The 72089-nt window shown below is 44.5% G+C and overlaps 1 protein-coding gene across 19 annotated transcripts; it reads left to right on the top strand.

Annotated features, from left to right (window-relative positions):
• Window positions 1-30936: 30936 nt before the first annotated feature.
• Window positions 30937-59069, top strand: LOC103641455 (uncharacterized protein). Of its 19 annotated transcripts, none has more exons than XM_020545797.3 (33): window positions 30962-31219; window positions 31312-31377; window positions 31547-31729; window positions 31870-31935; window positions 32036-32140; window positions 32252-32383; window positions 32474-32530; window positions 32709-32846; window positions 32934-33059; window positions 33145-33270; window positions 33415-33549; window positions 33661-33792; window positions 33896-34033; window positions 34169-34279; window positions 46661-46840; window positions 46946-47540; window positions 47621-47661; window positions 47738-47865; window positions 47950-48092; window positions 53024-53146; window positions 53224-53460; window positions 53539-53620; window positions 53712-53762; window positions 53848-53923; window positions 54103-54214; window positions 54825-54896; window positions 56372-56555; window positions 56626-56808; window positions 56944-57086; window positions 57154-57216; window positions 57299-57509; window positions 57701-57868; window positions 57975-59069. In XM_020545797.3, exons 1-33 carry the CDS (start codon window positions 31072-31074, stop codon window positions 58029-58031), a joined length of 4512 nt encoding a protein of 1503 aa, XP_020401386.1. In that variant the 5' UTR covers window positions 30962-31071; the 3' UTR covers window positions 58032-59069. The 19 variants fall into 19 exon arrangements, 17 of the variants coding, with proteins under 17 accessions (XP_020401384.1, XP_020401386.1, XP_035819313.1 ...); XM_035963420.1 differs by having other exon boundaries at window positions 33412-33549; XM_020545798.2 differs by having other exon boundaries at window positions 33899-34033; window positions 57975-59055.
• The last annotated feature ends 13020 nt before the right edge of the window (window positions 59070-72089 follow it).

Genomic DNA, 72089 nt, shown 5'->3' with positions numbered 1-72089 from the left:
TGAAGAAGATATATTTCACTCTAGTGCAAGCACGAATATTACAAAGAATTGAAATTAAGCTCTTCATTATTTATTTCTCACGTAGAAAATAAAATGGCATAAAAGATAAAAATGCTTCAAAAGTAGGATATTCTTCAGTATATGTGCTTTGACTCTGGTACAGTGCTATTGACTGTACGAGCTTCAGACTCCTCCCTGAAGTCACATTGTTGTTGGGGGTGCTGGCGCCCTTCTGGCTGCTGGCTTCGGGTATGAGTAGGTTGCAATGGTGGTGGCGGTGGAAGCTGAGGCCAGGAAGCTTGTGAATGGCTTGCCGAAGCAACAGAAGTTGCAGGTTGATTGCCCACATATTCTAGTATGTAAGGGGAGTAGCACAAATCAGCATGTAAAACCTGCTTTGGTTGATTCTGCTGAGCTTCTGCTTCGGCAATTTCTTTTTGCTTCTGAATGGTAATCTAGCACGTTCTTGTAGTGTGGCCCTTGTCTTCACCATAAAATAGGCAATAGATTTCCCTGGGCTGATCCCCATATCTTCCTCCGAAGCCCCTACCGCTGCTGCCCCTTGGAGCTGGTGGCCTGAAGGGGCTTTGCTGCTGCCCTGAAGACTGTGAGCTGTGTTGTGGCCTCTGGAACTGGCTTCCTTTGTCATCACTCTGACTGGAGCTGTGAATTGATCTAACATGCCTAGGGTGGATTCTTCCTCCAAAGCCCCTAGTCATCTCAGAAAATCTATAAGCTTCCTCCCTTCTTTGGCAGAAATCATTATCGGCCCGAATGTACTCATCCATTTTTTGAAGCAGCTTCTCCAGAGTCTGAGGAGGTTTCCTGGCGAAGTATTGAGCCGTAGGTCCTGGCCGAAGACCCTTGATCATGGCCTCAATGACGATTTCATTGGGCACCGTTGGCGCTTGTGCTCTCAGACGCAAGAACCTTCGGACATACGCCTGAAGGTACTCGTCACGGTCTTCTGTGCACTGGAACAAGGCTTGAGCGGTAACTGGCTTCGTTTGAAACCCTTGAAAACTGGTGACCAACATGTCCTTAAGCTTCTACCATGACGTGATTGTCCCTTGCCGGAGAGAAGAGTACCATGTCTAGGCCACACTTCGGACTGCCATGACGAATGACTTTGCCATGACAGCGGCATTGCCTCCATATGAGGATATTGTTGCCTCATAGCTCATCACGAATTGCTTTGGGTCCGAGTGCCCATCGTACATGGGCAACTGGGGTGGCTTGTAGGATTGTGGCCATGGAATAGCCTGCAATTCTGCTGCCAAGGGAGAAGCATCATTAAAAGTAAAGTTACCATGATGAAAGTCGTCATACCATTCATCTTTGTTGAATGAGCCATCTTGATGAAGCTCCATGTGCTGAGGCCTTCGGTCCTGGTCATCTTGAGTGAGATGACACATTTCTTCAACGGCCTCATCGATCTTCTTTTGAAGATCGGCGAGACGAAGCATCTTCTCCTTTTTCCTCTGGACCTATTGATGAATGGCTTCGAGGTCCCTGATCTCTTGGTCCAACTCTTCCTCCTGAGGTGTTAGACTAGTAGCCTTCCTTTTCTGAGTTATGGCTTCGCGCAGTGTGTCCTGGTTGACGTCTAGTGGCTGCAGTGCAGCCCCTAGTCCTAATGAAGCTTTCTTCGGTGGCATGACGAAGGTCATGGCTTGCTGAAGGTGGTCAAATGAGTTCACTGGAGGTGGGCGCCAATGATGGGGACTTGTTATCAAATGCTACGAGTTAAGAACAAGGTAACACAAAATGTTAATGATTAGAGATCTTCGTCCTTCGAGGCATTATCTCCCTTAGGATATAATGGTCTTCAGACGAAGGTTATGAAGGACGTACCTTCATCATCTCAATATATAATAAAGTAAGTAGAAGCATATGAGAAATAGAAAATAACATGGATCATTATATGACATCATCAGAGCATTTTTATTATCTTATCATGAATAAATATGAACAATATTGAATTACATTTATACCTTCGGCTTGATAGAAGGTAAAAATCCAAGCGTGACGTGGGAGTGGATACGAGTCAGCGTGCCCAGTACGGTGTTACTGTTCATCTATTTATAGGCACAGGACGCAACCTGTGTAGAATTACATTCATGCCCTCGACATTTACTATTGACTTAAAGAAATCTATCGAGGACTAGATAGCCTTTTCCCCTTTAAGTTAGTTTTATTTTCCATCGTTAAGTCGAAGCTTCTTCACGGGTAGCTTCGGCACTGATTCAGCCTTCTCTCAAACCGCACTCTTCATATTATGTATAGCTTCATCCCATGCCCAAAGGTTCCTGTACATATATTATACTTGGGAAACATGTTAGTCGTGTTTTTGAGGACCTTTGGAAGACGAAGGCCCCCAATAGCGCGTTTTGGTTGGAAGAAATCCAATTTCTTGGACATATTTTGTCTGCCAAAGGGATTATGGTTGATCCCAGCAAGGTCAAGGATATTCTGGAATGGAAATCACCCACTACAGTGCATCAAGTTCGGAGTTTCCTTGGATTGGCTGGTTATTACCGCGGATTCATTCCGGATTTCTCCAAAATTGTTAAACCCATTACTGGGTTATTGAAAAATGATACTAAGTTTGACTGGTCCTCTAAGTGCAATGAGGCCTTTGAGCAGCTGAAAGTATTGTTGACCACTGCACCAGTTTTGGCCCAACCGGATATTGAAAAGCCATTTGATGTGTATTGTGACGCGTCAGGCAGTGGACTTGGATGTGTCCTGATGCAAGAAGGACGAGTAATAGCCTATGCTTCAAGGCAGCTGCACCGGCATGATGAACATTATCCCACCCATGATCTAGAATTGGCTGCAGTAGTTCGTGTCCTTAAGATTTGGCATCATTATCTGCTTGGGAATATATGTCACTTATATACGGATCACAAGAGTTTGAAGTATATCTTCACCCAGTCAGAGCTAAACATGAGGCAAAGAAGGTGGCTTGAGCTAATCAAGGATTATGATTTGGAGATTCATTATCACCCCAGAAAAGCTAATGTGGTGGCAGATGCTTTAAGTCGCAAGGCTTCGTGTCATTGTCTTGCAGTAAGGACACTTGACACCACTTTATGTCAAGAAAAAGAAAAATTGAATCTGGGGATAGTACAACATGGAACTTTAACACATTTGAAGCTTGAGTCAGTTCTTCTATAAAGGATTATTGATGCTCAAAGAATAGATAAGGGTATGAAATATATTCATGAGAAATTGGAGGCCGGTAAAGCAAATTGTTTTAGGAAAGATGATCAAGGAGTAATATGGTTTAAAGACCGCATAGTAGTGCCAAAGGATGCTGAAGTCCGTCAACAAATTCTGGACGAAGCTCATCTTAGTCAGTATTCCATTCACCCTAGAAGCACTAAGATGTATCAAGACTTGAAACAACATTATTGGTGGACTAAAATGAAGATTTAAATCGCACGTTATGTGGCAAAATGTGATACTTGTAGACGTGTCAAGGCGATACATATGAAGGCTGCTGGACCGCTACAATCCTTGCTAATCCAAACTTGGAAATGGGAAGATATCAATATGGATTTCATTGTGGATTACCCAAGACAGCTAAAGGATTTGACTCTATTTGGGTCATAATTGACCGGCTCACAAAGATAGCACATTTTCTTCCTGTTAAAATGGATCACCCAGTTGTTGTTTATGCTCAGTTATATATTGCTCGTATTCTCAGTCTGCATGGAGTTCCGAAGATGATAGTGTCGGACTGGGGACCGCAATTCGTATCCAAGTTTTTGGAGAGAGCTGCACAAATCTCTGGGCACTAAATTGCTCCACAGTTCGGTCTATCATCCTCAAACGAGCAGGCAAACTGAGAAGGTAAATCGAATACTTGAAGACATGCTACGTGCCTGTGTCTTGGAGTTCCCATAGAAATGGGATGATTGTCTGTCGTTGGCAGAATTTTGTTATAATAATAGTTATCAAGAAAGTATTAAGACGACACCGTTTGAAGCTCTGTACGGACGACGATGCAGAACACCCTTGAATTGGTCTGAACCAGGAGAACAGTGGTTTTTCAGGCCTGATTTGGTTAAAGAAACGGAATAAAAAGTCCAACGTATAAGACATAACCTGAAAGAAGCTCAAGCTCGGCAGAAAAACTATGCGGATAGACGACATCGACCATTGGTTTTTCAAACCGACGGTTATGTATACCTGAAAGTATCACCGATGAAGGGTGTTAGTGAGTTTGGGGTTAAAGGAAAATTGACACCCCGATATATTGGTTCGTTTCCCATTCTTGAGCGATGTGGACAAGTGGCATACAGACTTCAATTGCCAGAATCAGTATCTGCGGTGCATAATGTGTTCCATGTATCTCAGTTGAAGAAATGCCTTCGGATTCCTGATCGAACTATAGATGTGGTGGATGTTACTCTGGAACCAGACTTGACTTATTCATAACATCCCATTCGAGTTCTGGATTAGAAGGACGGAATCACTCAAAATAGGACTCTCAAGTTTTATAAGGTACAGTGGAACCAGCACACTGAAGAAGAAGCTACTTGGGAGACTCGAGAATTCTTAGAGAAGAATTTTCCTAAGTTTTTAGCTTCTTGTAATATGTAAGATTTATGTATTTTATTGTAAAGTTGGAACAAACCCCACACCACCCCTGCTCTATAAAGTAAATAAGGAAATGAAGTTGTGACATGTTTCCTTTTCCATTACTTACCCTAGGACCTTAAATCGTGGGACGAGATTCTTTTATGGGGGGAAGGATGTAACGCCCCTGGTGTTACCAAAACTAAAACTTGGGCATGGCATCATATGCATTGACATGTCATTATGTTTGTTACACCTAGAATGCATCCACTAGGCTAAAACTTCAAAACAAGTTGTGATGTGATGACTTGAAGTGCTTCTTAACCCTAGAATAGGGTACTTAACCAAGGGATTGAGGTATGTGGGTGTGTGTGATACCAAATTGTGTATTATCTCAAAAGTTAGTGGAAATGTTCCTAAGAGACTAAACTAGGTGGGTTTGAGTGGCACACAAACCCTAGAACACTCAAAACTCTAATAAAAACCCTAGAAACTCTAATTTGTGCCCTATAAGGTGGATTCAATTTCTATACACTTTTGGACCAAAGTCCATACATCAAAGTGGTAGAGTATCAAAAACTAAACAACTTTTACATTGGAAGATTTTCAAGTGATGTGGAGCAAAATGGAGTAATTTGCAAAAAAACAATGGCACCATGTGGCTTAAACTCTGAAAATCAGTGACATTAGGTCAGATTTATGCCCTTGTAATTCTTAATCCATGAAGATTTTTCCCTAAGTCATTACAACAAAATGGTAGAGCTATGTTTGTAGTTCAAGTTTGATTAAGTGACCAAGCTTTGGAGCTATATGGAAATTGGAGAAAAATGCACCTAAAGTTGAGCTGTCAGTCACCATAGAAACTGAAACTTGACTGACAGTGTGCTTGAATGAACTTTGAGATTGATTTTTCATAGGATCCAGTGCATGTTTGATCGAGGTTGCTATAAAAAAAATTAAAGATGGTTAATAGAAGAACAACTTTGCTACAGATAGATTAGTGGGTTGTTACATAAAGATTTGAGAAAAAGGCTCCTAAACTTGCTTTGTTAGAACGATTGAATAGGATCGCAGTGGTACAGTGGACTGAACAAGAATCTAGGTTCAGTGAACTCGCCGCTGGTGATCTCCGCGTCATGATCCCCACCGGCGCTGCGATTCGTGCGCTGTGGTGTGTGGATAACGACTGGTGGTAAAAGATCTCGCGCGAGGGATGAGCTTGGGCAATGTTATAGCTCAGTCGTCGTACCCACTTGTACCGGCGACGTGGTTGTGCGACCGTCGCTGGGGTTGCCGCCATTTACCTCGGTCACGTAACGCCTCAAGTCATTTCACCATGTCGTCGTGAGTTGTGGAGGACAGCCAGTGACGGTCGTAAGCCTTTGCCCAGTGAATGCCACGTTAGCAAGCTCCAGTGACTCATTCCCTCATCACCGTGGGCTCTTCTCTGTTCAAATTCGTCGTGCTCGCAGTCACCCGCTATAAATTGATGTCCCAGCCTGCTCCGTTATCTTGTTGCAAACCCAGTACACCGCTCCTCACCGCCGATTAGCCACAGTAGCGCCCGAATTTGGATTTTCCACCAAATTGGTTTGTCGCGCCGCCGTGAGACACCGCGCCGTGGCCAGCCACCCACAGGTCCGTCCTCGTCCTTCTTGTTCATGTTTCAACACTCTCGTACGCTTGTGGTGCTCATCGGCTCAGCCAATTGAGCTATACCGCGCTAGATCATCGGGAACACCTCGGTTCGTCCTTGGTGCTCGTCGTCGTCGTGGGCAGAGGGGATTCTGGGTCGAACTAGCTCGATTGGGACTTGGACTAGGCTCGCTTGGGATCGGGGATACTAGTTCGACGTTCGGTTTAGGCAGCCATCGACGTTTGGGGCGAGTTCCAGCGAGGGGATGGCTGGCGGGCAAGCACGCCGTTGCCAGGGACTAAGTTAGTGAAGAAATAGAAGCTCAAGGGTTTTTGCGCAAACGTAAGCGAGACAGATGAATAGTGCCAGGGGTTCTTTACCGGTTTTTCAAAAGGCCAAGGACCTCTGCGCAAAGTTGTCAGCGCGGGCGGGGGCACGCGCACGTTTCTTCTGTCGCGGGCTGGTTTGGGGCAGATTTGGCCGAACACTATTCATTCTTTTTCCTTTTCTTTTTCTGTCAGATTTGGAAATTTGTAGAAAATAATAGAAAAATGGTAAAAATATGAGACCAATTTTGTTAGACTTCTAAAATCACCTAGTATTTAATAAAAATAGTTCCAAGATTTGTATCCCAAGTCTGGAATTATTTAGCATTTAAAGGGGTTCAAACCAGTCCCTTTAGAATTTTAGAAATAATTCAGTAGCTTCAAAAATGGTAAAACTTTTTGGGTAAGCTTAGTTTGATGGTTGAAGACCTTGGGTGAAGTTTGAAATGATTTGGATATTGTTTGGTCCCAAACCCAATGAACTAGCCTCCTAAGGTTTAATTGCCTAATACTGATAGAATACTAACTTAGGAAACCCTAGTGATTAGTGTTCACCGTGAAGGAAAGTTGTATTCAAGATACAACTTAGTATGTTTCTATTATGTAACTGCATGTTCATAGCATCACATGAGCATTCATGTACATGTACTGTCCTGTATAGAAAACGAGGAAGAGACCGTAGTTGAAGAAGTTGTACCTCGAGCTGAGAATCCACTAACCGAGAATAACTTCTACTTCGACATTTGTGAAGTAGACCCAGAACCTCCTGCAACACAAGGCAAGCCCCGGCTCATTTACCCCTTTCCTTGTTGTTTTAAATCTTTATCACCTTATATGATGCATTAGGTGATAGGAGTTGTGTGCTAAACAATTGCTGCATTCCCTTCCTTGGAAACAGATTACCATTCCTTATCACCTGTTTTACTTAAGTGTTTTCTAATGCTTAGCTTTGCTTTAGAAAACAAAATGTTTTGTTTTTAAACTAAAGGCGATGCTTTATATGCGATGGGAATTTTTCAAAGTAAAGACTTGATGGGGAATCCATCATGGCCGTGATGGGTTCAACATCTGAAAAGATGTACCTCTGTTAGGTACCAAACTTTGGGTTGTAAATGAAAAAGATGAGACCAGGCGGGTGACTTGCACGAGAAGGAAGTCTCGGTATAGTGTCTCTGTCTTAGTCGCTTAAGGACCGAGCCGATGTAGGCTTGCTGACTGAGGACCTTTTAACTGGCCATATGCCTCGTCATGGGTAAGATTTGCCTCGGTCAGACCAATACCAGAAAGGCCACCACGCAATGGGAGTGGAGAGATGGCGAGAGTAGCGTGTACCCTTCGTGGCAAGAGGATGGATGATGGTGTATCTGTGCTCTCGGTTGGCGTGAACCCATTCTGGTCTTGAGAAACCCGGTGGCGAGTTGACATATGCAAGGGTTAAGTGCTACATATGTCGTGTGGTTAGAGATCCCCAGTTGGGTATTATTCGATTCGGATCGCCGTTACTTCTCGGACATGAAGACTTGGTCACTTACACGTAGCAATCCAGTGAATTGAAGGGATGATAAAAGACGGCTAGTGTTGGCCAAGTGTTTAATCTAGGATAGAAAGAACTCTAGATACAGGTAACTACTTAACCTGATAATAATAATGGACTTTTTAAGGATCCACTCATAGTAAGCTTTTCTGCAAACAGAGTCTTTGATTCTAGATAAGCTTTACCTTGATTCCCAAAAGCCAGCATATCCTTGAGAGTCTTTTTCCTTAGACGGGTAAGACTTGCGAAAGTACACTCCGTACTCAGGGTTGTTGAACCCATGTTGTTGTAGGTGATGAAACAGCCGAGTTTTGTTGTTTCTGCTCGAAGGTGGTGCCAAAGCAGGAAGAACACTGAACTTGTTTGTGGGAGGGTGTTTTGCCTCTCAGTTATGGAATAACAAGCTCTGCACTCAAACACCCGTTATGTAATAAGTACTCTTTCTATATTTTTATGAATGTAAATTATATTATTGTAATCCTTTCTGCTCGTTCTCTTCTCTGATTATGTGTGTAATGTCTGCATGATGGGTGAAGCGCTCTTGGGCGATATGATGAAGATACAGATAACCAAACTTGCTGAGTCATTATGCGCACCTGCATGACTGTCTGAGGTCCTTAGGACAAGGACATCTGTAGGTGGGTGAGAGCACCTAGAGGGGGGTGAATAGGTGATCCTGTAAAATTCAACACTAAATTCCAACAACCTTGATTATAAAGATATTAGTGCGGGTTAATCAAGTCAATAAGACGAGCTCTTGCGAACACAGACAATCAAAGAGAGAGCAATCACAAGAGACACGCGAATTTATCCCGTGGTTCGACCAAGTAACACTTTCCTACTTCCACGTTGTGGCGTCCCAACGGATGAGGGTTGCACTCAACCCCTTTCAAGTGATCCAATGATCAACTTGAATACCACGGCTTTTCTTCCTGATATCCGTTTCCCGTTTGCGAGGAATCTCCACAAGTTGGAGCCTCTCGCCCTTACAAGATTGATCACAAAGAACGCACAAGAGTAAGGTTGGGAAGAGCAACGCACACAAGACACAAATCGCAGCACAACTACGCACACAAGTCACAACTTGAGCTCAAAACACAACGCACGGAGTTCACAACTCAAATGGAGATCAAGTCACTATCTCAAAGAATCGAATGCGTGAAATTGGAGTCTTGGAGTCTTAGAATGTTTCTTGTAAGCTTAGGTAGCTCCTCCATGCGCCTAGGGGTCCCTTTTATAGCCCCAAGGCAGCTAGGAGCCATTGGAGGCCAACAAGGAAGGCCATCCTTGCCTTCTGTCGAGTGGCGCATCGGACAGTCCGGTGCGCCACCGGACAGTCACTGTAGACGATCCGGTGCCGATAGGCCTGCTAATGGCAAAAAATCCAACCCACTCCCATCCATACCAAAATATAATAACTTTGACATCCATCCCATACCCACCCCAAAATATAAGAAAGAAATTAAACCCAATCCATCCAAGACTATTATTGACCCCAAACCAACCCGTAATTGGGTGGAAACCCCGTGGGTTCAGCTTATTGTCTCACATCAAACCAACTGCATACATATACACTGATACACAATAACAATTTTATAGGTAGTTTCAATGACGTACAAAAAACATAGTCCACGACATAAAAAACAGTGACAATAATATTATACACTGATACAAAAACAAGTTTGGTCGATGAACATTTAGGTCTCGAGAAAATAACAAAAAACATATGTTAAAGATCCTTAATGAACAATAATTGTTGGGGGCCTTCGGCTTCCGAAGGTCCTCAAAAACATGATTTAACAATGTTTCTGGAGTATAATACATGAACAGGTATCTTCGGACTCGGATCAGAACCACAGTGTGAAGAAGCACAAAGAACACGAAGGTTGGCGCAGAGTCGAAGCTGTGCGTAGGAGAGCTTCGACACAATAGCAGAAAAGGAAACCGACTTAAAAAGGAAAAGGCTATTCAGACCTCGACGGGTTACTATAGAGTTATTAGCAAATGTAAAGGGCATGGGTGTAATTTTACATGGGCTGCGTCCTGTGCCTATAAATAGATGAACAGTGCTCCCGTACTATTCACGCTGACTTGTCATTTGCTTTTGCGTCACGCTTATACTTATACCTTCCCTCAAGCCGAAGGTACATTTGTAATTTATTATTGTCTCTATTTTTCCATAACAATAAAATAGAAATGAGGTGATAATAATACATAACTGTTTATGTTATCTTTTATATTTTTTATGATTCCTTCTTCATTATTTATATGTTGTATTGATGAAGGTACGTCCTTCATAACCTTCGTCCGAAAATCATTATGTCCCAAGGGAAATAATGCTTCGAAGGACGAAGGACTTTAGTGTTTAACATTTTCTGTGTTGCCTTGTTCTTAACTCATAGCATTTGAGAACAAGTCCCCAACATTGGCGCCCACCTCCGGTGAACTCTTTTCGACCACCTTCGGCAAGCATTGACCTTCGTCATGCCACCGAAGAAAGCTTCAGCAGCAGGGGCTGCCGCTTTGCAGCCGCTGGACCCGAACTAGGAGACCCTTTCTCTTCGAGAGGCCCGAAGCCAGAAGTGGAAGGCCACTAGTCCAACACTCCAGGAGGATGAATTGGATCATTCATCAACAAGTACAAAGGAAAAAGGAGAAGATGGCTAGATTAGCCGACCTTTAGAGGCAGATTGGCGAAGCTACTGAAGAAGTACGCCATCTCGCTCAAGATGAGCAAGAGCGAAGGCCCCAACACAGGGAGCTTCATCAAGAAGGCTTCTTCAACGAGGATGAATGGTGTGAGAATTTCTATCATGGAAATTTTGCTTTTGATGATGCTTCTCTTCTGTCAACAGAACTGCACGCTACACCTTGGCCCCCATCTTACAAGCCACCCCAGCTCCCCATGTATGATGGGCACTCAGATCCGAAGCAGTTTCTGATGAGCTACGAAGCAACCATATCCTCATATGGAGGCAATACTGCAGTCATGGCGAAATCTTTCGTCATGGCAGTCAAGAATGTTGTGCAAACTTGGTACTCCTCTCTTCGGCCAGGAACAATCACATCATGGCAGAAGCTGAAGGACATGTTGATCACCAGTTTCCAAGGGTTTCAGATGAAGCCAGTTACCGCTCAAGCTTTGTTCCAGTGCACGCAAGATCACGAAGAATACCTCCAGGCGTATGTCCGAAGGTTCTTGCGTCTAAGGGCACAAGCGCTAACGGTGCCCAATGAGATTGTCATTGAGGCCATGATCAAGGGGCTTTAGCCGGGACCAATGGCCCAATACTTCACCAGGAAACCCCCTCAGACCCTGGAGAAATTGCTTCAAAAGATGGATGAATACATCCGCGTTGATAATGACTTTCGTCAAAGAAGGGAGGAAGCCTACAGGTTCTCTGAGATGACCAGGGGCTTCAGAGGAAGAATCCACCCAAGGCACGTCAGATCAATCCACTCCTCCTAGAATGACGACAGAGGAAGTCAGCAATAGAGGCCACAGTATTCCTCACAAGCTTCGGGGCAGCAACAAAACTACCTTTGGCCGCCAGCTCCAAGGGGCAGAGGCGCCAGGGGTGTAACGCCCTGAATTTGGGGGTAGAATTTTTTCTTCTTTTCTCTCACCAAATTCGGGCGTTACTCTCTTTTCCCTTTCCCCGTTTGCTCCTTCTCCCCAATTTCAAACCAGTATAGCGGCAGGTGTCCATGTCATGTATAAACCAAAACCTAAGTGTCATGGGTGTTGCATCATGCCGAAGCGCATTTCTTTGTCTGATGTTGAGTGTTCGTCTCGTTCCGTTCCGGATTTCGATTCGCGATTTAATTCCGTTTAGTGGTCCGCGCTCGTCGTGGGTTTTCAATCCGCGAAGTGGCCCGGCCCAACCTAGTCCAGCCCAGCCCAGCCGGCCCGGCCCGCCCCGGCCTGCGCGCCCCTGGCGCCCAAACCCCCCATGCGCCCCCCTCCCCTCTCTCTCTCATTTGGATCTCCCGCGCAAACAACCTCTCCTCTCCCTCTTCCACCTCTCTCTCCCCGTGGTGCCCTAGGATTTGGAGACGGCGATCATCGGATTTTGGACCCCGAGGTGAGCTCCCCTCCCCTCCCCTTCTCCTCTCTCTCTCCCTCTCCCTCCTCTTCTTCCCCCCGCGCGCGCCCTCCCTCTCCCCCTGCCCGCGCGCAACCCCGCCCGCCCCCGCCCCTGCCCGGCGCGGCGGCGCCCGACCCCGTCCCCGCCCCCGGTGGCGCTCGGCCCCGCCCGGCTGCCCTCCCCGGTGGCGCTCGCCCGCCCGCCCCCTCCCGCGGCGGCGCTCGGCGCCCGTCCCCGGCCTCCCCTCGCGCGGCCCCTCCCCCTCCCTCCCCGGCGGCGCTCGCCCGCCCGGCCTCCCTCCCCGGCGACGCTCGGCCCCCGCTCGGCCCCCCCGCTCGGCCCCCTGCCCGCCCCTCCCCGGCCCCGCGCGGCAGCGCCCGCCCGTCCCGGCCCCATGGCGGCGCCCGCCCGCCCCCGTTCCTCCCCTGCTCGCGCGCAGCGCGGCCCCGGCACGCCCCCGGCGTGGCCCGGCGCGGCCCCGGTGGCCCCTGCTCGCCGGCGCGGCCCCGGCGCGGCCTCCGGCCCCCGGCGTGTCCCCGGCGCGGCACCGGCCGACTCGGCCGCCCCTGGCCGGTTCAACCGCCCCGGCCCCGGCTCGGTTGCTCGTTCCCCCGTCCCGGCCTCGCCCGACCGTATCTTCGCTCGCCCGCGCTCGCGGTGATTATTCGTTAATTAGCGTGTTGCGTCGCGCGCTTCGCCGCGCGACGGATTTGTCTAAATTCAGATTCTATCTTGTGTTGCGTCGTGCGCTTCGTCGCGCGACGATCCATTTTTGTTTCAGGTTGTTTAAGGTGTAACGTCGCGTGTGTATTCACGCGACGTTCCACTTTGGACTCAGTTTAGTCGACGTATGCCGTCGTGCGCTTCGTCGCGCGACGCTTAACGTCTCCTCGTAACTAAGGCGAAGTGTCTCGTTGCGTGCTCGGTCGCGCGACGAGTCGTTAACTTCTTAATTTGTTTTAGAGAGCTTTGTCGCGCGTCTCGCCGCGCGACCATCTTTTTATTTATCTCCACCTGCTGATAATAATTAGACATGAAACATGACTTTACTTTACGCTAAACATAGTGTCTACATTAAATTTCCTTCCATTAAGCGAGTGGTTAATTTATAATCATGTAACGTGATCGTTTCTCGACTGTCTTTTCCTCTTTCTCTCTTAACCGTACTCGCGAGCCCGCGTGGAACGTCTGTTTAATTATTGCATTCTATTGTATGGTGTACTGTTCTTTTGTATTAAATATGTGGATGCATGTATGTTTGCAATCGCATAGAGAACGATCCGGTTGAAGAGCCCGAGGAACCCGCAGGAGAAGCCCCTGAGCAGCAAGCGATTGGTGGAGGCAAGTGTCCTTTGACCTATCTCTGTCCTATTCATTCTTTAATTCACCTCCCGCTTTACACATTTATGCCTAAGGATTGACTAGCTTTTGTGATCCATGTCCTTGTTCACCTACTTGGGTTGGATTATTATTGTTTAGCTTTATGCTATTGCTCAAACTCTAATCAATGAACATGATGAGATTATCTATGATACGCTGTTTTCCCTTCTCTTATTATGATGTTGTACTTGTGGCCTCAAGGGGGCTCGAGCGGTTTCTCGAGTGCCTCTCCGTAAGGACCTGTTCTATGGATGACCGCCCAGGAAAACAGTGCAACCATGAGGGTGGAATGGGGTGCCCTTAGCTGAATAATTAGAGGATCCGGGGTGTAGTTCACTTAGCCGTCGTGCCGTCAATGGGGCTCGGTGTATGCGGCTCGCTCTGCCAAGGTTGATTTGTCCCTTGGGGAGGAGTGCGGTACATTTAGGAAACCTAACGGGTGGCTACAGCCCCGGGGAATCTTTGTAAAGGCTACGTAGTGATGCCCTGCTGGGTCACCTTGGTAGTGATCAATGGAGAGTCATGATCTCCGGGCAGAATGGGAATCACGGCTTGTGGGTAAAGTGCACAACCTCTGCAGAGTGTTTGAAAACTGATATATTAGCCGTGCTCGCGGTTATGAGCGGCCAAGGGAGCTCCAGTGATTAGTGAGACTTGATCAGAGATACTTTGGTACAGGTGGTTATGAGATCGATGGTTCTGGTTATGACTATGGTGCTGGTAAGTGGTATTCTTTCCGTTTGGAAAGGGTACATCGGGCTAATAACTTGGGTTAATGCTAAAACTTGGCTTTCTATTAGTAAATAATAATCTGACCAACTAAAAGCAACTGCTTGACTCATCCCCACATAAAGCTAGTCCACTACAGCCAAACAGGATACTTGCTGAGTATGTTGATGTGTACTCACCCTTGCTCTACACACCAAACCCCCCCATCCCCAGGTTGTCAGCATTGCAACCACTGCTCAGGCGAAGATGAAGCTGTGGAAGGAGACTTCCAGGAGTTCCAAGACTATGACGAGTTCTAGGCGTGGGTTAGCGGCAACCCCCAGTCGGCTGCCTGTGAAGGCCGCAGTTATCTACGTTTCTTTTCCGCACTTTGATTTACTGTAAGAACTATATGGACGTCTCAGACGTATGATGTAATCGACTATTATTCCCTTTTAATACTATTTTGAGCACTGTGTGATGATGTCCATGTTATGTAACTGCTGTGTACGTGAATAACTGATCCTGGCACGTACATGGTTCGCATTCGGTTTGCCTTCTAAAACCGGGTGTGACAAGGGGCTTCGGAGGAAGATTTGGGGATCAGCCCAAGAAAATTTATTGCTTATTCTGTGGTGAGGACAAGGGCCATACTACAAGGATGTGCCATGCCACCATTCAGAAACAGAAGGAAATAGCAGAAGCTGCAGCTCAGCAGAACCAGCCGAAGCAGGTCATGCATACTGCTTCATATCACTCGCCCTACATACCAGAGTATGTGGGTAACCATCCTGCAGCGTTTGTTGCTTCGGCCAGTCAGTCACAAGCATCCTGGCCACAGCCTCCACCTCCGCCACCACTACAACCTGCATATTCGCGCGGCCAACAGCCAGAAGGGAGTCAACAGAACCATCAGCAGAGAGACTTCAGGGAGGAGTCCGAAGCTCGCACAGTCAACAGTACTGTGCCAGAGTCGAAGCATATCTACTAAGAGATATCCTACCTCGGAAGTAGTTTTTACATTTGTTGTCATTCTCTTTCTTACTAAAGAACAGTTGTTGAAAATTTAGTTTTCTTGGCGTTTTTAATTCCTTGTAATAGCTTCGTTTTTGCCATAGTGAAAATATATCTTCTCCACAGACTTACGGAGTCCAAAAAGTCGGTGAAACACAAGTTCTCAACGGAACACGGGGTCCGAAACCGCATTACAAGTTTTACCGAAGCAACAAAAAGTCATTCTAAGGAACACAGTGTAAGTCTGCTGAAGTTACAAAAAGTCGTTCCTAAGTGAGCGCAGCGTAAGTTTTCTGCTCAAAAGTCGTTCCAAAGGGAATGCAAAACTTACAGCGAAAAGTCAATGCTGATTTCGCCGAAATATAAGGCGAAGCATGAAAAGTCAACGCGAATACCGCCGAAATAGAAGGTGAAGAAGTTCAAAAGACGTTCCTAAGGGAATGCAGAACTTACAGCGAAAAGTCAACGCTGATACACCGAAAAATAAGCGGTGAAGCCGAAAAATAAACAGCAAAGAGATTGTGTATTCCACTATGAGAATGTGTGTGTATCTTCGGCACAAATATCATTTTGCATAGCATAACATAATCACATCATTCGCATAACATAACATCATACATCATATTGCATCAATGGCACATGAAGGGGATACAATCTTGATCTTCGAAAATTGCTTCGAAGAAATGCCAAGGCACAAAATAAGTTTTGAGGTACAGTTTCATCAACTCTAATATGAAAGATCTATTGCTTATGAAGCGTAATGTTGTTATGGAGATTGGATAATTTTACGGAATATAGATATTCTTCACGAAGCATGAAAAGAAGGGAAGGTGTTTTTTCGCCGAAGGCTCAAAAACGGTATGTACATAAAGTTTCATGCATCGTAAAGAATCGAATTACAAACAACTTATATATTACATTCAAAAACTATAAAATATTACATACTTTGTTCAGCAAATATTACATTAATATTCCAAATGTTTTTACAATAACAGCTATTCTTCTTTTAAAACTGATTCTGCAGCTTCGTTTAGCAGTCGAGTAACAGCTTCGTCCATAATAGCTTCGGCCATGCTAGTAATTTCATCTTCCTTCTTTGCTTCTGGGTTGTCCAATGACTCGAAGGGCTCTGGGGGAGGAGATAGTTCAGCTGCGATAGAAAACGTAAATAAGTTTGAAGTCACAAAATTAAAAAAATCAAGCTGAAAGCTATTAAGCGATACCTATCTGCCTTTCGAGTTCCGCAGCTTTTTCAGCTGCCTTCGTTGCTTCTCTTGCATCGTGAGTATCTTTTTCGCTCTTTTTTATTATCTCGAGGGCCATCCCTCGGCCGCCATTTTCCCAGATGTCAGTAAAGAATTTTCCGCCAAATAAGCTTGCTTCGGCCGAGGGGTCTTTTGTATCTTCAACAGATAAAGCAGCTTCAGTTTGCGCCAAAGATTTCACATGATCGCAACCTATCTTCTCCAAGACAGCTGCAACTCCCCTCGCGCCAGAGAAGGCACAGACGTCCCCACGGCCACTCAAAACTTCCTCAAAAGCTTCGGCTTCGCCGCTGATCCATTCAATTGGACCCTCAGGATCGCCTCTTATGAAGTTGTCCTCGCTGGAGTATGCGCCAACTTTGGCGAAGCTAGTTTTTATTTTTCTCACGCATTCTATGGATTTTTCATAACATCTCTCTTTCGAAGAGCGAAGTTCTACAACTGTCTTCTCCCAATAATTCTTCCAGTAATCACTGGCATCTCGGTCAGCTTCAGCAATAGCACATTTCAATTTTGCTTCAACCAGCTGTTTCCGAAGATCTTCAATTTCGCATTTCTGAGCTTCAGCTTGGGTTTTGAAAGTAACTTCGTCTTCTTTTATTTTGTTCACCAATGAATTTAGGATTTTATCTTTTTCAAGACCTTTGTTCCTTAGTTCAATCACTTCGGAATGAAGATTGTTCAGAGCTATAGTACATCCTTCATCTTCGGCATTTTTCTGAGCCCTGAGGGCATTGCTAAGAATCAGGCCCTGCAAAAAGAAGTGTGGTATTAAGTATAAGCAAATAAAACAAATTTTTGTTTTTAAATACAAAAACTTCATTCTCATACCTTTAAACTATTATATGCTAAGTTGTCCGTCAATTCATCTTTCGATAGCACCGAAAGCTCATCTTCTAGTATCGGGAATTCGAAGCTTTTGCCCATCTCTCGGCAGACAGAAATCTCCTTGCTGTCTGGGAGACAATACAAGAAATCTTCTTCTCCGCTGCCGTTGAATATCAATGCCCCCTTTGGATATTTTAATTTCTGGGCGTAATATTGAGCTTCTCGCTTTTCTTCTTTAGATAACCTTTTTCCTGAAGCATGTCGTACAATATAATTAGGTACTTCGCAAGATGCTTCGGGAGTAGGAGTGGCAGTTTTTTCAGACAGAATTTGTTCTGCAGCTTCTTTTTCCGTTTCCTCTTCGGTTTCCAAGGATTTCTCCTTGACGGGCTCTGAAGGCCCAGCTTCGGTCTCGGCCTCGCTCTTTCCAGCTTCGGCCTCGGCGAGTTTTGTCTCAGTTTGTGTTTTTGAAGCTTCGGCAGTTTTCCCTGGAGTAGAGCTTGAAGTCTTTATTGTCTCCAGCACATCTAATATGTTGACCATCCTTTTCCTCTTGGGGTAACTGTAAGATCTTTTTGTGCCTTCGGCACTGTCACTTCTGCCGAAGGGCTTATAACTTCTAATATCTTTGTTCTCTCGACCTCTGTCTCTTCAATACTATCGGCCTTCGGTTCACCTGATTTGGCCAATGATGCCTTCGGCATTGCAGCCGGCTCTTCAGTCTTCTGCATAAGCGCAGGTTCTTTGGCTTCAGTAGCTGAAGAGGTCTCACCGCCAAATTCGGGCACTGTGGCCGGTTCAATGAAGCGCGGTCGGTGAGTAAGGACCTTCACCTTTTTCCTCTTCGGCGCAGGCTTGCTTGGAGCAGCTAAAGCATCATCTTTCCCGGAAGTTGCACTTTTTCTTTTTTGCCCCCGTGACGGGTAGCGGTAGTCAGGGTACATGAATCCGATGGCATCAAAAACTCTATTTAGTCTCTTCTTTTTTCGGCTTCCGAAGGCCGCAGATAACGCATTATCTTCCACTTTGGAGTATGGCCCAAGCAGTTCATCACTTGTAGCTTCGACGCACTTCAGCCAATCGTCGTCTGGCTCAATAAATTGGTCTCCAAACCTGAAGGTATAATTTAGTCGAACCAAACCACCTTCGTGGGGGTTGCTGATGGTTTCTTTTGGCATCTCCCAGTTGACTACCAATGGCCATATCCTGTAGGCCACGTGCTCTTGGACTAAGTCCCTCGTCCCGATGAAAGAACAAACTATGCCAAAGGCCTTTCGGCATTCTTCGGCTGCTTCATCAATTTCTACCTTTGGTTTCCAGAGGCCGAAGCGCTGCCAGATAGGACGCATGATGATATCTTTAATATCTTCTCGAACCTTTAGATCGTTTTTCACATAGAACCATTCCTTCATCCGCTCTCCAGGCCACCTCTTCCGAAAGGTTGGCACTGGACATCTTGAGCCTGAACGAGCGACGAAGCTATAGCAGCCAAAATTGTTATGATACTGCTCTTTACCCCAGGTCTTCGTCTCATATAAAAGTTCGTGCATACTGCAGAAACTTTTTGCACTTGGCTCCAAGCCCTGACTCCTCATAGCCCATACGAAGATTCCCATTCTTATGATGGCTTCGGGAGTAATCTGGTGAAGAAAAATCTGGTATATCTTTAAAACCTCAACCACAAAGCTGCTTAGGGGGAACTGAAGCCCAGCCTTGAAGAAGCTTCGGAAGATCACGACTTCATTTTCTTCGGGAGTAGGAGAAGTCTTGTCTCCGTTGTCAGCCCTCACAATAGACACATCTCGAAAATATCTTCCCCTCATATTGTCGAGATGACTCTGTTTAATAGTTGATTTTCCAAAAACTGCATGACTTGGTCGCCAGGGTCGATCTTCGGAGTCTTCCCCGCCACTTTCCACGTAATAACTATCGCTGTCACCAGTGTCTTCGGATAAGCCTTCTAAAATCTCCCTAGTAATCTTTTCTGTATTTGTCTTTGCTATTGATTCAATAAAGCCAATATTCTTCTCCTCAGAGAGCTTCTCCTCCTCACTCAGCTTCGTTTCAGCAACAAATTTCTTATCTTGAGACATCTTCTCTTGGAACCGAAGCTTAGAAAACTTAAAAAGCCAAGCAAGCGTTGGTGTGCAAGAGCTAAAAATTGGGCAAGCAAGAGCAGATGGCAAAAAAGCGTGCCGAATGAGCTCGTGGTGTGCTCTTATTTATACGCCTAGTGCGTTGAAAACTGGAGGGCCCCGCTTGTCATTGACTGTTGCTATTCTAGCAAAGGGAAGGTGTTTTTTTGGACCTTCGGCTTAGAGCCTTCGTCCATATCGCAATTTGAATTTATCAAATTAATATTGCAAGGGGCTACTGTTGGGGGCCTTCGGCTTCCGAAGGTCCTCAGAAACATGATTTAACAATGTTTCTGGAGTATAATACATGAACAGGTATCTTCGAACTCAGATCAGAACCATAGTGTGAAGAAGCACAAAGAACACGAAGGTTGGCGCAGAGCCGAAGCTGTGCGCAGGAGAGCTTCGGCACAATAGTAGAAAAGGAAACCGACTTAAAAAGGAAAAGGCTATTCAGACCTCGACGGGTTACTATAGAGTTATTAACAAATGTAAAGGGCATGGGTGTAATTTTACATGGGCTGCGTCCCGTACCTATAAATAGATGAACAGTGCTCCCGTACTGTTCACGCTGACTTGTCATTCGCTTTTGCGTCACGCTTGTACTTTTACCTTCCTCAAGCCGAAGGTACATTTATAATTTATTATTATCTCTATTTTTCCATAATAATAAAATAGAAATGAGCTGATAATAATACATAACTATTTATGTTAATAATACATAACTATTCATGTTATCTTTTATATTTTTTATGATTCCTTCTTCATTATTTATATGTTGTATTGATGAAGGTACGTCCTTCATAACCTTCGTCCGAAAATCATTATCTCCCAAGGGAAATAATGCTTCGAAGGATGAAGGACTTTAGTGTTTAACATTTTCTGTGTTGCCTTGTTCTTAACTCATAGCATTTGAGAACAAGTCCTCAACAATAATCTTTTTGGCAAGAAATATAAACTAGCAGCAGTGAAAAGAGTCTCTGATCAAGCTCGAAGCTAGCAACAGTGGAAGGGCACATCTAAGTAGCATCAGAAGCCCACCGAACGAAACATAAATCTCCCTGAAGTGAAAAGAAAAGAACCATGTGTGGAAGAACCATGTGTGGATGGGTGAAGACCCATGGAAACCCACGCCTATGCAAACCCATCTACACCCATGGGTATCAACCATTTTGACCCACAATACAAAATAAACCCACCCAACCCAACCCATTCACAATTAAAACCCACCACAACCCACCAAAATAAACTCATTTCTTAAACCCACCTAAAATACCCGCTTACACCCACCCCGTTTGCAGGCCTAGGTGCCGATCCCCTTCCTTTTCTGGCGCAGACGACCGTTGCAGCTTCGGGCCAGTTGGTGCAACGGACACTGTCTGGTGCACGCCGGACAGTCCGGTGCCCCCTGCCGACCGTTGGCGCGGGCCACGCGTCGCCCGCGGATTGCGCGACCGACCGTTGCGCTGGCGACTGTTGGCTCACCAGACAGTCCGGTGCACCACCGGACAGTCCGGTGAATTATAGTCGTACGCCGCTGAACTTTTCCCGAGAGCGGCATGTTCACCGGAAACCAGCCTAGCGCATCGGACACTGTCCGGTGCACCACCGGACAGTCCAGTGTGCCAGGTCGAGCTGGACTTTGGCTACACACAGCCAAGTCTTTTGCAGTTCTTTCTTTTCCTGTTTCTAACACTTAGACATAATACGTTAGTACTCAAAACAATGTATTAAGTCTAGAAACATACCTCATGTCTTGACTTGCACTTTTCTCTTCATTTAGCACATAAGAACTTAATTAAATGTGTTGGGCACTTAATCACCAAAACATAATAGAAATTGCCAAGAGCACATTTCCCTTTCAGTGGGCCTAATACCTTGGAAGGTTTTGTGACACTTAGGACGGCCTGTCCACGGTGAGGTGGCGGGCTTTCACGGCGGCAAGGTCGCCGGCGAGGCTACTAGGCGTGATATGGGGGAAAAGGAATGGTGTTATGTGCTCGTGATGAAGTGGTGAAGTTTGTGGACTACTTTAATTTGACTCTAAGCTACTGGAGCTGGGAGGGGAGCTCACCGGAGTGAAGGATGGCGGTGGTGCCGAGCTTGATTGAGTCCGGGGGAGGGAAGGGAGAGTGGCCAAGGCCGGTGCGGGGAGATGAGGGGCTCGGGGCGGCCCTTTTATAGGCGCCCGGGGAGGGGATGAGCGGAGGCTGGTGAACACCGGCGAGGTGTACAGCGACAGCGATAATGGCGCATGGCGCGGGGGACGAGACGGCTCGGAGCGGGCTGCCGTGTGAGGGTGCGAGCACAGTGAACGGGGAGGCAAAGCGGTGCCTAAATTCACTGGCACAGGAGTAATGGCAGAGAGAGAGGGAGGATGGTGGTCGATGGTGATTGCGCCGGTGCCGGGCACGGGCGAGGAAGAAGGGGCGGACGGGCGGGTCCTACCTGCCAGAGGAGGAGCGGACATGAGAGAGCGAGAGCGGGGTGCGGCTGACGAGTGGGGCCGAGCGGCCAGCGGGAGAGGGGGGATCGCGGCGCGGACGCGGGAGAAGGTGGGCCGAGAGCGGAGGGGCATGGGCGCGGGAGAGAGAGAGGGGGGAGCATGGGTCGAAATCGGCCTAGCCGAGAGGGGGAGAAGGTTTTCCCTTTTCTTTTTTTCTTTTCCTTAATCCCTTTTATCCTTTATACAAATATTCATTTATATTTTCTAGGTGCCAAAATGAAATACTATGTGTGAAGTGCTACTAGCAATCATGGTTTATGCATATGAGAAATGAAATGCTTATGAGATTAGGCTTTAAGAGAAAGAATAAGAGGGTTAGGAGTTTAAGGCTTCTAACCTCAGAACCAAAAATTGGGATGCCACAAGATCTCGTCCTCATCAGGACCAGAAGGACAGAACCCAAAGGTAAACTTAAGCCAGATAGGCACAGACCTCGAACATTCCTAGAACATAGACAATTTGAGAAAATTCTACCTGTAGGACGACACACAACCAAGGCCTTCGTGCCCTTGTAATAATTCTTGATACATCGCTCCATTTTAGGCCCACACTCTTTTCTTCACACGGAGCGAGGTTTTTAATGAGACGACACCATGTAATAAAATATAGGAAAATTCCCCCACAAAAAAGAAGTGCGGCCCGAATACGTCAAAAAAGGCCACGAAGTCGGCCTCCGCTATTCGACGGTAAGACAGTCAACACGACGGCAAGCCACAAGTTAGCCATCGTGTGCGACAACCAAATCCGAGCAAAAGTCACCAAAGGGTGCAGCCGGATTAGCATAAAAAAGTGTGCAAAGACACCTAAGGGTGTGAAGTCACCAATAGACACAACATATATCCGAGCAAAAAGTCACCTAAGGCTGCAACCGGATTAGCACAAGAAGTGCGCAAACTCACCTAAGGGTGCGAAGTCATCCATGAGACGCAATATCTATCCAAGAAAAAGTCGTCTAAGGGTGCAACCGGATTAGCACAAGAAGTGCGCAAACTCATCTAATGGTACGAAGTCGTCTAACAGACGCAATATCTATTCGAGTTAAAAGTTGCCCAAGGGTGCAGCTGGATATGCACAAGAAGTGCGCAAAGTCACCTAAGGGGGCAAAATCACCTACAAACACATCACTCATCCAAGCAATGAGTCGCCTAAGGGTGCAGCCGGATATGCACAAAAAACACAAAGCAAATCTGTAGGCACAGAAAAAGAAAAGGCCTCAATTCATTCAAGAGCCGAAGACCCACATTGTCATCTCTCAGCGAAGGGGGACGAGGGCAGCGTTTCACTCTAATTCATCGAGCCAGGACAATACAAATCTTCCAAATATTACAAAGGGTCCATCTTCAGGATTAGACCAGCCTCCTAAAAATTAAACAACAGAAACCTAAGCTCTTCGCCTTCGAAAAGCACCCTAAGGTCCTGTTCTTCAAAACCTCGTTCGGTTGTTGGCGCAAGAACGATCCGGCGACGCCCCTCTTTCGAACTCGCCCTCTCCCTCTCTTGAGGATGCAGTGGTGACATATGAAGAACCTCGCGGAGCGAGACCCGCGGGTGAGGCCCTCACAGTCCCATATGATGACACCTTCGAGAGCCTTCGCCTCCTCTTGGTGGCGCGCCGGCATTCCCTAGCCTTTGTTTCGGTACATCGACTCTTCTCTTACTTTTCGCCACAGTCATCGGAGCCCTAGATGAAGACTTCCCCATCCTAGATTCTGTCGCAGACACATCTAACACAATAAAGAAATCCAAATCCTCTTCCGAGGACTCTTCATCCATCTTTGCGAAGGGGCCCAACCGTCCTTCGCTACTCGACGACCATGAATCAAATTCATAGCCCTCATCGCTAAGCCCCATTGGACTCCGGAAAGACAATGGTGTAACACATTCAACAGCCCCAACAATTTCTTTCCCCTTGTCTAAGAAGCCAAAATTTGCTTGCGTAGGCCCAATCACCGGAACCTACACAACAGCCGACTTTAAGTATTAACAAATATCAAATGTATTGTCACATCAAGCCTACTCCTACTTTTACACCTACCTAGAGGTAGATGGCTGCGAGGTCCCCGCTGCTCTGAGGTCAGTACCACCGACCCTCACGTGCGACGACTGCTCTTCCACATCTGCCTCCGCGCCAGCATCCTGTGTAGTCACTAAGCTCTCCAAGCGAGCGAGGTCTTCGATCTCTTCGTCCCTCATCGCCTATGAATACAACACATCAAAGCATTAGAAATTAGATAAAAAGCATCCTCCCCCAACAAAAAGAACAATCATTAGGGACCCCACATCCAACCAACCCTCTCTTAGACGACTCCGCGACCGTGGGGACCCCACATCCGATCGTATAGCGCCCCGGCCGAACGTTTCATCACGTCGTCTTCAACCTAGAACACTCCCTAGTCGAAGTCCTCATTACTATGGTCAAAGGCTTCGAAGTGCCTACAGCCCTCACGGGACAAGGCATTTGCTGCCCCTTCGCAGGTAACAAGGGAGGCATAAGATATGAAACCCATCATGATAGAAAGGAGGGACTCCAACTCCTCTTGCACCCAGCCGAGGAAGCGGGTCCCCACTTCCCCATGACTTGTCAAAGGGAGCCATCTCCACGCCCAAATCATGATAAGCACCAACAAAAAGTGTATGTGTCCTGTCCAAGCCAACCCGTGTGGCAACATCCACCCTCTCATGGTAGGCGTGCATGTTCTTCACCTCCAGCTCTAGCTCAGCAGCTCGCTTCTGGATGGCTTGGGCCTCCGCCCAGGTAGTCTGGGCCTCTGTCTTTGCCTAGTTGGTAGCATCTTTCTCCTTGCTCAGCCGGCGACTAAGACTCTCATTCTCTTTCTCGAGTGAGCCAACCTTCTCCAAAAGGTTCCGACTCTTGATCTTGGCCGCAGATTTATCCATGATAGCTTCAGTATTCAGCATCTGAAGGCTCTCTATCTTGTCCTCCAGTCGTTTCCTCTCGGAACGCAGTGGCGAGGTCACAACATTCACTAGCGCCCCGAATGCCACTTGATCGGCGAAGACAACAGCCTGCCATTGCATAGGCCTCGGTAAAAAAACTCACATACCGGAGATGCCGCGCGATAGTAGTCGCCACACCCTCAGCCACAGACGTGCTGGTGACCTCTTCGCCCCCGTCAGCAACCGCGCAGAATCGCACCCATGGGTCTGACGAAGTAGCCATCACGACCTTCTCCTAGGCCCTCTCTTCGACCGGCTTCGCCGGCATTACCACCATTTGCCCACACCAGCACGCAATAAACTTCTCCACCAAATCACGGCCACTTCTTGTCCTAGCTGCGTGCAAAGGGTGTCTTCGCCATTATCCCCTTCTTTAGCTTAAACTGAGGGAATGCGATATAGCAATGCAAGCACAGAATAGACGAAGGCAACCCAGGAACCCTTAGTGTCCTCCAGTGTAACGTAAAACAAAAAATCCCACCAGTTACCTTATTTATTTTTGGCACACGTCAGGATCTCCACAACTTCACCCAAAGTCTTTCTAGTCCTCGCCGTGAATGTGCAAGTACCAAACTGTGCGACCTTGCCACCAATCAGCTTTTTCTGCCAATGTAGACAATAATTCTAGGCAAAGACTTTGACCGAGGACTCCCCACCGTACGAAGTCTCTACCCACACAAACTTCACCAATGCCACCATGTCGTTCGCACGTTAGCTGATGAATCTGAACTTCGAACCGTCACAACACTTTGACGATAAACCGATGTGCGGGCAAGCGAAGTCTGGCAGTGAAAAATGCTTCAAAAAACAATCAACTCCCCCTCTAGCCCTAGAACCTCTTCGGCTCTCGGAGCGTGCCCCACACCATTCCCAAAATACCCCAAACGATGCATCTCTTGCACGCGGCCCGAGTAAATCCTTGATATTCCAAACTCAACAGTGTGCCCTGGTAACAACTCCACTGTCGTCGCTGGATCACTAACTGTCTTCTCCGACGACGGTGTATTCGACAACGCAGTCGCGACAGACGGTGGCAAAGAAGAAGACAACATAACGTACCGTATGCGGAGGCAGGCGGTCTACTTCACACGGGCCAGCTCACCGGCGGCAAGAAAAACAGAAAGCGTGCATCAGTTTCTTAGGCGGAGAAGCCAACATTTCTGTAAGCCAGCGTGTAAAAGTCTTTCCGTTGCAGCCATGAACAGTTTTTATAGACACGAAAAGGCGCCTTGGTAAACCAACAATTCCACAGTAAAATGTCACCTTTCAACGATCACATTTCACTCCCCCCCTCGGGACCACTTCAAGCTGACGAGGGCAGTGTTTCGATCATCTCCCAGAAAAAGACTTTAGGACCAGCTCACCAAGTTAAACTGGCCCCTCGAGGGACTAGTGTTGGAGCAATGGTCGTTCGCCCCCTCGATCAGTTTTCTTTAACATAAATTGAATAGGTTCTACCAGACACAGGAGGCGAAGGGTACTTCGATCCTTACCAAAGTTGAGGTCTCTGACTAAGAACCACCGAAGGCTTTGAAGCGAAGGGATCTACCGTTTGGGGATCAACGAAGTGGTTTATCCCTACTCACCCGGTTCGGGATGAACGTCTGAGATTTAAAACACGAAGGGGTGCGATTCGATCTAATCTCAGCCGACCATTGGGGAATCTATGGTGGACACGCTTCTTCCTTCACCCGATGGCGAAACACGACAGCACAGAGCTCTGCCACGATGGCGCCATTGCTATGGATTCTGATCCTGCGACCAGGGGCAGACCCAGTGGGTGGTCCATATGGTCCACGGAACACCCTAAGATCACATAAGTATAGTTAGCATAGTGGTGTAAGTGCTATATTTTAAACTTGGTGGTCAAGGTTCGAGTCTTGTTGATCCTTATTTTTTGTTTGTTTTTTATTTTTTTCTTGGCATACCCTAAACATAGCAGCTGGGTCTGCCGCTGCCTGCGACTCTGGGCCCTAAATGTGATTCAAGCGCCACAACTTGCAGCGGGGGTGATCACGAACTAGTGAAGGGTATTCTCACCGGAGATGGTGGTGTTGATACGCCTAGCCACGATACGCCTAGCCACGGTGCGAGGCGGATTTGGCGGTGGTAGTCGTGTCGGTGAAGAATTCTGGTTCCCTAGGTCGAGCTCCTACCCCGGATGTCCCTTGCGCATGCTCCCCACGAACGGACGAACGCTCGGGATCGCAACTCTTCTCCCGATCGGTCCCAAGCCGAGGAACGAAAGCGGTGACAGACTCTCCAAACTTCCCCCTCTCTATCTCTCTCCCGTTGGCGATTCCTCCCGGTGCTAGGTCATGGTGACACACTAGGATGGTGAGGGGCGTGACGCTCGTATTTATGCATGTCAAGGCGATGGTCAGTTATGACCCTAGCTGGCGCGGACCTGGCAGAAATCCGTTGAGATTCGGGGGCGGTTGCTCGATTTCGAGCAGCGTTGGTGGCGGGGAGATGCTGACCACCCGGGTCCACGTGACGGCGACCGAAGCGTGCAATCACAGAGAGAGGCTGGCCACGCGCCCCTTTGGTAGGCATCGGAGAACAAACAAAGTCATCCTGCCAAAAGTTGCATCCGTAGCTACATGGCTCCACGGAAAAGCAGACAATCAAACAGAAAGTATATCTCCACACGCTAGAGCTGGACCATGAAGCCATCCCTATAGGTGTACATTTGGGCCGGGCCAAATGGGCCAGCCCGAAGCATGGAAAAAAAGCACGGCCCAGGCACGGCACGACATGAAATATTTTAGTGTCGGGCCGGCACGGCCCGATATATCGGGCCGGGTTTGGGCCGAGGTCGTGGCCCATGGGCAGGCACGAGCACGACCCGTTTAAGGCAGGCACGAAAAGGCCCATATAAAGACACGAAAAGGCCCATATAAAGGCACGAAAAGGCCCATATATTTGTTAAAATCACACCTCATTCGACACTTTCATGTACTTGATAAAGAACACAAATTTAGAGATAATGTTAGTTAGATGTTTTTATAGCTTTGAATTAGAGTATGTGATGTTATTTTTATTTTTGTTATGAACATTAGATAATGAACCGAACTTACTAATTTTATATAGAGCTGATTATATTCTTTTTCTTTCTAACAAAATGATTTATAAACGAGGTAGTCATTGCATAGCTCTGGTAACTTAATACAAATATTAAATTTGCTTTTGGTCAAATTTATTTGTCTTATATTTTATTTGTTTTATTAAATTTGTCTTGAATTTCGGGCTTTGATGTGAATTTCGGGCCCTGATGTGAATTTCGGGCCAAAAAATGAATTTCGGGCCCTAATGTGAATTTCGGGCTTTTATAATTTTGGGCCGCCCGAAATGAGCCCGACACGTTTCAGCAAATACGGGCCGGGACGTGGGCCGAGGGCTAGGCCCGTGGGCCGGCCCGAAATTCAAACGGGCCAGGCCGGCCCGAAATTCAAACAATACGGGCCTTTTCGGGCTTGGCCGGGCGGCCCGAATGTACAGCTATAGCCATCCCAAACAACCCGAGCAAGTCCAACAAATCCTAAAATTATAGCTCCCAAAACCAAGAAATTGGGATCTCCTTAAAAGTGATAAATCTAAAAAATGGCAATGCTCCAACAACACCCTATAGTTTCTCTAAAAACTTTTGAAATCCGTTATATGGTGGGCCTCGTTGAGGCCTGTTTGAACTGCTACCTTTGTTATCTGCGAGTCCAATCTAGACATAATGCTATCTTTAGTATTTAGAACATACATGTAAAAATTACTAGCTTTAGTATTCAGAATAAACAAATATTCAATATTATCTGCTATTTCTTCTTTCTATTGCTGGCAACAATACAAGTGGAAATTATATTCCTAGTTGAGTCAACATCACATGCAACAACATAGTACACAACAACACAAGTGGAAATTATATTCCCAGTTCACTTTCAGCGTTTTAGCGAAGGAACACCGAACACAACACCTGTTTGTACTGAAAATATGGACAAGTCTGAAGTTTCTGAACTGAATGCACATGTCTGCTTGGTTTTACCATGTGCAGGCTGTTCACCAAACACAATCTATACAAGGATGACAAAAGCACCATACCATGAGAAATCAACACTGACAAGAACTTTGCGACTAAAAATGGTGGCTCACTTATCAATTGAAGCAACTGATTTTTGCTAAAACATGATGTATATGGTTCTCTAAACAAATAAAAAAGCCGCTGGTTCACACGTCGTCAGATATATAAATGATAGAATTGTATATGGTTCTTTGAAGAACTTATTAAACAAAAATATGGAAGCTTGCTCGTTGTTGAAGCTTGCATCTATAGGTGTGCAAATGACCCTATAAATAAAAGATGTCGGGCATTAGTGCTTGAGGAAAAAAAGTAAAAGTTGCATACAAATGCAATGTCAGAAATGTCAAAGAGGGCGGGAATCAGTGCAGCAAGTTGAAAACTCCAAGTACTCACCTAATGCAAGTTGGTGGATCATTTAGCAACACGATGATAATATCATTTTGCAAAATTGATGTGGATAACCAACAATGAAGAGAAATATAATTTTTTTGCTCTGCTGTTGTTTTGTAGCATCCTTCAAAAGAGGTGTATGGCTACCCTAAGTAGGGGTGGTAATGGATCGTGATTCAAATAGTTCTTCATAAAATGTCAAGAACCTAAATAAATTATAGTTCAAAAATGACTAGAAATAAAACCCGATCCTAATCCGCTTCGATCCTTAAATCTTATAGTGCAAAAAATATAGCCCATTGTCAGCCCTAACCCTAAGCATGCCGCCAACTTTTACAAGATTAATTAATTATTGGTAGCCTTTCAGAAATAGCATTACTGCTCACAAATTAGTAGGTCTCCTATGTCCTGGTTCCTAAAGTAGTAGCTCTTAACTGGTGGTGTACACATACTTGTTTTGACTTTTAGTAAATTAGTAAATCTCTTATCTGCTGGTTCATGTCACATACAACTGCAAACATTGATGTCCAGAAATTAGAAGTACCTGGTATGCCATCAAGAGCTAGAGTCTGCACTAGAGATGCAGTCTGATTCAAGAGATGTTGTTTCATTCGCAATCAAGATATATAAAAGGTCTAGAGTTCCCATAACACAGTCAAGAACTGCACTTCGTAGAAATGATGCAATCAAGATGAGAGCAATATGAGAGGCGATTACATGGAAGCAAGAACTAGAGTTTGAAGTCTACGGAAGTTGCAGTCAATATGCCTTGTCCACGCCTCCACGGCCTTCGCGACTCAGCCGCTCACAATGCAAGAACTAGATTCACGGACCTCTACATCTTCTACTGCAGATTGATGTCGCATCGTCGTCGACCTCAATCCCTCCGTTGGAGATGCGTCGCTTCTGGGATTCATGGTTGTCGCAGTGGATGATGGTGTAGTGGCACCCGATGGAAGCACAGGTCGTCGGCTCGCCGGCACAACTCGCACGCCAAATTGATTTGATGGAGGCACCAAGGCAGGAAGATGGCGCGGGAAAATAAAAATTGTGGAGGATTGGGAGCGATGATGTTGGCGCATCTATTCACAGGTGGAAGCTCGCTTCTCGCATGCGACCCGATTGGGAACCGACATAGGAGCTCTATTTTTCTTTTCCCTCCTATAATATGGTTTAAGAAATGAATATTGAGAATTGTTGGAGTTATTTTAATCCTCTCCATTACTTTTCTCCCAAACCAATAAAATTAGGAGTGTTTGGTTTTTATAGACTAATTTTTTGGCCTTTTATTTTATTTTAGTTTCTAAATTATTAAATACAAAAACTAAAACTAGTAGTATATAATTCTATTTTAGTTTCCACATTTAATAATTTAGAGACTAATAAAATAAAATAAAATATGAGAACTAAAAATTAAGGTTAGTTTGGAAACCCTATTTTCTCAACTATTTCTATTTTTTTATTGAAAAGTAGTTCGTAAAAATGAAAATCCTTTCTGAAAATGGGGTTGACAAACGCCTTTGTGTCGTGATTTCGCTCCCCGCCTCCGCAGCGCGGTCACTCAATTTCCAAGTAAATCCAGTTCTCCCTCGTCTCCGTCGCTGGCTCGTCCCGGCCCCGCCTGTGCGCCGCGGCCCAGGAATCATGCCGAGCAAGTGGCAGGTCTGGGGCCAGCCCGACGGCAGCATCGTCTGGCTCCCCGTCTCCGACGCGCCCCCAAACCCGCCTCGGCCGGGTCCGCTTCGTCCCGCTCCTCGTCATCCGCCGCTGCCCGACGAAGCGCCAATCGAAGGTTCAATCTCCATCAACGTGTACCCGTGCATTCTCGTTCGTATCAATCATGGATGTGTTGTTAACTCCTGACCTCCTTTCCTCCGTTGTCAGAAACCCTATGCCCGGACACCGCCGGCGGATGCCGTATCTCTTCTATGGCCGACCTACTCCTTCAAGGTAGACGCCGCCTCCCCATGTACTCGCGTGTGACCTTTGTGGCTGCGGTCGTTGCTGTACTGTACTGCGTCTCTAGTCTCTGTGTGTTTGTCTGCCCTCTGCCGCTTGCGTCAGTGGCGTGGTGTGTAACTGGCCGCTGGCTGCCTGTTTTCGTTGATGGGACCCGCAGCGCGGGAGCAGCTGATTGAAGGCGATGCGATGGATGGATTGGCTCAGAGTGTCAATACGGCTGGACTGTTCTCCACCGGGTCTGGGAGGCCACTGGCTGTCAGCCAGAGAGCCGTAAGGAGGGCCAGTGCGTTGGTTGGCGAGGAAGTGGACGAGGCTACTGATAACAATAACAAGAAGAGAAGTAAGTCCTTTTGCACTTGATTGTGGTTTGGTTGAATTGCTGTACACTGTTGTATGTCTGGTAGCTTGGAAACAACGCTGCTTATTATGTTTATTTCTCTATGCCTTCAACATTGTGTTGATGGGTTTTTTGTACTGCAGAGAAACCATTTGGTTGTGATGCTGGTCTGGAGGGTGAACTGGCAAACTTACATGTTCCATTTGGAGGTTAGCCTTGTTTCTCCCTTCTCCATGCCTTGTTTTGATAATTTTGGTGGAATTCTGTGCTGTGGTACCATTTTGACATACTATAATGTGAAAAAATTAGGTGGTGTGCATAAAGATAACTTCTTCCCAATGTTCCAAAGTGGATCTGGTAAGGCAGTCTTGCTCAACAAGGACTCAATTCAGAAGGCAAGAGCTGTTCTAGAAGGTAGGAAATGATTTCATATTTCACTAGTTATGACATTTAGTTTGTATGCTGTTTTTTGCATGTTATGTACTAGGCAAACATGCCATTAACTATGAAATATATTGTTTCTAGAAAATGTTGAGAATGCAGCTGGTGCCAAACAGCCAATGTTCCATACCAGTACGGGTAGATCTGTCCTAGTCAGCAAGAGCTCAATCGATAAGGCGAGAGCTGTTTTAGGGGGTCGGATGATTGCACATGAAGGTTAATTTCATTCCAGTATTCACAAGTTTTGAGAATTTCGCTGAATGATTCTAGACATGCCTTATTTGTGATCCATGAGTCCTATTACAGGAGATGTAGGAGGTGTGGATGGTATGGAACAGTTTCCTGTGTCTCAAGCTGGTTCAGGTAGAGCTGTATCAATCAGTACGTCATCTGTACAGAAAGATAATGATGTGCTAGAAGAAAATAATATAAAAATAGTTAACATTGATTCTTGTACCTTTTAAGTGACTATGTGAACTTTTTACCTATTTACTTCTGAACGGGCACCTTCTTAGTGTATAATGCAATTCCTCTATTTTAGGAAATGTGGAAGGTCCAGGTAGACCGGCCAATCAGTCTCTGATATTTCAAACTAGTTCCGGAAGACCAGTTTTGATCAGCAAAAGATACGTCGAGAGATCTAGGGCTCTGCTGATGGATGAAGATGTTAAAAATATTCGTAAGATACTAATATTAGTCTGTCTTTGGCTCTTTGCAATTTTCTAAATTCAATCATGATGATAGGTGTTTACCTCTTTGTGTGAAGGACAATGGGATACTGGCTGCCAGCTCCCAATTTTCCAAACAGGACTTGGAAGGCCTGTTGCTGTGAAACATAGTTCAATTAAAAAGGCAAGCACAATTTTGGGGGATGGAGATGTTAAAAGAAGTGGTAAAAACACCCATTCAAGCTTATTATTTACTTATTTATCTATTGCACATGATTCATCAAATTTATTTCCCTTTGTGAGATTTAGGTAATGGACATACCGGTGTTTGTACCACACCTTTCCAATTTGAAACACCAAAATCCGTTTTGATGAGTAGCAGTTTGATTATTAATGGCATGACAGTTACACCAGAAGAAAATACTTCAGTGCGAGGTATATATTCCTGATTTCACTGTGAAAACATTTCTCTTTTGTGCCATCTTGTGTACCATCTGTTCAATTTATTTACATTACACAAACTATCACTATCAGTACATCCTAGATGTTTCTCACTTGATAATCTTTGTTCTCCAGCAGAAAAATGTTTCAACGATGATGGCCAATTGCCGTTATTTCAGACTGGGTCAGGGAGGTCAGTCACAGCAAGTAAGGGTTCCTTTAAAAGGGCAAGTTCTGTTCTGGAGCCAAGAAATATTGCAAAGGAATTGGAAGGTAAATCATGCTCAAAACATTAAATGTTGCCATTTTTCAATTGTTGTTCACGTCTTCCTTTTTCCTGACATAGTGACAAACACGTTTCTTCTGTGATTCTCTTTCCCTCAGATGAATCTCATCTCAATGATGGTTATGCCACCTCAATATTTAAAACTGGACTTGGAAAGTCTATCTTACCAACTGAGAACTCAAGAGAAAGGGCACAATTTGTATTAGAGGCTAAAGAGGCTGTAAAACAAGGTAAGTTTGTGTTCTAGATTAAGATTTCTTACACTTAGGTTCGGCAGTTGATAAAGATAGCTTTTCTATTGCACTGCTAAATACTAATATCTCATGTGTGCAGCAGTAATTAGTGACATTGGAGCTGGCTTTGGTGAAAATCCAATGTTCCATTCTGGAAAACAACAGTTTTCACCTGAAAATGATACTTCAAGACCTAGGGCCAGTACCCCCATGGAGCAAGGCAAATTTGCAACAAAAGGTATCCCTTGAAATAGTGTATTACACACAGCTGATTTTAGATTTTAGTATAGGATTAACTAAATATAGGATACATGATACATGTTTGATTCTTTTATTTAGTTGTAAAATATTATTTGCAACATTATTACTGAAGGATATGAAGACTGTGGAAGTCCATTGCCAATGTTTCAAACTGGATCTGGAAAATCTGTATTGGTCTGTGAAAGCTCGATGCAAAAGGCAAGAGCCGTTCTTGAGGAAGAAGGTGATGTAAACACTAAACAGAGATATTACTATATAGCAGGCATATGAAACTTTATTCTGTGGATATTTTTGCTGATGCAACACTTGATACTTCATAGTCAGTAACCTCTGTTCTCTGTTTACTGTATGACTTCAACTTTTCAAAGTCCATGAAAGCTACTTTGTTTTCAGTAGCTCTACATAAATCCCTCGAAGTTGCTGTTTTTTTTTGGCTCAGTCTTCAAAGTTAGATTTTCTCACAAAATATTTTTTTCCTCAAACGATGCAGGAGATCCATACGCTATAAACCCTATATATTATGAACACATTTTGAAATTCGAATCATTGTAGAATTTTTATACTTAACATACTTATGGTTTTTATTAATTATTGGCATGGTTATTAAGGCGTCGCTTAGGAGCGACGCCTAAGCGGTAAGGCGAGCCTCTCCGTCTAAGGCGTCCTATCGCCTTGCCGCGAGTGTAAGGCGAGGGGCCCTGGGCAACACAAAGGAGGTGGCGGCGGCAACACACATGTGTCTGCGGCGGCGCGCATGGGGTTGTGGCGGCGCACGTCTATCGCCCAGTCAGAGGAGAGGAGGATGGAGAGCAGTGGGGGAGGGAGAGAGCTGCGGCTGCAGTGAAGGGAAAGTGCCGCCGCTGCGGGAGTGCTGTGGGCTGCGGCTGGGAGAGGGAGGAGGAATGAGAGCAGTTGGGGAGTGCGCAGTTTAACCTAAAATTGATGTTGGGCTATTGGGCAGGCTAACTATTGTGGTCTTTTTTCTTTTCCTTTTTTCCTATTTCTCTCTTCTACCAGGCTGAAATACGCCTACTAGGCCTTGCAGTTATACTATCTTGCTTATTAATTTCGAATTAGTGTTATATAAATAATATTACTATATAATTATTAAGGCGTCGCCTCGCCTTACGCTTTACCGCTTAAAAGATAAAAAAGGGGGTCGATCGCCTTAAATCGTCTTACCGCCTTAATAACTATGATTATTGGTCGAAGAATCCAAAATTGGACTTTAAAACAAAATCTCTTGTATTTTTTAATGGAGTTCAGGGAGTACAATTTAACAAAACAATGTTATGGTGACACTTTTGGTGACAACCATAGCTGTGTAGTCAGTGTCTAAATGCACTTATTTTGAAATACCAAACAAAAAAGAACAGATGGAGTATAAACTAGATTGTATCGAATAAAAGTACTTTCAAAAGGCACACCACCATTATGTCAAGGGATCCTCTAATAAAATATGAGGTTTTATTCTTCCTTTTTAGTAGCCGCCGGCTGGGGCACCCGCTCGTACAACCGCCCTGCACGGTTCGTCGCACATCAGTGTGGAGACGACTTGCTCCCCCTTGGTGCCCCAGGCTGCTGGCGTGGCCTTCTCCCTGGCTGCTCAGGCCTCTCGGGAGTCGAGGAACGTTAGCGATCTTACAGGGGCGCCCCTGCGCCACCAACGCAGGTGTCGGGCGCGCGAGTGGGGTGGCCGAGCTGCGGAGCAGGAGGGCCTTACGCCTGGTGGAGTTATGTCAGGGCCTTCTCAGCCTCCTGAGGTGCTCCCCGTGCTTGTCCCTGTTGATGTTGTTGAGACGGTGGAGGATCACTGCATTCTGGATTGGTCCGCAGAGATCGCCCAAGCAGAAGACGCGCTACGCAATGCTTTCTTCGTCAACATCATTCGCCATCAGCTTGGGGTTTCTGCTGAAGATGTGGCCCTTGACTTCAGGAGGAGATTCAACCACAGTGATGCCTAGTTCGCCCTGGCTCCTTCGGCCATGTCCGACTTCCTCTTGACCCTGGCTGACAGCGCTACGACAATCTGAGTGTACAATGATGGGCGTGCCCTTAGCGCGGCGGCGTTCCGTGCTCATCTGTGGCCCTGGTCGCGCCAAGCAAGTGCTACTGGTTGTGGCGCGCTGCCGTCTCTGGTGGATATCATCCTCACCGACATCCCTAATCATGCATGGAGCTAGAGATGGCAATGGGTACCCGCGACCCGATACCCGATGGGTGTTTACTCTATTAGGGTATATATATGGGCTAAATGTTCTACCCATGGGTCTCTTATTGGGCAAAAACTTTTAGCTCAGCCTTGGTGGTTTCTGACCATTGCCCTGCTCCTTTGTCTCTGGATGTATCTCAGGGGGAAGAGAAGGTTCCACTTTGAAAGTTTGTGGCCCAAGATCAATGGGTTCCATGAGGCAGTCCAACAGAACTGGTCGACCCCTTTTTCTGTCTCTTGTCCGGTGGAACGTCTATATTGTAAACTGCAGAGGCTGAGCAGGGGTCTTCAAAGCTGGAGTCATAGGAAGGTTGGTAATATCAAGTTGCAGCTAGCCATGGCAAAGGAAATTCTTCATCGCTTCGAAATTGCCAGGGATTCTCGGCAGCTCAGTGATGAGGAGGATTGGCTGCGTGATAAACTGAAACATCATTGTATTGGTCTCACATCTCTTGAGAGGACTATCACAAGACTCAGGTCAAGTATTACCTATCTGAAGGAGGGAGATGCCAACACCTCGCTTTTCCATCAGCAGTCGAGGTTTAGAAAGAAGAATTTCATTACCAAACTTCATGTGGGGGAGCAGATCATCGCTGACCAACAGGGTAAACATACGGCTGCCTTTAAGGGCAACGACTAATATGCAAGCATTCATTAGGTGCAAGCGTGCAAGCAGCTCTCTTGGTTCGTTGGATCTAGATCCAACCGTATGTGTAATCGTGGTTTGTTAGGGGCTTTTTTATAAAGCTACACGAGGTGGTGGTGGAAGGATTTAAATGCTAAATATAGCATACGGTTAGATCTAGATCCAACGGACCAAAAGACATGCTTGCATGCTTGCACATAATGGTTGCTTGCATATTAGTCGTTGCAGCCTTTGAGTTCTATGAGGGCTTAATCGGTACTAGCCTCCCTAGAGATTTCACATTGAACCTTGCTGCCTTCCATGACTCTCACTCTGAGGTGTGGTGTGGTGTCCCTAGAAGAGTCCTTTTCGCTTGATGAGGTGTGGTGTGGTCAACTATTAAAGAAATGCCTCAGGACAAAGCACCAGGGCCGGATGGTTTCATTGGAAGATTTTATAAATCTTGCTAGAACATCATTAAGGATGATATTATGGCAGCTATCTTGGCCATTCAGAAGGGACACATCTCCAAGTTCAGCCTTCTCAATACTGCTTACATCACCATGCTGCCAAAGAAGGCTAATGCTGTTCTGCTAAGTGATTTCAGGCCTATCAGTCTTGTCCATAGTTTTGCCAAACTTGTGACAAATGTGATGGCTAATCGCTTGACCCCTTTCCTCCCCAGTTTGGTCTCTGCAAACCATTCAGCCTTTGTGAAGAAGGGAAACATACAGGACAATTTTTTGCTTGTGCAGCAAGTGGCTAAAAAGCTGCAATAGCAAATCTCCTCAGACCCTCCTCAAATTGGACATATTGAAAGCCTTCGACTCAGTCTCCTGGTCCTTTCTTCTGGAGGTGCTCACCCATATTGGCTTCGGACAAATCTGGTGCAACTTATGCCTTCTGCTCTCAACTTCTTCCACTGAAATTCTGCTGAATGGAGAACCTGAAGATAGTATCATTCATCGTCGGGGTTTGTGGCAAGGAGACCTGCTGTCTCCATGCTCTTCATCTTAGTTATGGACGTGCTTAACTCTTTAGTTGGTCGGGCAGATCAGGAGGGCCATTTTCACCTGCTAGCAATTCAGCAACCTCAACATCGTATTTCTCTCTATGCTGATGATGCAGTCCTCTTTCTAAGGCCGTACACAGCTGATCTTAACCTGATCAAGGAGCTCCTGGAGGTCTTTGGGCACGCTTCCGGACTAGTGACGAATCTGGCTAAGAGCTCAGTCCATCCAATTCAATGTGGTGAGGGGGAGAAAGTGTTGATTTTCAGTGTTCTGAGCTGTGGCATGAAGGATTTTCCTTGTACCTACTTGGGCCTACCTTTGAGTCTCAAGAAGCTCCAAAAGCAGAATTTCACAAGTCGGTTGATAAGGTGGCGGACTGTATTCCAGACTGGAAGGGTGCCCTCATGAACCGGGCTGGCCGGTTGGTTACAGTCAGAGCGGTCCTGTCTGCTGCACCTATCTATTCCATGATCGCCCTAGACTTACCTAAATGGGTCATTAGAGCTATTGATAAGCGGGGTAAAAGGTTCCTTTGGGTCGGCAGCGATAATGCTAAGGGTGGGAACTGCTTGGTGTCCTGGAACTATGTGCAGCGATCACTACAATTCGGTGGCCTGGGTGTGCTGAATCTGGAGGTACTAAGCTGGGCTCTCTGTCTGCGTTGGTTGTGGCTTGAAAAAACTGATCCCAGCCGGCCTTGGAGCTGGCTGCCGGTTCAGGTCCCTAACAAAGCCAGGGCTCTATTCAACATGGCAGTGGTGACAGTGGTCGGTGATGGTCAGAATACAATATTCTGGAAAGATAGATGGATCAATGGTAAGACAGGCTCCCAATCTGATCAGGACAATTTCTAGAACAATCAATTGACGATCGGTGGCGCAAGGCCTTTTGGACAGAAGTTGGGTCTCTGATATTAAAGGAGCTCTCACTGTCCAAGTTTTGAGGGAGTACCTCTTGCTGTGTGGGACCTGCTGGTTAATTGGCAACTGACAGAAGGTGAAGCTGATTGTCACTTGTGGAAACTTTCCAATTCGGGGGTTTACTCGAGTTGCTCAGCCTACATGGCCTTTTTTGAGAGTGCAGTCTGCTTTGCGCCTTGGAAAAGGATCTGGAAAATCTGGGTTCCTTCTCGCTGCAAATTCTTTACGTGGCTTGTGATTAAGTGGCGCTGCTGGACTGCGGATCGACTGGCTAAGTGGGGGCTGCCTCACCGACTGCTTGTCCTTTGTGTGATCAAGAGGCTGAAACCATCAACCACTTGCTAGTCTCCTGTGTTTTTGCTCGGCAGGTGTGGTTTCTAGTTCTCCATGGCTTTGGTTTGAGTCATCTGACACCAGCGCTTTCTGATGGAAGCTTCTCTTCATGGTGGACCAAATCCCTCAAGCTGGTACCAAAGGAGCTCAAGAAGGGGTTTAATTCTCTGCCCATTCTAGTGGCCTAGGAACTTTGGAAGCACCGTAACCGTTGTGTCTTTGATGGGGCACGACCAGATCTTGTGGTGGCCCTGCAGGACTTCGCTAGCGAGGGAGTGTTATGGTGTTCGGCTGGGGCCAAGGGCCTCCAACAGCAGATTGCAAAGGTCTTGAACACAGGCTAGTGTAGCTAGTGTGGTCGTGTTTATTGCCCCCTATTCTCAGGGTGGAGGGTGGGTGAGTTATCCGTGTGTCAGTGTGTCTTGGTGTTGGGAAATTTCTTTCCCTGTGTACTTGCTTGCTTCCTTTCCTTTCTTAATGAAATGATATGCAGTTCTCCCGCGTGTTTGAGAAAAAAAAGTTGGGAATACGAAGCTATCAAACACAGTTTACCAGCAGATTTCATTTTGAATCTCATTGGACAAAATTGCCTGATTTTATTACAACAGTGGATGCTGCTTGGAATTCTGTTCCTTCCTCCCCTTGCCCTTTTGAAACCCTTCCCAAGAAGTTTAGAGCCACCGTCAGGCGTCTCCAAAGCTGGTCTCAAAAAAGGGCGGGCCATATCTCCTCTCAGCTTGGGATGGCACGGGAAATTATTCACAAGCTGCAGTCTGCTCAAGATATCAGACCCTTGTCAGTGCTAGAAAATTGGCTGTTGAAGCAGCTTGATGGTCATGTTGTGGCCCTTTCAACCTTGCAACGTTCTATGGCTCGGAGCCGCTCTAGGATTACCTGGTTGGCTGAGGGGGATGCTAACACAGCCTTCTTCCACCTCCACGCTAAATACCGCAAAGGCAAGAATTTTATTGGTAATTTGTTATCCGACGATGGTTTAATAAAGTCAAGGCATGAGGACAAGGAGGAAACTATAAGTGATTTTTTCCACAATTTGCTGGGTTGTTCGTCTGATCGAGCTCATACTATTGATTTGGATCATCTCCAAATTCCTTCTCATGATCTCTCTTCGCTGGACAGCCCTTTCACGGAAGATGAAGTCTGGAAAACAGTCCTTTCTCTACCTTCAAACAAGGCTCCTGGCCCGGATGGTTTTACTGGGAAATTTTATAAGTTGTGCTGGCATATTATTAAAGGAGATATTATGGCAGCTGCTATGGCTGTTTGGAACAGAAATCGGGGAAATCTGGAACTTCTCAATTCAGCATACATCATTCTTCTACCCAAAAAAGATGATGTATGTCATGTCAAAGATTTTCGGCCTATAAGCTTGGTCCACTCCTTTGCTAAGCTTATTACAAAGCTTTTGGCAAATAGGCTGGCCCAACACCTGGATAATATGGTTTCGCAGAATCAAAGTGCTTTTATTAAAGGCAGATCCATTCTGGATAATTTCATGCTTGTGCAACAGACAACAAAGTTGTTTCACCAGAAAAAGTGTGCAAGGATCCTCCTTAAGTTGGATATCACCAAAGCTTTTGACTCTGTCTCGTGGCCCTCCTCCTAGAGGTCTTAAAGCATTTGGGTTTCGGGCAAATTTGGTGCGATATTGTTAGCATTCTTCTTGCTTCTGCCTCTTCCCAAGTAATGCTTAATGGTAAACCAGGTAGGAGAATTATTAGACGAGGTCTTCGGCAGGGGGACCCTCTCTCCCCAATGTTGTTCATACTGGTTATGGATGTGCTAGGCTATTTAATTAAGGAGGCTGCTAATGATGGTTTGATGGTGCCTCTGATAGAAAATTCGGTTCATAATCGTATTTCTATTTATGCTGATGATGTGGTGATTTTCTTCCACCCGGTGGCTCTTGATTTAGTAATCACCATGGACATTATCAGGATTTTTGGGGAGGTAGCTGGGCTCAAAGTGAATATGGCAAAGAGCAGCGTTTTCCCCATCCACTGTACTGCTGAAAATCTGGATACCATTCATAATCTGCTGCCATGCGTTGTTGCCAACTTCCCCTGCAAATATTTGGGGGTGCCTCTATCCTTAAAGAAGCTCGGCAGACAACACTTACAACCATTCATTGATAAAATTGCACATCGTCTTCCCTGCTGGAAAGCTGATCTGTTGACTAGAGCTGGAAGACTGATTATTGTCCAGACTGTCCTGTCTTCAATGAATATCTACTTAATGATGGCCATGGACCTTCCTTCTTGGGTTTTCAAAGCAATTGACAAGATCAGAAGGAATTTCCTGTGGAGAGGGAGGAAAGAAGCTTTGGGAGGACACTGCTTGGTAGCTTGGAACAAGGTTACTAGGCCAAAAGAATTTGGAGGATTGGGTATCTTAAACCTGCGTTTGATGAATTGGGCTCTTAGATTACGCTGGCTCTGGCTGAAAAAAACCGATACTGGCAGACCTTGGGCATCCTTTAAAATAAATGCTCATCCTTCAGTTAAGGCCTTCTTCTCGGCAGCAATCTCTTCGGTGGTGGGCAACGGTAAAAACACTTTGTTTTGGACAGATAATTGGATCGATGCCCAAAGTCTACGTCAGCTAGCCCCTCATTTGGTCCAGATGGTCTCTTCTAGGGCTAAAATGAGGAATGTCCACGATGCCCTTATTTCAAGGAGCTGGGTCCATGATATTAGAGGAGCTATCATTGTAAATGTTTTGTCTGACTTCCTCAAGGTTTGGGACCTCACTACAGACTGGGTCTTAACACCAGATCAGGAGGATAAGCATAGCTGGAGGCTTTCAAGCTCAGGTTTATATTCGGCAAAATCGGCATATACCGGTTTCTTTCTTGGAGCAACAACTTTTAAACCTTGGGAAAGGATTTGGAAATCATGGGCTCCTAGTAAATGCTTTGGAGCAACACTGGTTAAACTGGACCATGTTTTCTGTACAGCCAGCTGGGAGGAGATCCACCCGGATTGTATTCTCCATAGCAACTCTTCAGAACTCTCTGACCATTGTCCCTTAGCTCTGCATCTTAATGAGAATGTCAAAGGGAAGCGAAGGTTCCATTTTGAGAGTTTTTGGACCAAGATTCCAGATTTTTTGGAGACGGTGGCTACCTCTTGGGAGCAGCCAGTGATGTTTTCTTGTCCCTTGGAAAGATTGGCGCTAAAGTTGAAAAGGCTTGCAAAGGCTTTGCAGTCGTGGAGTCATAAAAGGATCGGAAATGTTAAATTTCAGCTTAGCTTGGCCAGGGAAATTTTGCACAGACCTGAGATTGCTCAAGACAATAGATTGTTGTGTGGGGACGAGATATGGCTGAAAGGAAGGCTTAAGCATCACTGCCTGGGGCTTGCATCTCTAGAAAGGACAATTGCTAGACTTAGATCGCGGATCAAATATCTGAAAGAGGGAGATGCCAACACTTCCTTTTTTCATCTACAGGCTTGCTATCGGAAAAAGCGAAACTTTATCTCTGAATTAGTGCATGGGGACCAGATCGCCACCTCGCAAGAGCAAAAGCAGGAGGTCTTGTTTGATTTTTTTCTCCAATCTGTTGGGGGTAGCGAAGCAGCGTGAGTTCACTCTAGATTTGGAGGCTTGCCACAGTGCTGATGTTGATCTTGGGGCCTTGGACCTTCCCATTACAGAGGAGGAGGTCCGGGCCACTATTGCTAGCCTTCCCTCGGACAAAGCCCTAGGGCCAGACGGTTATACGGGAAGATTTTATAAAACTTGTTGGCACATAATTAAGGCTGATCTGATGGCGGCAGTTATCACCCTGCACCAAGGTAACACACGCAAATTGTGGATGATGAATTCTGCGTACCTAACACTTATCCCTAAGAAAGTTGATGCCAAGACAGCCGGAGACTACAGGCCAATTAGCCTTATTCACAGCTTCGCCAAGTTGGTATCCAAAGTCTTGGCTAATCGCTTAGCACCGCACCTTCAAAATCTGGTGGCTACAAATCAAAGTGCCTTTGTCAAGGGTCGTTCCATTCATGATAACTACATGTTGGTTCAGCATTCTATCAAGGCCTTTCACAGGAAGATCGCTGGTCTGTTTCTAAAGCTGGATATTACAAAAGCTTTCGACTCAGTGTCCTAGGCCTTTCTCCTAGAAGTGTTATCCCATCTTGGCTTCGGGCCCAGGTGGTGCGGTCTCGTGTTCAATTTGTTATCCACTTCTTCCACACAAGTGCTATTGAACAGAACTCCGGGGGATTATATTCGTCATCGGAGGGGGCTGCGCCAAGGCGACCCCTTATCTCCTATGCTTTTCATAATCGTGATGGATGTGCTTAGTAGCTTATTCAAGCATGCTGAGGAAAGAGGATTGCTGCATGACCTGGCCATCAGAAACGTGAAATCTAGACTCTCGATTTACGCAGATGTTTTGGTTCTTTTTGTCAAGCCTGCAGTTGACGATCTTATTTGTGTCAAAATGATCCTGGATTGCTTTGGAGAGGCCTCGGGCTTAGTTGTGAATTTGCGAAAAAGTTGTGCTATCCCTCTCAGTTGTGATGATCAAACTGTTCAGGACAGTTGTAACATTTTGCAGTGCAACCCGGCTTCTTTTCCATGCAACTATTTGGGGCTGCCTATTTCTGATAAGAAGTTGGGGAGGAGGGACCTTTTGCAGTGGGTTGACAAGATAGCTAACCGGCTGCCCGGTTGGAAGGCTCCACTACTAAACCTTGCTGGCAGGGCAGCCTTGGTCCGGTTCGTGCTCTCTGCAATCCCCATATATCCTTTCATCGCCATGAATGTTCCCAAGTGGGTTATCAGTGCTATTGACAAAATTCGGCGAGGTTTCTTGTGGAAGGGTACAAAATATGTGAAAGGTGGGCATTGCCTTGTGGCGTGGGATAAAGTCACCAGACCACTGGACCTTGGTGGACTTGGTATCCCAAATCTGATATATAAGAGTTGGGCGCTGCAAGCTAAATGGCTTTGGCTCACCAAGACTGACCCGAATAGGCCTTGGAGTGGATTGGATCTCCCTGTTCAGTCACAAGTAAGGAAACTAGTGGCCAGTTCGATGTACACTAATGTGGGTAATGGCAAAAATACCATTTTTTGGAGGGACAGATGGATAAATGGGTGCTCTATCGCTGAGCTGGCACCTGAAGTGATCTCAAAGGTGGATAAAAAGGTTGCCTCTACCAGGACAGTGCATCAAGCCTTAGAAGGCATGTCGTGGGTCAGGGACATCAAGCCAACCCTCTCCCTTGTAGGGATACAACAATATCTTACGCTTTGGGACACCCTGGGTGAGATCGTGCTCACTCTTCAGGAGGATCACCATGTGTGGAGATTCGATTGTTCGGGCCTTTTCTCTTCTAGGTCCTGCTACAAGGTTCTGTTTTTGGGCTCCATCACCTTCGAACCTTGAAAAAGACTTTGGAAATCTTGGTCTCCTCCTAAGTGTAAGACCTTTTTATGGTTAGCCATGCAAAATAAGTGTTGGACAGCTGACAGGCTGCAAAAAAGAGGTCTTCCCCATCCGGAAGCATGCCCTTTCTGTGAACAAGAGCAAGAAACAGTTCAGCATCTGTTGACTGGTTGTGTCTTCGCCAGGCAATTTTGGCATAGCATCCTCTCCCCCTTTGGTATGGGCCACTTAACTCCAGGACTAGAGGATACTAATTTTGCTGATTGGTGGGGTCTAGTGACCATTCAGGTGCACAAAAGCAAGAGAAAGGGAGTCAACAGTGCCATTATTTTGGGAGCATGGTGCCTTTGGTTGCATAGAAACAGAGTTATTTTCGATGGAGATTTACCAACCATTAGCAAGGTGCATAGAAGCTTCATCGACGAGCTATCCTTATGGGTGCTGGCTGGTGCCAAACACCTCGGAAGCCTTGGGCTTGCTGCTGCTCTAGGCGTAGCAGGCCCGACTTAATTTTTTTTCCTTGGTCGTCTTTTTGTATCTTAGTCCTATGGATAGTTTTATTTATGCTTGTTGCTGCCACCATAGGGTGGTTTTTTGTACTGGTCCTCTTGGACCTTAATTTCCCCTTCTTCTTAATATAATGATGCGCAGCTCTCCTGCGTTTTTTCGAAAAAAAAGTAAATGCAAGTTCTTCATGTGGCTCGTGGCCCACGATCGCTGCTGGACAGCAGACCGACTAGCAAAAAGAGGACTGCCTCACCCTCAATTTTGTACACTATGTGATCAAGAGGAAGAAACGATAAACCACTTGCTGGTTTCCTGCGTTTTCTCTCAGGCTGTCTGGTTTCAGATGATGAAATCTGTTGGGTTGCAGCACCTTGCTCCTAACCCTGCGTGCTCCTCCTTTGAAAATTGGTGGGAAGGGTTTGCTGCATTTTCTGCTGGTCTAGCAAACACAGGGCTGCACAAGGGCTTGAATTCTTTGATCATTATTGATGCTTGGGCCATCTGGAATCACCGCAATAGCTGTGTTTTTAATGGTGTGCAGCCTAGTCAAAGCATGGTCATCAATTGGGTCAAGGAGGAGGCTCATCTCTGGTATAGGGCTGGAGCCAGGGATTTATCTAACATCCTTATGCTCCAGTAATTTCAGTGGGTAATCTTTAATTTGAGTCTCCATGGTCACGGGACTAGATGTCTTTTGTTGTTGTTGATGTTAATTTTCTCCTCCCTATAGCCTAGTGTTTGTGGGTTCGGGTGGAGTTGTACGAGGTTTCCTTGCCTCACCCTTTCTTCTTAATATATTGATACACAACTCTCCTGCGTTTTCGACAAACTGCTAGTAGTTAACCACATTTTTTCTAACTATCATAAAAGAAAGAAAACATTGTTGCATTGACATGATCTATTTTTTCATTCATGCAAATTAATCATTCTCTACCATGCTCATTTAGGTAGTGTTTGGTTGAGGAGCCAAGTAGAACGGAGCCGTTCCATCCCTGATTCTAGGAACGGAGCCGCTCTGTTCTGTGTTTGGTAATTTGGAACGGAGCGGCTCTGTTTTTTGTTTGGTTGCAGAGTGAACGGAACGGAGCGTGACTGTGAGAGCGGGATCGGAACGGAGCGGCTCCGTCCGGTTGATTTTTTGGAGCGAAATGGTTCCGGATCTGAGGAGAATATTCCCTAATTGGAGCCATTCCGTTCTAGTTCCTTTGTAACCAAACAGCAACAAAACTGGGACAGAACGGTTCCGTTCTACTTGGCTCTTCAACCAAACACTACCTTAGAGAGGTGTACACTTCACTTTTCAGACAGTTGCATCAGCCTTATGTGTAAATAAAATAAATGAATAATGTGCAGAAGTGTACCAAATTGAAATGTATGATCAAATTTGAAGAGCATGACATGAACAATGGCTAGTTAAATCAAGTGCTGATGTGGCATAATGCTGCTGCTTGTTTAGATAATAGAAAAATTAGAAATACTTGGTTCTCAAGGATGTAAAGGAGAATGCTTGACCTTTAAATTTAATCTCTATTTTCCCTTTATTTATTGCTGATCTGAGTTGTTCTTTGTCAGAGCACTACAAGTTGGTTAAGATGGACAAAAAAATTGCAGCCTCAGCTTCACCGCTCAAGACAAGCCATGCAAGAACAGTAAACATATCTTCAACTGGTGTTTCTAGAGCTGCTACCTTATTGGGCTTGGAGGAGAATACCCTTTCAACACAATTTTTTGGACATGTGAGTGATAAGTTAGGTACGGAGATAACTGTTAAGCGGGGAAATCCAGAACACATGCTTGATGTTGCATCTGCACATGCAATTTCTAGTGGCACTCATAAGGGTTTTATTTATCCAACAGAAAACCCCACACATATGGATAAACATCAGCAGTTTGGATTTTCTAAAAGTTCTACCTCTTACGTTGGTGAGCATTCTATCAGGTTCAGCACTGCAGGTGGCCGATCAATGGCTATCTCTGTCGATGCACTACAACGTGCGAAAAGCCTTTTGGGTGATTCAGATTTAGTGGTTTCTCCAAATGGTTCAATTGGTCGCTCTTTGGCATCAGCTATAGAGAATCTACCAAAACCAACTATTTCTCCGAAAGGAGATGTATCTAACCTATCATATGGAACTAGAGCAATAGGATATGCTGTACCTGACACCCCTGTGACTAAAACAAGTGCTAATCAGTTTCATATGGGAAGGGAATATCGTCCAGTCAATGAAATTCCAAAGGTCCCCAAGCCTCCCTCCAGATGTTTATCTGAAGGCGACAATGCGAGTAACTCTAAAGACAAGACCCAGTGGCACCATATGCCAGCTGGACCATTGGTTGACATCACTAATTACATGGCTACATGTTCTGGAAATACGGACTGCTTAGCAAATGGAAAGAGAATTATTGGGGGGAGAAACTCCGTATCTCCATTCAAACGGCCCCGTTCTTCCAGGTCCTTTGATTTACTCTTTCTAGCAAGTTTTAAACTCTTTCATGTCATGCTCCTGATACATCCATGGTAAAACTGGCTAGGTTCATCACTCCAATAAAAAACAACAAACTATCTTCTGCTGGTAAGCTGATGGTCATACGTAGTTAGCACATTCTCCAGATTCATTCCTACTTGATAGGCTGGAGTATTTTTCACAGGAGAATCCATAGTGCCACCAATGCAGATCAGTCCCTGTAGGACAATGCTATCTGTACGTTATCCTTTCCAACATCAAAGGAAAAATTATAAAGAATATTTTGGTGGTCCTCCTTGCTTCAAATATTTGGTACAGTGTTGCGTCCTTGCATTTCATTTCTGCTGATGTGTTATTTCTTAAGTGTGTTAACTATGAATCTTTTCTTGTAAGCAGACTGAACATGTGACTGATGATGTGAAGCTCATGGATGCAAGAAGAGCTGAGAAGTTTAGATTTCAGCATATGGATACTGGTGCAGAAGAGTTTCAGAAAATGCTGCTCACATGTGGTGCTTCATTGTCATGTGCAACAAAAGAGTAAAGATCATTCTTGAATGTCATGTTCCACTATTTCATGCTGATGATACAAGATTGACCTTTAGGGTTGTTTGGATTGTGGGATCAGAGAAGTGGGATTTGGATTAGGATGTGGGGTGATATAATGCTAACCTTTAATAAAAAAATAATGAAGAATTCTGCTCAATAACCCACTAAAAAAATAATGAAGAATTCAGCTGCAGCAGCCCCGACATTAGCATTGACAGTAATAAAAAGCACCGTCCTTTATGTCACCAAGTCTGTTAGTTTATTCCAGGAAAAGACATCAAAAGCTACAGCTGATTGACAGTATTGATGAGAATGGCAATGTCGGGGCTGCTGCAGATGCTATAATTTCTCCAGCTTCGGCGACTGGTTTGGCTGCTGATGGGACAGATCACGTTGGTCAGGGCCCAGTCATTATCGGGGATGTGGCAGATGCTATTGTGTCTCCAGCCACGGCAATAACTTTTACACGTTCTGAACCTATTTTGAGTTTGGTTGAGCCTACTGCGGCTGTGGCAGACATTCTGATGTCTCCAGCTGGGGTGGCTCCCAGTCTTCTTCCTTCTTCTGGCGAGCAGGAGACTTCCCAGTCTTTGCAGAGAGAAGAGTTCATTAAATCTGTTACTCGGCAACCTTCTAAATTGCTTCCTGCTCCTCCAGTCATCTTGAAGAAGAAGGACAACAAACTGCCCTCCAGATCGGTGCCACGTCGCAGCCGCAGATTTGCTGGTGTAGGCGTTGAATTTAATGCCTCTGACCTTGACAGACGTGCTATCAAGAAAATCATGAAGGCAGTTGGTTTAATTGCTGATAATGTGGGGATTGACCAGAGGGCTCAAGAGGAGTATGCTGATCTTTTCAAGACATTTTTGTCTGATATTCATGTAAAAGCCCTTGCAGCCTTGTTTGGCTGGCAGGTTCCTGACCAACTGTAGGACCTAGGATTGGATCTGCTTTGTTTTTCCTTTTGTTGTTCTCATCGCCCTTGTGTCAATGAATCCGGAACGTGTTCTGATATGGAATGTAAGAGGATTAAATTCCTCGGCTAGGCAAGACTCAGTCCGTTCTTTAGTTACTTCCTCAAAAATTGATATCATTTGCTTACAAGAAACTAAATTGGATGTCGTTACCAGAGGGGTCCTCCTATCAGCCTTAGGCTCCGAGTTTCTTAATTTTATCGAGCTACCTGCTGTTGGCGCCAGTGGTGGGATTTTGGTGGCTTGGAAACAAGATGTGGTTGTCACAGGCACGCAGTATATCCGGAATAATAGCGTCTCAGTACAATTTCTCAATGGAAATGGGAGCCCCTGGTGGCTTACTTGTGTTTATGGACCGCAGGGAAATAATGATAAGATCCTATTCCTGCAGGAACTCAGAAATCTGAGGGGGCTGTGTCTTGGACCATGGATGATTGCTGGTGATTTTAATTTGATCTATAAAGCTGAAGATAAGAATACCCCACACTTCAACCGGGGTATGATGGGAAGATTTCGCAGTCTGATCAACGACCTTGCTCTGAGTGATCTTCCTCTGAATGGTAGAAAATACACGTGGTCCAATCAGCAGGCTAATCCTACCTTAGTGAAGTTGGACAGGGTTTTATGTACCTTGGATTGGGAGGAAATGTTTCCGAATTCTCTGCTTCAAAGTCTGGCCTCCAATGACTCTGATCATTGTCCCCTTCTTTTGGGTTTGAGGGATAACATTTCGGGTAGGCGCAGGTTCCATTTTGAAGCTTTTTGGCCCAAGATTGATGGTTTTTTGGAGGTTGTTCAGTTGGCATGGCATTCTGTCCCTGTTTCGAACTGTCCTTTTTCCACTCTGAATCTTAAGTTGAAAGCTGCTGCTAAAGGGCTGCATGAATGGAGTGCTAAAAAAGTTGGAAATATTTCGTCCACTTTGGCTCTGGCCCGAGTGTTGTTGCATCACTTGGAAGTTGCCCAAGACTCTCGCCTGCTGTCTCCAGCTGAGTTGTGGTTTAAAGTAAATCTTAAGAAACATTCTCTGGCCCTTGCTTCCCTTCAAAGGACTATTGCTAGGTTGAGGTCCAGAATTGGGTGGCTGCGTGAGGGGGACGCCAACACTAAACTGTTTCATATGCATTCCAGATTTCGAAAGAAGAAAAATTTCATCACAAAATTGGTGTCCAATGGAGCAGTCCTCTCTAGTCATGATGACAAGGCCAATCTGATTGATGATTTTTATGGCAGGCTGCTGGGGCTCTGCAGTGATAGAGAGCATACTATATCCTTGGAAAATTTGGGGATTCCAAACTTTGATCTGTCAGCCTTGGATGCCCCATTCTCAGAAAAGGAAGTGTGGGATACAATCTGTCTTATTCCCTTAGATAAGGCTCCTGGTCCGGATGGTTTCACAGGGAGATTTTATAAGGTTTGCTGGGATATTGTCAAGGTTGATGTTATGGCTGCGTTTTCGGCTGTTGGATGCAGAAGATTCATTAATTTTCATGTTCTAAACACTGCATATATCACCCTCATCCCAAAGTTTGAAGGGGCTGATCAAGTAAAAGATTTCAGACCTATAAGTTTAGTTCACAGCTTCGCAAAACTGCTCACTAAACTCCTTGCTAATCGTCTGGCGGGTAGATTACACACTATGGTGTCTCCTAATCAAAGTGCCTTTATTAAAGGTCACTTCATTCAGGATAATTTTATGTTAGTGCAACAGACTACTCGCTTTCTCCATCAACATAAGCTTTCTCGAATCCTCCTGAAGTTAGATATCTCAAAGGCTTTTGATTCAGTTGCTTGGCCTTTCCTCCTCGAAGTTCTGCAACATTTGGGCTTTGGTCAGATATTGAGGGACATTATTAGTGGTTTGCTATGGACCTCTTCATCCCAGGTGTTACTTAACGGACTGCCTGGACAGACTATTATTCACCGACGTGGTCTTAGACAAGGCGATCCCTTGTCCCCTTTTCTGTTTATCTTGGTCATGGATATTTTGGTATTCTTATTTAACCGTGCTGAACAGGTTGGGCTGTTGCAGCCCCTTGCCCCACGGATTTTGCAGCACCGGATTTCGTTATACGCTGATGATGTGGTGATATTTCTTCGTCCGACTGCTTTGGATATCAATATTACTTTGGATATTCTTCACCTCTTTGGAGAGGCTTCCGGCTTATGTACTAATGTCTTGAAGAGCAGTGTATATCCTATTAGATGTGACGATCAAGACCTTGCTGTGCTTCATGACTTGCTACCTTGCGAGGTGGCTGATTTTCCTTGTCGGTACTTGGGTCTACCGCTAGCTATTAAAAAGGTCACTAGAGATCAGATTTAGCCCATCATTGATAAGATTGCAAATAAACTTGCTGGTTGGAAGGCTGATTTATTGACTAAATCTGGTCGTAAAATCCACGTCCAGTATGTTCTCACAGGGATGGTCATTTATCTTGCTATGGCTGTGGATCTTCCAGCTTGGGCGCTCAAAGCTATTGACAAGATTCGTCGTGGGTTTCTATGGAGAGGGCGGAAAGATGCAAGAGGTGGTCACTGTCAAGTGGCCTGGGGGACTGTTTGCAGGCCTATTGAGCTGGGTGGACTTGGTATTTCGAGCTTAAAAGAGCTTGCGTGGTCACTTAGAATGCGCTGGTTATGGTTGGCAAAAACTGATCCAACTCGCCCTTGGATTTCTATTTCTATCCATGTTCCTAAGAAAGTAAAAGATTTCTTCTCAATGGCTATGCAAACTGATATTGGTAATGGTGCTTCCACGCTTTTTTGGACAGATAGGTGGCTGTCGGGACATAGAATTGCAGATTTGACTCCACGGTTATTCAGAATTATTTCTAAGCAAAGGACTAATCGGAGAACAGTATTGGACGCTCTTTCCAATCACAGCTGGATTTCGGACATTCAGGGGGGCCTTTCAGTGGGTGTTATCAACGAGTATCTTCTCCTGTGGGATTTATTAGATTTGGTTCAGCTAAGACCTCATGTTGAAGACAAGCATTTCTTTCGCCTTGCTGCCAATGGAAAATATTCTTCCAAGGAAGCTTATATGGGTTTCTTTATTGGGTCAATTGAGTTTGAGCCTTTTCATATAATTTGGAAGACTTGGGCTCCTCCGAAATCTAAGTTTTTCATGTGGTTGGTCGCTCATAAGAAGGTGTGGACAGCTGATAGGTTGCAAAAAAGAGGTATGGATCATCCGGAGAGATGTCCATTATGTGATCAGGATCAGGAAACCTTAAATCATATGCTGCTGGGCTGCATTTTTGCTAGAGAATTTTGGTTCAAGCTGCTTCTTCTTGTAAATCTACAACACTTGGCCCATCAGTCCTGTGAAGGGGTTTTTATGGATTGGTGGCAAGACTTGAGCACCAAGATTCCTGGGGTTGCAAGAAATGGTCTTAATTCTCTTGTCATTCTTGGTGTTTGGACCCTTTGGAAACATCGCAATGGCTGCGTTTTTGACAATAAGAGTCCTAGTGTGGCTGCTGCTATTAGAAGCATTGGTTTGGAGATTGATCTTTGGGTTATGGCTGGTGCAAAGAAGCTGTCCTTGCTTACTGCCCCCATCCCAGGTCTACCTGTTAGCTAGTTAGCTGTAGTGCTGTTTTGGTAGCAGTGTTTTTTGTCATGGATGGTTTCATTTATGCTTGTTATTGGCCGCCGTAGGGCGGCCTTATCTGTATCTTGGGGTCCTTTTTGGACCTTTTTTCCCCTTCTTAATATATTTTCGCGCAGCTCTCCTGCGCTTTCGAGAAAAAAAAATAAGCAAGTACGATGTTAGGTAACCTGATGTGGTGCTTTTGCTCAGTAAGTGACATGTGATTTAAAAAATGTTTGATCATTACCTTTCGAGTTTCATGTGTGTACTTAAGACTTTATTTGACTTGAGGGTGATAAAATTTCTTCAGACATCCCTGCTATCAAGTCACTTTAGTTTTCCTGTTTTAGATGGGTCAGTAACCACTATAAATGGATTGTGTGGAAGCTTGCTTCACTTGAGAGGTGCTACCCAACTAGAGTTGCTGGTAAATTCTTGACGGTTGACAATGTTCTTGAGGAGCTTAAGTACCGGTGAGATGAAAGGCATGTCTTCTATTTTTTTCCATTTCAGTTGTATGGATGCATATGATTTTATTCATGAATTTTAGGTATGACAGAGAAGTGAATCATGGTCATCGATCAGCAATAAAGAAAATTTTAGAAGGGAATTCTTCACCATCTTTAATGATGGTCTTGTGCATTTCAGCTATTTACTCTTGTCCTTACCAAAATAACAATAAGTTGGAGGTTAACAAGGTAGATACTAATGAAGACAACAGTGGCAACCAAAGCTTCTCTGCCACTAATAGAAACATGTCTGCAAATATTGAATTAACTGATGGATGGTATGTGGTTGTGTTCACCTTATTGCATTGCATTGAAACTGAATCACACCAACAAGTTCCATGTTGGCTTCTTCACAGGTATTCACTTGATGCATCATTGGATGTGGCACTTCTGGAACAACTAGAGAAAAGAAAGCTTTTCGTAGGGCAGAAGCTTCGGGTAATATGACATTTTTATTTTTCAAGGGACATGGCTGTAGTTATTACAAACTTCTAACATATTTGACCTAATATGTGCTCCGTCTTGGCAGATATGGGGAGCTTCTTTATGTGGTTGGTCTGGGCCTGTGTCATTTCATGAGGTTTGCCTGATGCATGTTCCATCAGTTGTCTCTAAACAAGGAATAGTTTGTATTTAAGTATCTGTTATTGAAATCATATTTTCAGGTGTCTGGTGTTGTCAAATTAGTTGTCCACATAAATGGCACCTATCGTGCAAGATGGAATGATGCCTTAGGATTCTGTATGTGCCTGTTGTACTTAATTTTCATAAGGAACAATATCATTTTGTCTTTGCCTGTTCTGATAGCAAAATGTGTTTAGCTGGGGTTACCAATGAACATTTATGAGCAATTGTAGCTAAATCTGCACTCCACATTCTGCTTCTTTCTTACCAAAACTCTACTTTCTCTTTGATCTCAGGCAAACATGTTGGACTCCCACTGGCATTCAGGTGCATAAAAGTTTCTGGTGGTAGAGTTCCTAGGACACTGGTTGGAATCACAAGGATATATCCTATTCTCTACCGGGAAAGGTATATGACTGGATGTAAACTAACTTCATCACATTTTTCAGAAAGAAAAAAGATCTAGGATCAGATACACACATGTTTGTGGAATCTCTAGGGCCCGTTTGGATCCTTTCATTTTAGAGTAATTGGAATATACTTTATATACTAGGCTATTTAGCTTGGAATCTGATATTGAGAGAGAAATTGATCCCATAGATCCCCATGCTATGTCTCTTCTCTGCAACTTATAGCGCGCTTTTCGGCTCGCTCCCTTGTAGCAGAAGTGCAACAAATAAGTATCTCTCCCATTGGCCAACAATAGTAAAGGGCGTACCTAGTGCAGTAGGCTTCCTGCACTGTGCGGGGTCTAGGAAGGGTATCTTTAAGCGCCAAGCCTTACACGCATAATATGCAGAGGCTGGGACTTAAACCCGGGACCTTCCGGTTACAGACGGTGGGCTCTACTGCTGCACTAGGCCCGCCCTTCCCATGTGGTCAACAATAGTAAACAAGTATATTCCATATGTGACCATATTAACTTAATTGATCTGTGCTTAAATTGTGATATTAGAACGATCTCAATTCCATGGATCCAAACGGGGGCACGGGGCTAATGGCTAATTCTGTATGTCAGGTTGCCTGATGGTCGTTTTGTTGTGAGATCTGAAAGGATGGAAAGAAAGGCGCTGGAACTATACCACCAGAGGTACTTAGTTATGTGATTAGTAAACAATACAAATGAATGCACTGAACGGTCACAACTCCTTTAGCAGAAGTAGATTAACTATTAAACTATCAAAACAACATTACAATCTCTGATACATGTGCAGAATGTGAATTAATATATCTGACATGACTTTTTTTGCTTGCATGTTTTGTTGTATGGGGCTTATGATGTTTATATTATCTATATGTACTAATGTGTATCCATTACCTCTGCTCACCGTGGCAGCTCATAATTGGGTTCTCTTTCATTGCCTTTCTCTGCAATTAAGATTGCAGTCGTCCTCTTGAATATCTTATTAATGGTCTGTTATATTTATTCAAGTGTGCACTGCTGATATTCATGCACACTATTATACTAGTATCTGCACAGATGTTTTCCCTGATATTCAGTAGGCAAGACTGTTGGAAACTTTTTTTCTTCGAAAACACGTCCTTCGACATGACTGTTGGAGAAACCATGTTGCTAAAACCACTTGCAAACATATTTGCGTCCCAATAATTAGAACCATGTAGGTTCCATGCATTGTTGAATGGTGATAGGCAGACACCGTTGTGGGTTGGCTATTGGCACAACTGAATCATGCAATATTCCCTACTGTGAAGAAACTCACTTTATTAAATCTATAGACCTCTACATACCATCAGTGAAAGTGCATTTAGTGTTGCAGGGGATATATTATATATATCCAGGAATGTGGGACAAGGCCTATTACAATATACATAGCACACTAACACCTCCCGCAGTGTCAACTATATCCTGTATAGATGTTGAGGCTGGACTGAAACTCAGAGAACACTATGGAAGCCCCTTGGTGAAGATGTCGGCGAACTGCGAAGTGGTCGGGACGCTGAGAACGCGGACATCTCCGACAGCCACACGCTCGCGGACAAAAGTGAAGGTCAATCTCCACATGATTCGTGCGTTGGTGCTGCACGTGATTGGTAAAGAGGTAGACTGCGCTGACATTGTCGCAGTAGGCAAGGGTGGCGCGTGCGAGGGCTGTGGAGCTCCTAGAGTAGCTAACGGAGCTAACATGATAGATGGTTGTGGCCGATTTTCGATCCAGTTTTAACATCTGTACATGATAGAGTTGTGACTGCTGGGGGTATTAGAGTACCCATTTAGGGTTTTGGGGTTAGCCCCTTGTAATACCCTTGTATCATGTTATACCCTTGTATAATGGTAGAGTTTAGAGTTATACCCTTGTATAATGGGCTAGACCCAACAATCTGAGTCTATTAATACAACTCCCAACCCTGAGTTAGGGTTAGGGTTTCCCATATCCAGGAATGTGGGCCAAGGCCCATCACAATATATACACAACACACTAACATTTAGAGTAGAGCCCTAAAGTTCTCAGATCAAAGTTAAAAGTTAGTTTTAAATTTATTGATTCACTTTATTTAATATTACCCCCTTTTATGTGATCACAATAACATTACCGTTTCCTGTAGAGTATCTAAGATCACAGAAGATATTCTGTTTGAACAACAAGAAAACTGTGACAGTACTGATGATAACGAGGAAGGGGCTACAATTTGTAAAATGCTAGAGCATGCCGCTGAGCCTGAGTTTATACTTGCGGGCATGACTCCAGAGCAGTTGAAGTGTTTCTCATCTTATATAGAAAAGCAAAAGGTAAGTAGCCTGGCATCTGTTGGTTCATATTTACATGGAAAGTTACACATGCTTTGTCGTTATGCTGCAGATTGTTAAGCAAAATGAAGTATCTGAGAAGGTTGAGAAGGCCCTTGTTGTTGCTGGCCTTAGTTCAAGGGATGTTACACCATTTTTGAAAGTGAGAGTGATTGGCCTTGTCAATAAACATTCAGCTTCCACATCCAGTAACAAGGAAGGGCTAATAACAATTTGGAATCCGACTGAGATGCAGGTATGTCATGATCATCCTGCAGTCTAGATGTGTTGTATACATCTTTATGGTTTAGGGTTTTATGGCTAAGGGTTAGGTTCTGGATGAATGGATTTTTGCTGTAAACCATTAAAGCTTCATCATTGCTATTGACAGAAAGATAATCTTGTGGAGGGACAAGCTTATTCTGTTATGGGATTGGTACCTTCGAACTATTGCACCGAAATCATGTACTTGCATGCTAGAGGATCATCTACAACATGGAAGCCCTTAGCATCAGCTCAGACTACAGATTTTAAGTAAGCGCATTGGCTGCACTCCAGTTACATTTCATCGGTTCAACCTTAACCATGTTTCTTTATCCAGACCATTCTTTACCCCTCGTAGAGCAATTGAACTCTTGAAATTTGGTGAGGTGCCGATTTCAAGGTAAGTCTAATCTCATATTTAACCTTCACAATATTCTTTCATTGTATTAATGAACCTATTGAATAATTCCTATTGGTTGCAGTGAATTTGATATTGCAGGTCTTATTTTATATGTTGGCAATACTTATTTATGTAACAACAAGAAAAAGCAGTGGCTTTTTTTAACAGATGGATCTAAATTTGTCTCTGGGCAAGGGTGTGAAGAGCAAGATTGTCTTCTAGCTGTTAGCTTTTCGTCCGCAACCACTGATGAAGACTCTACATTATTTAGTTACACTCTCTCTGGAAATACAGTATGTTTTATTTTGATTTTGTATGTTGAGTTTCTGTTTCTTGTTTTGAAACCTCTAGATGGAACACCAGTCTGGGAAATCTACTGCTAGACATTTGAAGACCATTTGAAAGTTATTACATTTGTTCAGCTTTAAGTTAAACCCTTTCAAAACAAGTGTGGCTTCAGCTTATTGCTAATTTTCTTGCTCAGGTTGGTTTTAGTAATCTGGTCAAACGACAGAAAGACGAGACGAGGCAAGTATGGGTAGCTGAGGCAACAGAGAGCTCAAGCTACACTCTTTCCAACGAGATTCCTAGAAAATCTCACCTAAAAGAAGCTGCAGTTTTGGCTGAGAGATGGGCTTCTAGATCTTATCATGTAAGTTTTCCACTCCTGACAACAACCTGTTAGGCGCGAGTGCTATATTTTTATGATGATTCTAGTGCCACTCATTATTTTACTGCGATACCAATGGCCCTTGCAGAAAATTCAAGAGCTAAAAGAAAGGGTTTTATGTATAGTTGGCAACGCTGGTGTCTGAATTATAATAAACGGTACCACCTGCTGTTTTTGGAAATGGTGCAAGATTTTGCTTGGGGGTTGTCTTAGCTACACCATTATTTCTCACTGATGTTGGTTGGTTCTGGTTGGAGCCTTTTTAACGCAATATGAATGGCCCTTGCAAAAAACTTCAAGAGCAGCAAGATCCTTGCACAAACTTCAAAAATCAACTTGAAGATGTACACATTTGAAGACACGAGGCTTCAGGGCTGTTTTCTAAGTCTGTGTATAAAGCCTTTTTCAGAGGGTCGATTAACTTTGAGCCGTGGAAAAGGTTATGGAGATCTTGGGCGCCGCCTAAATGCAAAACTTTTCTCTGGCTAGCCATTAGGAACAAATGTTGAACTGCAGACAGATAGGAGAAGAGGGCTTTCTCACCTAGAGGCCTGCCCCCTCTGCGATCAAGAGCAGGAAACAGCTCAACACATCCTAACGAGTTGTGTTTTTGCAAGGCTTTTTTGGCACAACATTATGGCTCCCTTCGGTATGGGTACCTCACCCCGAGTCAGAATGAACTTATCCTTTGCAGATTTGTGGCGAAAAGTGAGCAACAATGTGCATAAAGAGAAGAGAACAGGAATAAACAATGCTATTATCTTGGAGGCCTGGTGCATTTGGCGGCAAAGAAATCGTACGGTTTTTGAAGGAGATTTGCCAGCTGTTAGCAAGGTGCAGCAAAGTTTTCTAGAAGAGCTAACATGTTTGGTCTTGACTGGGGCTCATCACCTTAGCATTTTAGGGATAATTGATACTCTTAGAGCGGTCGGATTGGGCTCTCTTGATCATATGTAATTTTTGTTTCAGTTTCGATGTGGTGTGGGTGATGATCTTGCTCAGCAAGATCCTCATCTTGTAGGATTTTCTTTTCTCTCTAATATAAAATATGGGACGCGTTCGAGAAAAAAAAACTTCAAGAGCTAAAAGAAAGGCTTCTATGTATAGTTGGCGACCCTGGTGTCTGAATTATAATAAATGGTGCTGCCCGCCATTTTTTTTGGAGATGATGCAAGATTTTGCATGGGGGTTCTTGCCATAACTACATGTCTACATCAATATTTCTCAGTGGTACAATTAGAAGATCAACAACCCACATTGGCACATTGTATGCACAACTTTCAGAACTTCGGCCTAGCCATAACCACTACCGTTGCTATATTTTTGCACTTACAGGGCTTGCTATATTGGGCTGGACAGATCAGAGTTCGACTCTACTCATATGGGAACTCATACGCGAATGACCACCAGAAAGTATATATATGCAGCCAAGGTGTATTGGAGTGCCTCGTTGCCGAGAAGTATATTTGAGCTGAGCAGATATCGGTTGGTTCTGGAGTGTGCATGCAGTGCAGTGGTACCAAGCGTGTGCTGAGCCAGAAAATTGAATAAGAAGTGGATTCAAGCCCCTCCAATTCCATCCACAAAATTAAGAACCACAAAATTTAAAAGCCAATTCATCAACCATACTCCTGCAATAATGGCAGCAAAACCAAAAATAAAACATTGGAAGGCCTTTGAGCACTATACTTATTTTGAACGAGGGTCGAAAGCAGAGGACGTTAAGGGCGAAGGAGAAGGCCGACCAGCGTGACCTATGGGGAGTGGTGGTACCACGGTGTGACCCATGAGGTGGTGGTGGTCTGACGGTGTAGAAGCTTACAGTATGGGTAGTTCATCCCATCGAAAAATGGAGGTTTGCCAACACCTCGTTCCATGTGACCTTCGTGGATCTACAACCAATTAAGGTGGAAAGATCCTTAACTTGTTCTAATACAAATTGAAGGAGCGAAAAGGCGTCTAGAGGGGGGTGTGAATGGGAGCCAATCAAATTATGTTGATTAAAACTATAACTTGAGCACTTAACTTCAATGGAGATGAATAAATCGCTCAAACCAAAAGCACAACAACCAACTAGTGATCTCATGTTATTAAAAAGTTTCTAGAACTCACACGGGACTAAAAAAACAAATGGGTCGTAAATCAGACACTGAAAAGTTCGAAACGGACCAAAACCGTATATCTATTAGTAATGTTTTCAGCAGCTCAAAATTCAGTTTTTCAAATGTGAAACTGATCCAAACGGACTCCAATTGAGCTAAAAGTTTGCACACGTCTTGACAAATGAGTTTTTAAGGTCTCCACTGTAAAGAAAATGGACCCCAGGCCATTTGACTTAAAAGGTTTTGGTGTTTGATGATCAACATAACCTGTTGACTAATACGTTTGACAATGTTTATGATTATAGTTCACATGATGCGAAGAGAATTGGACTAAGATACTGAGGATGCAACACCTCAAAAGAAGACATAAAAAGAGCTTAGAAGTCCAAGACTCAAGAACAAGATAGGCCTAAAGCATCAGTGAAGAAATCCATGAAGAGGGCAGTTAGCCAGCGCACTGGTGGTGCACCGGACAGTAAACAGTATCTGTCCGGTGGGACACTGGACAGTCTGCGCAGAGGGGCCCGCAGACAGGCGCCCTAGGGCTGCAGCACCGGACTGTCCGGTGTGCACCGAACATTTTCGCAACGGTTGGATCCAACGGTCGACTGTTGTAGACACCAACGTTCGGTTGACGTGGCCATGGCACCGCACAGTGAACAGTGCATGTCCGGTGTGCACCCGACTGTCCGGTGCGCCCGTCGACAGAAAGCCGCTGCTTCTGTCCAACGGCTACAATTGTGGAGGGAGGCTATAAATACCCCCCGACAGGCCATTTCAAGGTGTGGGAGCCCAAGCAACATACCAAGGCATATTGTAGACATTTCCAAGTGCTCAAACACCCAAGTGTTTAATAGAATCACTCGGTGATTAGCGTAGATGCTTTGCAAAGTGATTAGGTTAGTTAGACCGCTTATGTGCTTGCTCTAGGTGAATCCTAGTTAGTTGAGTGAGTTTAGAAAAACCACACAACCCCTCGGCTCTTGCGTGAACCGTTGTAATTGTACCAAGTGGAGCGAGAGTCTTGCGAGACCGTGACAACCGAGTTTGTGTCACGGTCGCCACCATGTACTAGAGGGAACGAGGCTCGCGATGTTTTCGATCGAAAGCTCGATAGTGGAGACGGCGAGGAGCGTCCGAGAGGAGCTGGAAGCGGAGCACCACTTGCGCATGGAGAAGGCCCGCGACTCTCTACGGTGTTACTCGACCGTGGTGCTTGGCTCTCGCGTGGGCTACCCTTTGAGTAGGGGCACCAACGAGGATTAGTCGGGACCTTGCGTGGTTGCGGATACCTCGATAAAAATACCGGCGTCATCCACGAGAGTTTGCATCTCTATCTTGCTCTTTACCTTCCGCATTTATATTAAGTATTTAAGTTTCAATCTTGTCTTTCTAGTTAGATTATTTAGATTGAAACTTAGCCTTTGCAGTAGAGATAGCAACACTTAGACAAAACCTAGTTTGCACATTCTAGATTGTTTATTTGCATAGGTTTTGCTCTAGGGATTTATTTGTGGCCTAGTTTAGATAAAGTTTTAGAAGTCCTAATTCACCCCCTCTTAGGCGTCATTGTTTCCTACAATTGGTATCAAAGCCTAGTTTGGCTCATTTGAAACGCTTTAGCTTCACCGCTAAAAGAGCCGACACTTTTTAGAGAAAGGGGATGGATACCACACTTCGATGGCACTAACTTTCCATATTATAGTGCTAGAATGGCTTGTTACCTAGAGGTCGTTGATCTAGGTGTTTGGAGAGTCACTCGTGACAGGATGAAACCACCCAAGAATCCCGAGAAACCCACCACGAGTGAGGAAAAAGAAATTCATTTAAATGCTAGAGCCAAAAAATGCTTGTATGAATCTCTTAGCATGGATATTTTTAATCAAGTTTTTACATTAAAAATTGCTAATGAGATTTGACTAAAACTGCATGAGCTCCATGACGGCACATCTAATGTCCGTGAGCAAAAAACATTGTCTAATCTTAAATGAGTATAATTCTTTTGCTACGAAGGATAATGAGCTTGTTAAAGATATGTATTATCGTTTGAATCTAATCATCAATGAGCTCAATTCTATTGGCATTAATAAGCTAGGTGATGCAGACATTGTGAGGAAGATTATCTCCCTATTACCACAACAAAGATATGAGAGCATCATCACCGTTCTTCACAACATGGAGGACTTGAGTCAAATGACCCCGACCATTGTAATTGGGAAAGTTGCGGTTTTTGAGATGTCGCGAAAAATGGGTCGACAAGAGGAGCCAACTACTTCAAGGCCATATGCTTTTGCATGTGATGAAAAGAGTAAAGGAAAGAAGAAGGCTCCCGCTCTGAGTTCCTCAAGTGATGAAGACGAATAAGAAGAAAGTGATGATGATGAAGATAATCAACCATCAACATCATCCTCCGAGGACGAAGAAACAATCCGACACATCGGAAAGGTAATGGGGATGATCCGCAAGATTAATCTAATGGGTGTGCCCCTGCAGGTTGAGGATCTTCTCTTTAACATTTACAGGAAAAAGTAAAGAAAAAGATTATGCTTCACATGTGGGGAGAAGGGTCACTTCCGGGACAGCTGTCCAAATATGGCTGAACCCACAAAGGGGAGGAGCAAAGGCAAGACGCTTATAAGTGTCAAAACTTGGGATGACCCTTCAAGCGAAGATGAACCCCTAAGGACAGGCAACGACCGATCATCATCACCCTCATTGCGGTCATCACGCAAGTGCCTTATGGCAAGAGGTAAAATGAGTATTCCATCCTCTAGTGATGATAGCAGTAGTGATGCTGAAGGTGAGGGAAAGCCCTCCGTAGATGAGCTTGCGGAAGCCGTAAATTTTTTTAGGATGTATGCACTAAACAAAAGGCTCAACTTAAAACTTTAAAAAAGAAGTTGATTAGATCTCAAAATGATTATAAATGTTTACTAATTTTTTTTTGAAACATTTGCAAATTTAAATTATGAGCTATCAACTAAAATTGAGCAATTAGAGTCTAGTGCTCTATCCTCAGCTACCGATGGTGGCCTTATTAAAAAGAATGAAAAACTTAAGGCTAAGTTAGCTAGCTCTCAAGAACCTATTGAAAATTTGCTAGGTAAAATGGAAATTCTTAGCATACATAAAAATGAGCTAACTACTAAGCTAGAAAATATCGGAAGCACCCTAGGAGTATCTTTGGTTGAAACACCTGAAATTATTAATAAATATGCTTCTACTTCTTGTTTTGATTTAATTTATTATTCTAACCCCTGCAATCAAGTTCTTGCTAAGAATGTTGTTATAGAAACATGTTCGGATGAGATTGCAATGGAGAATGAGCAATTAAAGCAAGAAGTGGCTCGCCTTGGCAAGGCTTTGTATGACAAGAAAGACAAAGCCAAACAAATCCAACCTCCTCAGGATAACACCACTGCGGGAGTGAACAAGCCTGTAGAGGGAGAAACTATAATTTGTAGGCTATGCCACAACGAAGGCCACATGTTACCAATGCAAGGCGAAGACCGGGGATAAGCAAAAGCTCAAGCAAAAGCCAACAAGCAAAATCTCCAACACCTACATCAACAAGGTAAATAAAAAGGCTGCTACACCATACTTAATCAAGAAGAAAAAGAATGGAAAGGTAATAGTAATTAAGGCCAACAAGCAAGCCAACAAAGGAAAGGGGGCAAACGCATCTAGGTGCCAAAATAAATTATTTCAACCATGAAAAACACCAAGAAGGTTTGGATCCCAAGAGGGAAGTGAGGAGTCCAAAGGACATCAGGGGATTTGGAGACTTGGCAAATTTAGGATGTATATCATGGGATGCATCATAATGGATCAAGTCTAGCATCAAGTAAGTTAGTGTATAATTTGGACCCAAATTCCCCATCCATGACTAAGGTAACTAGATTTATTGAATTTTCTTTTTAGATATGCATATCTATTTTCTTGTACCTAGTTTTTACCTTAAATGCCTAGTTTTGCATGTTATATTTTCTTTTAATGTTAACTACATGCATAATAGGTCAATCATGTGGTAGGTATGCTCGTTGTAAATTCATACTCTTGAGCAAGCCTACATGGTTTAAAAAGATTAGTTAAGCACGGCACATTTTTTATTTAACTTTCCTAAGTAAATGACTCTCCAATTGAAATTTTCATATGACATATCCTACAAGTTTTTGATCCTACAAGTGGTATCATGCTTTAATTGATATCATTTAACTTATATGTGCTAAAGCTCGGATTATAGATAATTTACCCCTCTTGATATCAAAATCAAAGTGTATGTCTCCTACAAGTACTCAAAACATGTATGCACACTTTCAGGGGGAGGTTACTCTATAATCTAAGTCTTTGAGACTAATATCTATTTTCAAGTCGATTATATGTAGTAGTCTCATTGAAGGAAAATAGAGTCCCCGGAGAAAGACAATAAGCTTCCACTGCAAATCTACAAGTAGTTTCATGTCTCACGTGACTACATTTGGTATCTTTTACATATCTTCACCAATTTTTGATTAGACTACATTTTATATCTTATACTTCCCATGTTGCTATAAATGCATATGCTGTCAAAATATATTTGTTACCTATGCATAAGGGAAGTCAGTCTAATCAAATCATGTCTTGTACCTCTATTTCTAATATTCTTTTTCCTAAGTAGAGGATCTCTGTCAGGGGGAGTATTTCTTTGTCTCTAAAGGGGGAGAAGTCTCTTTCAAAAGGAGAACACTCATTTAGGGTGAGTAATTTTTAGTGCTTCAATTGATAAATCTTTTAAGAGGGCAAGTCTTATTTGCTTTCTACATGCTTTTAATGTCTTCCTTTTCGGTGGTTGATGCCAAAGGGGAAGAAGTTTTAGGGACCAAAGCAATGAAAAATATATCAAACACCAAACACCACCAAATTAAAAAAAATTAAAGTTCTTTGATCTTGCAAGTGGTTTTGGTTCTTTGGTCTAAAATAGGAAGTGAATTATGGAGTTAGGGGGAGGCTTAAGTCCATAATTTCACATTGGGGGGACTTTCATGCATCCTAGCAAGTGGATTGCATATTTTCATTCACAAGTTTGTTATATTTGCTTCCTTTGGTTGTGTTGTCATCAATCACCAAAAAGGGGGAGGTTGTAAGGAAAATGGACCCCTAGCCATTTGGCTCAAAAGGTTTTGGTGTTTGATGATCAACATAACCTATGGACTAATACGTTTGCTAGTGTTTGTGTTTATAGTTCACAGAATGCGAAGAGGATTGGACTAAGACACCGAGGATGCAACACCTCAAAAGAAGACATAAAAAGAGCTTAGAAGTCCAAGACTCAAGAACAAGAGAAGCCCAAAGAATCAGCGAAGAAATCCATGAGGAGGGCAGTCAGCCAGCGCACTGGTGGTGCACCGGGCAGTAAACAGTACCTGTCCGGTGGGACACCGGGCAGTCTGCGCAGAGGGGCCCACAGACAGGCGCCCTTGGGCTGCAGCACCAGACTGTCCGATGTGCACTGGATAGTCTGGCAACGGTCGGATCCAATGGTCGACTACTGCAGACCCCAACAGTCGACTGACGTGGCTAGGGCACCGGACAGTGAACAGTGCATGTTCGATGTGCACCGGACTGTCCCATGCGCCCGTCGACAGAAAGCTGCTGCTTCTGTCCAACAACTACAATTGTGGGGGGAGGCTATAAATACCCCCCAACCGGCCATTTCAAGGTGTGGCAAGCCAAGCAACATACCAAGGCATATTGTAGACATTTCCAAGTGCTCAAACACCTAAGTGCTTAATAGAATCACTCGGTGATTAGTGTAGATGTTTGCGAAGTGCTTAGGTTAGTTAGACCGCTTATGCGCTTGCTCTAGGTGAATCCTAGTTAGTTGAGTGAGTTTAGAAAAACCACAAAACCCCTCGGCTCTTGCGTGAGCCGTTGTAATTGTACCGAGTGGGGGCGAGAGTCTTGCGAGACCGTGACAACCAAGTTTGTGTCACGGCCGCCACCGTGTACCGGGGGAACGAGGCCTACAACGTTTTCGGTCAGAAGCTCGATAGTGGAGACGGCGGGGAGCATCCGAGAGGAGCTGGAAGCGGAGCGCCACTTGCACGTGGAGAAGGCCCACGACTCTCTATGGAGTTACTCAACTGTGGTGCTTGGCCCTCGCGTGGGCTACCCTTTGCGTAGGGCCACCAACGAGGATTAGTCGGGACCTTGCGTGGTTCTGGATACCTCGGTAAAAATATCGGTGTCATCCATGAGAGTTTGCATCTCTACCTTGCTCTTTACCTTCCACATTAGTATTTAAGTTTCAATCTTGTATTTCTAGTTAGATTATTTAGATTAAAACCTAGCCTTTGCGGTAGAGATAGCAACACTTAGACAAAACCTAGTTTGCACATTCTAGATTGTTTATTTGCATAGGTTTTGCTCTAGGGATTTATTTGTGGCCTAGTTTAGAGAAAGTTTTAGGATCCCTAATTCACCCCCTCTTAGGTGTCACAGTTTCCTACATCCATGAAATTTGAACTCAAATGAATTTGTAAATCAATCGCAGATCAAAAAACACAGACTAGGCTGAGGTTTTGTTGGGGTTTTCAAAACAAGTTCAGATCGGATCACGACCACAAACTTCTCAAACCGGGTGTTCAGTGGTCTAAAGAGTGGTCTTCACCTCACAACAATCATGAACACAAACCACAACTCAAGAAATCAATGATTCCCACAAAATCCTAAGGAAGGGGCTGAGCGAGGAGAAACCAAATTAAAATCGAAGTGGAATTAACAAAATATGATCTGAACAAACGCTGAACTATGGGTGGTTACAACCATCGTTCGTCTCAAAATCATGAGTACACAGATGTGGAGTTTACAAGAACACCTGCAGATCTCCGGGCTAAGAACTAGAGCAACTTAGGAAATAGAAACTAGGATTTTCTAACAAGTGCCAAATCAAATAGTCAAAAGAGATGGTTGCACATAACAACCCTCCCACCTATTCATAGGGGGTTATTTTAGTTGTCTAAACTGCCTAGATATATATAGCTCATCCATTTAACTGGGGGCAAAATGGACCAACTCCTAGAATATGCATCTAACAGCCACACGCTCCACACGAAGTTGCTTTGCCTCGACGCACCCTACGTGATGACGCCACGTGCCGCCTCCGATTGCCGTCGGAACCACACCGCTGAGTTTTGTGGCCCAAACCTGGTGAAACAGGCCCTGCGTAGCGCTGGGTGGTTTTGAGGCTCAACCACCGAAATTGTCGTGAGTAGCATACCTTAAAGTCGCCTAGAGGGGGGTGAATATGCGAAACCTAAAATTTACAAACTTTGTACACGCACTATGCCCGGGGTTAGTGTTAGAATTAATTCGGAGTGCGGAAGATAGTTCTCCTTTCTAAGAGTTGGTCAATCAATGCAGATAACAATGAGGCGAGGAGTATAGAAGTTGCTTGGGAATTAAAATGCTTTATTTGAGCTGCCTCATCGTAGTCGTAGTCCTCATCGTCCACCGGTGGTGCCTGCGCTCCAAACTCAACAATGTCCCATATGCTTTCGTGGAGTGAGGTTACATGGTGCCTCATTTTATCACTCCACATACAATAATCTTCATCATCAAAATATGGTGGTTTGCCTAGGGGTACGGAAAGTAGAGGAGCGCGTTTTCGAATGCAAGGATAGCGTAGAAGCATCTTACTATACTTCTTGTGCTCTTGGCGCTTTAAAGTAGTAGACTCGGCGCCAGATGTGGAAGGTGATGAAGAGTCGGTCTCGTAGTAGACCACCTTCTTCATTTTCTTTTTCTTCTTGTCACCCTTCCTATGTGACTTGATGGAGGAAGTTGATTCCTCCTTGTGCTTGTCGCCGACTTCCTTTGACGGAGTCTGTTCATCGTTCTTCCTTCCCAAGCTTTCGGGCTTTTTGCCAGTGAACATCTCCCTCTTGGCGTGTTCCCCTACATCACTTCGAGTTGTTAGACGAATGAAGCACCGGTCTCTGATACCAATTGTCCGGTGCGTGCCACGTCAGCAAGCCATTGGGGTTTGGAGCGGTTGACCGTTGAAGTCCTTTGTCCTCTTGTGGCACCGGACAGTCCATTGGCACACCGGATAGTCCGGTGTGTTCTAACTTCGCAGTTCTGACTTCTGACTTGTGCACTGTTCACTGTTCATCTGACATCGCAGTCGACCGTTGGGCGCAGTCGACCATTGCTCCGTTGGCTCACCAGACATGTCCGTTGCACACCGGACAGTCCGATGAATTTTAGTGGAGTGACTCTGGGAAAAACCTGAGAGCGGTCTGTTCGTGGGGTGCTCGGTCTGGGCACCGGATAGTGTCCGGTGCACACCGAACAGTGTCCGGTGCGTCACTGGCAGCACCCATGCTTGTCTTTGCTCTAAACTTTGTAGAGTTCCCCAACTTATTTTCTTTATGGGTTTATGTTGAACTTTATGCACCTAAGATAAATGACAACTAGACAAACTAGTTAGTCTACGTGGTTTGTGATGGATGCCAACCACCAAAATCGATTATAGGAAATGTTTTAGGCCCTTTTCCCTTTCAATCTCCCTCTTTTTGGTGATTGATGCCAACACAAACCAAAGCAAATATAAAGTGTAGAAATATAACCAGTTTGCAATTTAACAGTTGTGCATAAGTTACTTCGAATTTAAACCAACTTAAAGTATTTCTAAGTATATATGATTGCTTTCTTTTAGTTTAACAATTTAGACCACATTTGCACCACTTGGGTTGTTTTTTTGCAAATATTTTGTAAAAGTCTTTTTCAAATTCTTTTGCAAATAGCCAATGGTATAAAATATGATTTCAAAAAGCATTTTCAAGATTTTGAAAAATTCTCCCCCTGTTTCAAATGTTTTTCCTTTGACTAAGTAAAAGCTCCCCCTGAAGAAGTTCTCCCCTTAGCTGTCAAGAGGGTTTTTGTAATTGAAATAATTTCTTCCCCTTTGTGAAATAGTTTTTGAAAAACAGGGTGGTGGTATGGTCCTTTTGATTTGGGCCTATTAATTTCTCCCCCTTTGGCATTAAGCGCCACAAACGAAGAAACTTGAGAGGCCTAATACTTCTCCCCTGTTGAATATGAATGAAAGTTTATGAGGAGGGCAAAGGATAAATGATACCGATAGAGTTGTAGTGGAAGCCTTGCCTTTGCCGAGTTCGCCATTTCCCTTTCAATCTAAGACTAATCATAGATATACTCATGGGATCACATTAGTCTTAGCCTTGGCACAGGAAGAATAAGAAATATGCATTTGTACCAAATGAAAGAGTCATGATCAAAGGTATATAAATTAGCTATGTGTGCAAGATTTCAATCAAAATTCCGAGAATCTAAGACATTTAGTTCATTCCTAAGCTTGCTAAAAGTCCTTTTATCTAGGGGCTTGGTAAATATATCGGATAATTGGTTGTGGGTGCTAACATAAGCAATTTCGATATCCCCCTTTTGTTGGTGATCTCTCAAAAAGTGATACCGGATGTCTATGTGCTTAGTGCGGCTGTGTTCAATGGGATTATCCGCCATGCGGATTGCACTCTCATTATCACATAGGAGATGGACTTTACTCAACTTGTAGCCATAGTCCCTGAGGGTTTGCCTCATCCAGAGTAATTGTGCACAACAATGTCCTGCAGCAATATACTTGGCTTCAGCGGTGGATAGAGCTACTGAGTTTTGTTTATTTGAAGCCCAAGACACCAGGGATCTCCCTAGAAACTAACAAGTCTGTGATGTGCTCTTCCTGTCAATTTTACATCTGGCATAATCGGCATTAGAATACCCAATTAAATCAAAGGTAGATCCTTGGGGTACCATAGCCCAAACTTAGGAGTGTAAACTAAATATCTCATGATTCTTTTCACGGCCCAAAGGTGAACATCCTTAGGATTTGCCTGGAACCTTGCACACATGCATACTGAAAGCATAATGTCCAGTCGTGAAGCACATAAATAGAGTAAAGATCTTATCATCGATCGGTATACCTTTTGATCTACGGATTTACCTCTCGTGTCGAGGTCGAGATGCCCATTTGTTCCCATGAGTGTCTTGATAGGTTTGGCATTCTTCATTCCAAACTTCTTGAGTATGTCTTGAATGTACTTAGTTTGGCAGATGAAGGTGCCTTCTTGGAGTTGCTTGATTTGAAATCCAAGAAAATACTTCAACTCCCCCATCATAGACATCTCGAATTTCTATATCATGATCCTACTAAACTCTTCACAAGAGGACTTGTTAGTAGACCCAAATATAATATCATCAACATAAATTTGGCATATGAACAAGTCTTTAGCAATAGTTTTAGTGAAGAGAGTAGGGTCAACTTTACCAACTTTGAAGCCATTAGTGATAAGAAAGTCTCTTAGGTATTCATATCATGCGCTTGGGGCTTGTTTGATCCCATAAAGCGCCTTTGAGAGCTTATACACATGTGAAGGATACTCATTATCTTCAAAGCTGGGAGGTTGCTAAACATATACCTCTTCCTTTGATAGAGCCATTTAGGAAGGCACTCTTCACGTCCATTTGGTATAACTTATAGCCATGGTAAGTAGCATAGGCAAGTAATATACGAATTGACTCAAGCCTAGCTACGGGTGCATAGGTTTCATCAAAATCCAAACCTTCAACTTGTGAATAACCTTTGGCAACAAGTCGGGCTTTGTTCCTAGTCACCACTCCATGCTCATCTTGTTTGTTGCGGAATACCCACTTGGTACGCACAACATTTTGGTTAGGACGTGGAACTAAATGTCATACCTCATTCCTCATGAAGTTGTTGAGCTCCTCTTGCATTGGCACCACCCAGTCTGGATCTCTTAGTGCATCCTCTATCTTGTATGGCTCAATAGACACAAAAGAGTAATGTTCACAAAAATGAGCAACTCGAGATCTAGTGGTTACCCCCTTGTGGATGTCACTAAGAATGGAGTTGATGGGGTGATCTCTTTGAATTGCTTGATGGACTCTTGGGTGCAGTGGTCTTTGATTTTGAATTTCTCAATCATCTTCCTTGTCTTGATCATTTTTATCTGACCCTTGATCAATTTCATCCTCTTGAGGTGGCTCATCATCTTGATCTTGATCCTCTTCCTCTTGATCCATTTCCTCATCTTGAGATGGTGGAGATGCTTGAATGGAAGATGATGGTTGATCTTATGCTTGTGGAGGCTCTTCGGATTCTTTTGGACACACATCCCCTAATGGACATGTTCCTTAGCGCGACGCATGGAGCCTCTTCATCATCTAATTCATCAAGATCAACTTGCTCTACTAGAGAGCCATTAGTCTCATCAAACACAATGTCACAAGAAACTTCAACTAATCCAGTGGACTTGTTGAAGACTCTATATGCCCTTATGTTTGAGTCATAACCAAGTAAAAAGCCTTCTACTGCTTTAGGAACAAATTTAGAATTTCTACCTCTCTTAATAAGAATAAAGCATTTGCTCCCAAAAACTCTAAAATAAGAAACATTAGGCTTTTTACCGGTGAGGAGTTCATATGATGTTTTCATGAGGATTTGATGGAGGTAGAGTCGGTTGATGGAGTAGCAAGCGGTGTTAATCGCCTCCGCCCAAAACCGATCTGGTGTCTTGTACTCATCAAGCATGGTCATTGCCATGACCAATAGAGTTCTATTCTTCCTCTCCACAACACAGTTTTGTTGAGGTGTGTATGGAGAAGATAACTCATGCTTGATACCCTCCTCCTCAAGAAATCCTTCAATTTGAGAGTTCTTGAACTCTGTTCCATTGTCGCTTCTAATCTTTTTGATTCTCAATCCGAACTCATTTTGAGATCGTCTCAAGAATTTCTTTAAGGTCTCTTGGGTTTGAGATTTTTCTTGCAAAAAGAATACCCAAGTGAAGCGAGAATAATCATCCACAATAACAAGACAATACTTACTCCCGTCGATGCTTATGTAAGCGATCAGGTCGAATAGATCCATGTGGAGTAGCTCAAGCGGTCTGTCAGTCGTCATGACGTTCTTGTGTGGATGATGAGCTCCAACTTGCTTCCCTGCTTGACATGCGCTACAAATCCTGTCTTTCTCAAAATGAACATTTGTTAGTCCTAAAATGTGCTCTCCCTTTAGAAGC

The sequence above is a fragment of the Zea mays genome, chromosome 10 (assembly GCF_902167145.1).
Source record: "Zea mays cultivar B73 chromosome 10, Zm-B73-REFERENCE-NAM-5.0, whole genome shotgun sequence".
Lineage (NCBI taxonomy): Eukaryota > Viridiplantae > Streptophyta > Magnoliopsida > Poales > Poaceae > Zea > Zea mays.
This window is presented reverse-complemented; position numbering and strand designations above follow the sequence as displayed.

What these genes read in the sequence shown, in the direction of transcription:
- LOC103641455 (XM_008664795.4), top strand. Translation starts at nt 31,072, where the DNA reads ATGCCGAGCAAGTGGCAGGTCTGGGGCCAGCCCGACGGCAGCATCGTC. An exon ending in AGGTAGAGCTGTATCAATCA is followed by an intron (nt 32,549 to 32,708) that starts GTACGTCATCTG and finishes CCTCTATTTTAG; the next exon opens with GAAATGTGGAAGGTCCAGGT. An exon ending in CCTATTCTCTACCGGGAAAG is followed by an intron (nt 54,215 to 54,824) that starts GTATATGACTGG and finishes TCTGTATGTCAG; the next exon opens with GTTGCCTGATGGTCGTTTTG.